General features: G+C 43.6%; 2 protein-coding genes across 2 annotated transcripts; one reads left to right on the forward strand and one right to left on the reverse strand.

The window, feature by feature from the left end:
• Positions 1-3,969: 3,969 nt before the first annotated feature.
• Positions 3,970-10,765, reverse strand: LOC113484873 (2-epi-5-epi-valiolone synthase-like). Its single transcript, XM_026857556.1, has 5 exons — positions 10,596-10,765; positions 7,638-8,271; positions 5,724-5,957; positions 4,733-4,985; positions 3,970-4,070 (listed from the first exon to the last, which is right to left on the reverse strand). The coding sequence occupies exons 1-5, from the start codon at positions 10,763-10,765 to the stop codon at positions 3,970-3,972; spliced, it is 1,392 nt and encodes a 463-aa protein (XP_026713357.1).
• Positions 10,766-18,023: 7,258 nt separating this feature from the next.
• Positions 18,024-49,659, forward strand: LOC113484874. The gene is made up of 11 exons (XM_026857557.1): positions 18,024-18,066; positions 18,847-19,045; positions 19,739-19,815; positions 21,797-22,029; positions 29,123-29,359; positions 30,800-30,881; positions 32,152-32,361; positions 37,324-37,532; positions 38,064-38,136; positions 42,668-42,785; positions 49,022-49,659. Exons 1-11 carry the CDS (start codon positions 18,024-18,026, stop codon positions 49,215-49,217), a joined length of 1,677 nt encoding a protein of 558 aa, XP_026713358.1. The 3' UTR covers positions 49,218-49,659.
• Positions 49,660-71,288: the final 21,629 nt, after the last annotated feature.

The raw sequence follows: 71,288 nt of genomic DNA on the forward strand, positions 1-71,288 counted from the left end.
CCAGTGCATCTGCTGCAGGTAAGGGGAGACCTGGGGAGCTGCACAGGGTGTCTGGGGATCTGTAGGGCACTGTTGGAGGCTTTGGGAGCTGGGCCCATCCTGCCAGTGGTCGCCTTGCTATAGCCATCAGGAGATAGGGCAGCTGCAATTATTTGGGAGGGAGGTCGGGCGCCTGGGTCCTGTGGGAGCAGGGCAGAGCTGGGTGCTGGCGGGGGGGCGCTGGGCCCTCGGCATGTGCTTTGTGTTTCCGAGTGGGGTTTGGTAGATGGATCACATGGCTCTGGGGCCTCGCATCTCGCTCACACGCTCTGCCTGCTCTCTTGCTGTTCAGCAGTGCCTCAGTGCTCCGCTGCCTTTCCTCCATTCTGCCTTTGATAGCAGCAAGAGTTAGGCGATAATTAGAAAAGTGGGGAACAGCACACTCTTGTGGGGCTGCATTCTTTCCGGCTGGCTGCGAAGCTTTAATGATGCCAAGGCTTCCCTGGGTGGGCACAGACCCCGCTGTGGCGATGATTTCGGCTGCGTCCCGGCGCTGGCGGGGCGGAGGCGGCATCTCCCCGCGGCGCCATGGTAGCTCCATCCCGGCACAGGCCAGCGAACTCGCCTTGATCTAAGGCGAGCTATGATTTAATACTGTCATTTGCAAGTGGTTTTCTCTGAATGCAGCATGTAATTTGTACCAGCGGTAACAGCTCCAGACAGGCAAGCACAGAATGGTTGAGCACGTGTTGCACTGTACCAGGAATAGGGCAGTTGCTCTTATGTTCAGTGCTGTTTGTTTGGCCGCTTTAAATACATCTAGTCAAAATCTGATAGTGTCTTGAAGAGCTCTGGCCAATTCTTTTACATTGGGTACATTCAGTGTTGCTATTGACTGGACATGAGTAATAACCGCTTAGATACCCCTTTATGAAAAAATATCAGAGCTCATGATCTTTCTCTTTTTCTTTCCCTGCTGCAAATCAGTTTCTAGAGCATGTTGTTGCAAAAGAAATTACTTCAGAACATGTAAATAATAAAGTAATTTCTTATTCTCTGACCACTAAAGTAATTTTATTCGAACAAAACCATGAAGAACTCGTGCTGTAGAAAACCCAGCTGGGTCCCATATGGCTTTCCACTTTTCTCTTTGGAGTAATACGTCATTGAAAGTAATAAGAAAATAAGAAGAGATTTTAGGTCTAATGATAATAGTTCCATTTGAAAAAGCAGGAATTAAAGCTGAATAAATGGAAAAGAATTAAATTCATGCTAGACATTTAAAAAAACGCACTGCAAACAATGAGGTGTATTTTAAAAAGTCGCTGTTTTATTAATAATACTTTCCACCTCCTTCCCTTGATCTTTTGATGACAAGCCTGGCAGAGACACTCTTTATCAGACACTGAAACAATTTAGCTGCTGTCACATGCCTTTCTTGATATACACGTATTAGTCACACAGCCGTTTTATGTTCTTTAGCATATTTTAGTATATAATTAAAAATGTGGCTGTCTGCTACTAAGCAACCAAGCATGTCAGGGGTTGATTGTATTCTGTCACCCACAGCAGAAGGGAGAGTAAAAAATAATAATCATGTGTTCACTTTTCAGTCTTAATTGTGCTCCAGCTCCTTTGATGTGTTGTAACACACACACCAGCTACTGAAGATGGAGGCAAAGCCAAAGTGTGGCAGCGGCTGGCAGGTGACCCGCAGCCACATTGCTGTCACCGATAGAACATCAGTCCTAAATGTTGAGCCTAATATGTGTGTGTGGTTTTGTGACTCTCCTGTGTTCAGTTCAGCTGGACCTTGCTGAGCTGCTGTTTGGCTTTCCATGGGAATGGAGTGCTAAATGCTCCTGAGTCTCTCTCTGGACATTTAAAATAAGCCACTCAAGTTGATGTTTCTGTTGTACCTCCTCCATGTAGGTAGACGGGACTAGGATGGCTGCACTGAAGGACACTGACTGTTGGGCAGCTGATAATCTTGTGCTTCGTTCGTGAAAAATGGCCCATTCAACTCCTGGAGAGGAGGTAAACCACTCGCGGGTGTATCCAGGTGATCGCTGCCAGCTCTGGGAGAGGAACACCAGAGCTACAAGTCTCTGGTCCCAGAGAAGTGGCCAGCACCAGACTGGGGCAGAGACAACATACACCTCCCCTCCCGGAGCCTCTCAGCGTGTTGCCCCTCAGCACTGCTGTCCTCGGGGCTCTCTCATGCTCCTAAAAAGTTCCGGTCCTCATCTAGTCTCGTGTTGCACTGTCCCTTTCTGTTCTAGAGAAAAGCCGACAGTGCAGATGCTTTCCCTGCTAGCCGGAGAGATGCTTTCGCCTCTCGATGGCTGCTGTTGGGAACCAGCTGAATCATCCTGTTTGACAGTCTGGAAAAAGGACAGAATTTCATTGATACCCTCAGCCACAGGCTTGTTTAACTCGGAGCATTAGGGGATTATTTCTATGGCAAGGCGTCGCTCTGAGGATGTGCATTTACGCCATTTGCAGTGAGGGCCCTGTGAGAGGTCTGCTTGGTAAGGTGGTACCATCTGTGTGAAACCCCATCCTGAAGCTAAAGAAAGGGCTGAGGAAGTATTCTTTGGTGTACTTTTAGGCACATCTCCAGGCTCAAGGGGGAAAAAAGCTTTATTATGTCAGCTCTATTCCTCACTTGTCCCATGTCTTTCCATCTCTCGAGAACATGCAAATGTACACAGGCAAGCACTGCATGCAGCAATGGAATCATTATTTTAAAAGTTTTCCTGTTTTAATAGCTTTTATTCATCAAAACAGAAGCCAGCACATCAGCACAAATTGGTATGACATAAGGAGGAAAAAAAAATAATGCCGTAAATAATTTGAAGCCTGTTTGTTGATTGTGATTCCTTTGAGTCAACCTCCAGGGAGAAAGATGACATTGCCTTTACATCTTTCACGGTCAGCATCTGGTATATAATCTACTCTGAGTCTTCTGGGATCCTGAGATGTAACACTGAGGTTGCTTGAAGATGATCAACTTGCTTGGTTCAACCTGATTCTCTTGGTTCTCCCCTGGCTGACCTTATCTACCTGGAGAGCACTGCGATGGGGACAGAGCCCCAGCCAGCCAGGGACAAGGAGGCCGTGGGGGTGCCTAGGTACATCTGTGGTATGGCCCGAGGCTCAACTTTTCTCATAGGCAACACTGGTGCAAAATGTCACATCGGTGGGGGTGGCACAGTAAAACCACCACTGTACATTCTGACAGCAAGATGAGTCTTGCCAGCATGTCCTCAGTATCTATGAGTCCCAAGAAGACAGGAAAGCCATGCTGTCAAGATCCAGGTCCTGTCAGGCTTCACAGCAGCGATACCTGCTGATCCGCGGCTACATCACGGTGCCTGTAATCGGAGTGTGTCTTTCCCTTAGACTGGGAGCAAAGGCTGGCAGCTGAGTTTCTTTTTTTGGCTAGTTTGAATGAGCTAAGAAAACAAGAACAACTCAGAATGCCAAGAGCAGCGAAGGAGATAACCCACTTCAAAGATTTTTATATAGCATGGAGATTTTGCGTGGTGCTGTCAAGATGCCCCACTTCTTTTGCAGGGTGTATGAGCCAGATACACCGACTGACTTCAGGGGTCCAACAGCGAGCAATGGTGGGACAGCACTGTGCAAGGCCGTGCAGCCCCCAGGTTGGAATAACCAAATTAATGGATAAATGCCACTCACTTTCCCCCAGAGGAGACTGCTTGCTGTGAACTACGCTATGGGCACGCTGCGGTTTCACTTCTGAGCCATCACTTCTTGAGCACTAACGAATTCCCTTTCAAACAGAGCAATTGAAAGAGGTAAATCAGGTCAGATGCCGATATTCTTGTTGTTGCACGCAGCTCTGGGTTGTACGTGGTTTTACAGGTGCTGATGTATTTATCTTGTTTAAAATTCAGTCCTGCCCACTAGCTTACAGTGTTGAACAACGCGTGGAGCAGGGCCGTCAGCCTGGGCTTGCAGCTCTCAGAGAGCAGCTGTCTCTTCTTCCAGCACTGACTTGCAGTCCTGGACCCACAGCTTGTATGCTCTTTCCAGGGTCTCTTCACTAGTGTCGTTGAATATCTCTGTAAAATAAGACTTGTTAATTGGAGATCCAGAGAAACTTTACCTGCCTGCATACACTGACTCGCTAGGGGGGAGAGTAGCTCCTCCAAACAGTTTATGGGAGTCTGTTTTCTTGTGAGCGTGTAGAGACTGAACTTCATGGAAATTGGATGGAGGGATACAGATGCAAGGGATCACAACCTGGTCCCATGCATTGTATTTCTGTTAGGGGTGGTTGGTTTTGTTTTTAAAAATCTTACAAGTAAGAGTGTTTCACCACAGATATTAACAAATACTATTTAGTTTTCAGGTATTAGTTCTAGGCACAGTAATACATTCTTTTTACCAAGGATTAACAAAGGAATTGTTTCTCCCTTCTGACATTGGTTTGTCTGCCAGGGCCCTACCTTTAGACTGTTGGTTCACAAATATATTTGCAAAGTGAATTGGTTAATCATCATGCAATTAATTAGACCTCAGTCTGTAACTGAGTTCTGGTGGTTACACACAAGAGAAGGATCCTGTCTCTTGATGGGTTTATCAAGATGTACATTTCTGGTTTGCCGTGCTTTCTAAACAACTGCAGAACTACAGGGCATGTTTTCCAGCATGTCACTCTGCGGGGATGCCCACTGCCCCCCACATATTGCCGGGGGCTCCCTGGTGTCCCTTGCTGCGGTACCTGCTACGCCGAGGCCGGTGGGGAGAGGCAGCCGGGGCTGTCCCCCGCTGTGTTTCAGGCGCTCCATCAGAGCTCTCTTGATGAGGGTCCAGCTGCAGCCGCCGTGCCAGACCGGCAGCTCCAGGCCCCTCATGCACTGGATGATCTGCTCCTTCTCCTCGGCGGTGATGAGCCCCCGCACGTGGGCGACGTACGTCATGAATGCCATGTCGATGTTCACAGCTTCTCCGTGCATCAGCGATGGCAAAACCCTCTGAAACGGAGAAAAGGTGGGTGGGGGAAAAGGTTTGGGTTGACAAATAGTAAATAAGAAGGCTTCTTCTAAAAGTACTTGCCAAAATTGACATTCGACTCACAGCAGTGGAAGTACGGATATGCTGGATGTTAGCATCCCGTGATTTATGGTTTGCAGAGGATGACTTCTTTTACAGGTTTCATTGCATGTAAATGATTAATGATTAATTAATTAATTAATTATTAATTGCATGTAAAATCTCCCAAAGGGATCCAGGAGTTAATTCTCCTCCCATTCAAATCACTGATGAAGAGCATCATGGGATGGAGAGAAGAGCTCTGAATTTTGCATAAGGTCCAGTCCTCTCCCCTTACTCCTCAGTGGCAATTTCTCCCCAGTAATACCAGCTATGGTCTCCATGCCTTTGCACTCTTGTAGCCCGTGTTGGTGCCTTCTAATGGCTTCACTGAAATCTGGTCATCTTTGTGCTTTGGTAAATGCCCGGTAAGAAGCAATAACTGGCCTGAATAGGAAACACGGGTGGGGGTGTGGGGGAAACGGGGCAGGGAAAGGGGGCTCCTTATCCAACAGAACCAGACTGGGCATGTTGGTTGATCTGAGGTAAAATGCAAATCTGGAGTTTAGCTCAGCTCCTTTTGCACAGTTTTTGTGCTGCTGATTGAAATTTGGTTGGGTTTTTTTTTCTTTTTTTTTTTTTTTTAACACAGATGTTGAAATATAAAGTCTGTCACTCACCATTTCCAGCTCCGGGCTTATAACATGGCCAAAATCAACCAGTCTGTCCAGGTCATCCTCCCAGAGGTTGGGAGCCAGCTCTTCTAACATGGTTTCAATGGCAATTCTGGTAGTCTGCAGTGCAGCATCCCTGTGGTCAGCAGAGCCGTTGTAGGACTGGAACTTGGTGTCCAGCAGGTATTTCCCATGACTCTTGAGCAGGTCAAACAGCCCTTTGTGTTTCATGAGTGCCATCTAAGGTAGAACAGAAAAGGGAATTAGAGATAATTATGCGATCCTTGAATGTGCTGCTAAAAACGTGAGTGTTTCAATAGACTGGACACTAATATCATGTTCTGCACTGGTAAAGAAATGCCCATGTACCAAGTGTGTAGGTAAGTTCTGCCTCTGCAACATGCAGAAGTATTTCTGTAGACACAGTTCCTAGTTAGCTTGTATATGTGACTGTAGGAGTAGGGGAGGATACACCAGTTTGGTATATATTCAGGTCTCTGAGAAATGCGACCTGGTGGTGTTACACACGTTTTCAGCTATGATAAGCGAAGATGGATGCAAAAGGCATCCAGTGTGGAAATGCCCAGTGGGGCTCTGGTTAAATGGCAGAGATGATGGGAGCACTGGTGAGCAAGTTCCCTTGCTACTGGGCAACCCTGACCATCCTGTGAGCTTGCTACATGCTCCAGTAGCCTAGCAGAGAGTTTGTAATGAGCTTTGGCTATTTGTGTGCCTGGCAGGAAACTTGAGACTCTCCCAGCTGAATGGTGGCCGTGCCCAGGACAGGGACTGGATGGTGCACATCCTCAGGATAACTTCCACCTAATCCTTGGAATTGCTCTTTGGGCAAGGGAAGGTGGGAAAGCACTGCAGTATGGGCGATATGAGGGTTCAGAAGCGGTTTCATCATTACAAGTATGTATTTTTTTCACCCTCTGACTTGGTCATTAGGTCCCTCCTGGAGGGGGGAATGGTGACCTGAGGGTTTCCCAGTGCCTGCCACAAACCTCCAGATATCGTGGGGAGTTCCCACTGTGCAAGCACTGGAAAATGCTACTGATGAACTCATCTCTGATACACTCTAACTTGAACTCTCTTTTATCAGAAGTTTTCAAAGCTCTTTAAGCATAAAACCATTTACTATTCACTTTCCAGGTAATTTTAGAAGTGGAATTTGTCTCACAGGAGATTGATTGGCCATACTCAACATACCCCGCGAGGTAGGCACAAATGATCTTGCAGATTATTAATCTCCAGTATAATGAACCTCAAAGTCTCTGCTAGCAGTTCATTTTAGAGTGCTATGGATCAGCCTCACCTGGCTTTCTTCCCTAGTTGTGCTATGTTTCTGTCTGGCCTTGGGTTTTGCAGTTTATTCTGCAGGGTTAGCACTAGGCACTGTGTGTAAGGGATATTCTAACAAGTTTAGCAGCTGTAAAAATATATATAGGCTCAGTGAAAGTTAAAAGCCCGCATGCAGCCCTGATGGCACACCTTTGTTTCTATAGGGTGGTTTATACAATGCTGTGGATGCTGATGGACATCTTACCAGCACCGAGGGCTTTCAATACTTAAAGGGGACTTATAAGGAAGATGGAGACAGACTTTTTAGTAGGGCCTGTTGCAGTAGGACAAGGGATAATGGTTTAAAGTGAAAGAGGTTGGATTCAGACTAGATACAAGGAAGACATTTTGGTGAAACACTAGCACAGGTTGCCTGGGTTGGTGGTAGATGCCCCATCCCTGGTAACGTTCAAGGTCAGGTTGGATGGGGCTCTGAGCAACCTTGTCTAGTTGAAGATGGTCCCTGCTCATTGCAGGGGGGTTGGACTAGGTGACTGTTAAAGATCCCTTCCAACCAAAACTATTCTATGATTCTGTGATTTCAGTTTTGAAAGCTGTAATTACAAAAGTTCATACCTTTAAAATTTCACCAAGGCCATTGGAGATGTGTCGCCGAGGAATGCTCTGAATGAAGGATCTATCCAGGAAACTAGCTACTGGGGGCGTGTACCCTCCAAGCTTGTTCTTACACTGCAGGAAATTCACCCCGTTCTTTGCCCCCACGCTGGCATCAACATAAGAGAGGAGGGTTGTTGGGACCCGAATGTAAGGGGTGCGTCTTCTATAGAGCGATGCAGCCAGTCCCACGATGTCCAGGCAGACGCCTCCCCCGATGGCAATGATGGGCTCAGTTCGCCTGTCGATGCTGAAGTTCTGGACTTCTTGCAAGATGTTCAAGACCAGGTCCATGGATTTCGTTTCTTCAGTGGTAGGCAGGGCGAGGATTTTGTGCTGAACATTATTCTCTTCAAAGTATTCTCTGACTTTGGAGCCGTAAAGTTCATCAACGACTTGATCTATGACAATAAAGCGCCTCAGCTTTCTTTTGCTGCTAGTGGCTAGCTCTAGTTGCTGGGGGTCAGTAATGTGACCCCAGAGCAGAGTAGTGTTGGAAGGATCCAGAATATTGTAAGTTTCTACCACTTTGTAGCAAAAATAGATGGGAGCTTCAATTGTCCAGGAAATCCCACCTTCAGAGACGCATTCACCTCTGGCAAGGATCAGAAAACATGGTTTGAAAACATATTCCTCTTTTGTACTTAGCACGTCTGAACTAGTTTAAGGACAATCGCTGAGGGGTGGGGTATGGGGGGTCTCCTGCCTGTGCACTACAGAAGTGTGGGGCTGAGAGGGTGGGATGTGTCTCCTGGGTGTCAGGGCTCAATTGCGTTGGCACCGGAGAAACTCTCCCACATCCTAGAGAGCAGTCAAGTGGTTGAGCTTCTACATGGTAATGACAAAACAGAGAGCAAGAAGGCCTGGAAAAGCAAATATTTTTCCTTCCAATTAATTCATCAGTAAACCAGCAGAAAGCCTCAGACCAATCATTCCAGCGTCCCAAAAGGGAGGGGGAAGAGATTGCCAAAATTTTCCAAAGTATTTATGAAGGAACCATCCTCTGCTCACTATATCTGGGTGATATGAGATGATTTATTCCTGTCTACCTGCACACAGCCACACACATATACACACCTCCGTACAAAATAGCGTCTCTCCAATTCTCCAGCTGAACAGTGGATCTCATCAAAGAGTGGATCTCTCTACTTCAAAACAGGTACGACAGAAATAGGAAGTACTCCCAGGTAGTTAAAATAAACAAGTAATTATTTGAGAGTTGGCAAAGGTTTCTATAGTGGAGTTTGAAAGAATAAATGGAAGCCCACAAAGTTGGCATAGTATCTATCTAAAACTATTTTATTTAAAATAAAATACTATTTAGATAGTATCTATCTAAAACTGTGAAAAACACAGCCCTGTAACCCAGTTATTACGTCTCCTGTTGGGAAAGGGGGAACCAGGTGAAAAACTGGCTTTTTTAGTTTGTTGAGAATCAGGAAAGGATGATTTTTTTTTTTTAATTTTTTTTTTTTTTTTTTAAGACAGAACAAAACTGAAAAGTGTATTTTATATAAGACCTCTTCTTGAGCTGCAGTTGGGTAAGAATTGAAAATTTCTAAGAACATTTATTTTGATTTTTTTTGAATGAGCAGATGACTCATTGGATAATCAGATTTCCGTACATGCCCAATTACTTTCCACATGCCTGGGCTTTCTCTTGTTGGTCTAAACAGATGCTTTTCTCTGCTTTCTTTACCAAATTGCCTCTAAATCTGGCCCAAACTGTTTTAAGCGTTAAAGAAAAGCAGTAAGTATTTATACCTTCCAGAAAATTTCATCTGGGTTTTTAAAATGCAATCATCAAGTACATTTTAATGCACCAAATATATACCTTATAGCTGTGTGCAAGTACACTTTGTGTGCATGTACATCCCTCCCTGGCATGTGATCCTTCTAAGAGGCAGGATGGGTTTGAATGTTAGTTGGTGGAATCAGTTTTTGGTGCCGGATGGCACAACTAGCACCCACTGTAACCCCTTTGGTGCAAGAAAATAGTAGCGAATTTGAAGCTGAACGTACCCTTGTTGAAGCATATGTCAGCTGAGGGGTCTCCTGTGTGTGCCCTGGTCCCTAGGTTCATTCTGCTGTTGTCTGAGGTCCAGCAGACTGCCTTTGGCTCTGCTGAAGCCCTGTTCTATCTACCGCACCTCTGCCTGGGCAATGCTCGCACGCAGCCGCTGCCCGCTGCTGGCACGGGTGAAGAGCCCGTCAATCCTGAGTATGACAAATGCTAGAAAACTTCTGACATGCAAACTTAGCCAGATTAAGGAAGACCTGCATCACAAATGGGGGTCCGTGTGCCTGTGGAAATGAGTATACTTTGATTAAAGGATAATTCACTGGAGAGATATACTATCAGCGAAGAGCTGATCCCTGGGGGAAATTTGTCTCTCTCCTCTGTCTGAAGCAGCATTAGGTGACTTCTACAGCTTGAGAGATGTGTTATAGGTTTTGCTCCTGTCAGCGACCTACTATGTTTATTTTTCCCATCTAGACATTTCATTTATCTGCAACCATCTCTGTAAATGCGTCCTTCTCCCATGCCTGAGGATGAGCTTTTGCCCACAAAGATTTCATGTACATACAGGGGAAAAAAAATCCCAGGCGCATCCTTCAGAAGTCCCTGTGTAAGCTTTTCAAAAGTTTAAAGAAACTTCCCGTCTACAAAAACTGAGGCTGTTGGCTGAGTTACAGAGGGTATTTTATCAAGTCATGCCAAAGAGAACAGCGAATACCTGTGCTGCCATTTTGAAGCCCACTTTCACAGGTTGTACGTGTAATGGTGGGTTTAAGCCGCAACAGCACACAAGATGGTTTTTCCATCTGAGATGCACCCCAGCAGGAAGACTACACAGTTTGGCTAGCTAGACCCATCCGGCACAGTTGCCAATGAGCAACCTGGGCTCCTATACTTACATTTTTGCTTCGGAGAGAGTTATCTTGTCCTCACAGTCAGAAGGGGCTTCTCCTTTCTTGATCCGGCACCACGTGCTCTTGACTCGCACCAGCTGGAAGTCTGTCTGCTGGGGCTCCTGGGGCACGGTGGCCAGGGCTGCTGGAGCAAAGGCTCCTTTTGACACTGGCATGCTTCCAGAAGGTAAAACCTCCCTGTTAAGAGATGTCCCGTAACTTGAGTGCTTTTGAGGTGCTTTTTAAAGGCTCCAGGTGACCAGGCATTGGAGGGGGAGGTATTGTCTCCACAGGGGAGACCAATTACAAAACTGAGATTATCTAATCTGGGATGCACATTAAGGGTGGTAAGAGCATTTGAAGACACGTGCAAGTACCAGGATGGGGTTGTATAATCAGCTAGTTTTATAATGCTTAAGAAGTACAATATGAGTTCATACCTTAACTTCCAACATGATGCCCTACAGCAAATTTAAAGTTATGAAAGGCAATTTCTGTGATTCTCCATGATGTTCAGGAACTTCCTTTGCTGTGTGGAGCCTCTGATCTGGCTGTGGCTCTAAACCACTCTTATGGGGTGAGACAGGATTAGGATCATGGGGATGGGATTCATACCAGCTGGTTAAACCTCTTTTGAGCTCACATTCCCATGATTCTCTTGCGTTGAGGAGCAGAATTATTTGTTGTCGGTTTTTTTTTTAGCTTTCATGGTGGGTTTAAAAAACTAATCAGAGTTTATCTCCTGAAAGGCTGTTTGGGGGGTGAGCTGACTTTTGATTCGTTTGCTCAGCAGCCTGTGGACTCTGAGATGCTGAGCTTTCCCTGTGGTCGGGTCATTTCAGGATCAGCAGTCTGGTCCAGGCAATGGTATCTGAGCCTGGATGACCCTGCCTTTTGGGTCCCATGATTTCCTGCAATTGTCACCTTATATGATAAGATAAATAATAATTTATCTTATTAATATTTATCTTATTTATTTTCTATTTTTTTATTTATTGAGATATTATAATAATCTTAATAAGATAAATAATAATTTATCTTATTAAGACTGCCAGATTCCTCCCCCTCCCCTCCATATTTGGGGAGACCCTGTCTCTCTGACCCAAAAGCACACTGACCTTGTGGGGTGGCTCAGCCAGGGGGATCAATTCCCCTTCTAGGAAGCAATGGCATGGTGGCGGCTGGAGCAGGGGTCCGTGCTGGCGGTGGTGGCTAGCACCCTGCTCCTCACGTGACCGAGGGATGCACAATTCACCTTTCCATATGATCTTCCAGCTGGGGCTTTTAGAGGGCCCCGGGCTCAGCTTGTCACACCAAACATTCCCTTAGCATACAGCTCTGTGTGCTGAGCACAGGGGAAGATCTTCCTCTGATTTTGCCAGCAGTGCCTGAAGGTACAAACTTGTCTTTGCTGCCTTCTTGGCCATGTTTCTGAAAGCTGTTCTTGTTCAGAAACAAAGATCAAGAAAACTAAAAACAGGCGTAAAAGCAAAGGCTGGAAAAAACAGTTCAAGAGCCCATCAAGCAAGACCACTTCATTGCATTGAAAGCCTAATTGCAGCCAAACTCACTTAGGAACCTACATTTATCTCAACTGATTATGGGAAAAAGCTACAAGAGTAAACTCTAAAGCCCTGTAGCCCTGCTCCAGGAAGGGTAATAACTCCTAACATCTAGTTCTCACTGGTGGCTTCATCTCCAGATGACAAAGTGCTTTGCAAAGAGGACAGATTGTTATCCCAGTTTTACAGAAGAGAAAAATAGAGTCACCAGAAGAGAAGTAACTTGCCCAAAGTCACCTCCAAAGCTAGCAGAGGCTGGATTAGATGGCATACTAAAGCTTTTAGCCTGTTTACCAAATACTCATCTGAAATTTTAAGTCCCAATCCAAACACAATTTGGATTGCTTTCCACAGCGACTGCAGGTCTAATGCGGTTTGTTGTTTACTAAATCATGACAGAATAATCTTAGGTATGCAAGGAGGTCTATCCTCTTTGTCTTGTTTATTTGTTTTGATTAATAGCAATCCACTGAGCATTAGGACTTATTTTATTTGCTTTTCTTTTACTCTTTTGTCCTGTGCATTTACTTATTTTCTGCTTATGCTTCCCTGTTGTATTTTGGGGTCATTGAAATGTCTTCTGTTTCATTTTAGAAGCTGACAAATTGACTTTCCAATGTCTGCCTGCTTGCCATAGCCAATGACTGCCATGTCCTTGTACGATCCATCCTGAGGAGGGGCTGCCAAAAGCCTTGCAGCAAAGACCTGCTCCCCACAGGCTCTTCATTTCCTCTGCCCAACTACAGACTCCGGACCCCCAGAGCTGGGGGTTCTCCCATGTTTGGCTGTATGAGGCAGTGGTGACCTTGTAGCTATGGATCACTTGGAGATAATATGGGGTTCAAAATCCTGGGACTTTTTTTGGCCTCATAGCTGATGGTTCAGCTGGGACACATGTCTGTGCTATGTAACCAGAAGGTTATGAAACTGCCAATTATCTCCTTGAGATCCAGCAGCATCCCGAGGTCAGGATGTGAACATTGCCCTTACGTAAAGTGAAGGCACTGAAAGTCAGCTTTTCTTTTTTTTCTGTGCTGTTGGATCTCACCGGCTGCCTGTGCTCTGGGTGGGGTGCAGCTGGAGCAGCGGTACAGCCCCAGCCTGGGGCCATCCTCCCTGCGCAGCCGCTCCCCAGGGATGGGGCTCTGCCCAGGTGATCCTGGGTGCAGAAGCCTGTCCCCTCTACGGACACCTGAGCACCAACGTGCTGCTCCACAGAGGCAGCAAACCCGCAGCAGCATCCTCTGAGGCCGGGGAACAAGAAGCAACATGCATAATCCTGCAGGTAAACTCCCTATGTGGAGTGGGGAGCTCCAGGAGAGATGGTGTGACAGGAGGGGACCCCGTGGGATGTCCTCGTCGTGGATCCCCCACTGCCCCGCAAAGAAGTGACCTACAGGCTCTGTGGCTTGGCAGAGGAGAGGAGTTTGAGGATGAGCAGGGGAGATGGGTCTGCAGGAACCTGAAGTGGAGGGAGGAGGATGGTCCCAGGAGAAGGGTATGGGTGGGAAGGTGAACACTTGTAATGCCAAGAGAGCTTTGGCTGTGACTGATTTCTGGTGGACTGGGATGCTTGTTTTATGAAATTTTTTTTTCTGCAGCTTAACCTTGCCTTGGTGCATTCTGTGATGGCCACGTGTGTCTGGCATGGCACACAGAGCAAGATGTTTGCTGCCTTTTTTTGGCTGTTTTCTGAAATCATCAGTTGTGTGTGGGAATCCAGGCTTCTCTGAACCGAGAGACTTTGTTCTCTCACAGCCTGATCTAAAGCCCATTAAAGGTATTGAATGACTACCCTTGACTGCCTTGAGCTTTGGACCTGACTGTCAGTGGGTACCGCTTATTTCTGCCACACAGAGCATTCTTTATTATGTATGAAAATAAACATAAGCTTTGCATATTCTCCGCCAGTGACTCCAGAGCCTCCCTAATGCAAGCAGAGGAGTGCTGGGGAGCATCCAGCTCTTCTACTTCTTTTCCAGAAGTAGAGCCTGTAGAAAATGCATTGGTGGGCATATGTTTTTCTCACCTTTCCCTGAAGTTCAGGCAGAGGTTTAGCACCTCGGTTCCTGTCATGACCAACAGCTTCTCCACCCTGGTTGCTTCCTCTCCCTCCTTTTCATTGTGCTCCCACTCCATCCCAAAGCTTCTACCTCTCCCCTTGCCATTGCTGCTGACTTTGCTGCAGGCTCTGGCACTACCAGTGATGAGGCCCAGCTGATAAATTAAGCTGAACCCATCTGGCTCTGCTCAGAACCCCCTGTGACATTTAATGGCCAGGCAGTCAGGTTTGGCCCATGCCACTGGCCCGCTCCCAGCCCCACATGGGCTGTGCCTGTGCCCCAATCCATGGCCCTGCCTGGGCTCACGGGTGGTGGGTTTGAAGCCATCAAGCAGCCTCAGATGTGCCACAACCACACTCTTGCTTCCCTCTGCTACAGCTCCATCCATAGGATGGGCATACATCCCGGCTGGGTGTCATGTATTTGGGTCAAGCAGTAGCACAGGGTCTCCTAAGAGGTTGCAGTTTTGTCTGCAGGGTTCTGGTGGTATAAGGAAATAGCTCGAGCATTGCATTGTGGTTTCCATAAACAGGATTGTCTGGTAAAATGCAGTGGCTGAGGTGTATTTACACACTACTAAGATGAAGTGGGGAGTGCTGTGATATGCTGTTGTTGATGCCAGTCTGAGGTGCCTGGGTGAATATGATGGCTGGAACTGTTTGGGAAGATTTTTTTTCAGACTGGATTGCTAAGTGTTTCGTACCAAGAAGCTCCTGTGGCAGTGCTGGTCACTCATCTGGCAGCACAGAGGGCGAGTGGATCAGGTTCAGTGCTCCACCCTGGCTGGGAAGGGGAGTTCTTCTGGAAGTCATTGCTGGGGCTGCAAAATAGCTCTAGATGCTGGAAGGTGAAATGAGGATAGCCCAAAAATGGAAAGCAAAGATCCTGTCCAACATCTCTGATTGCGGCATCTTTGCTTTGTTTTTGCCATATCCAGATTGTCTTCTTGTGTGCTTGTCTCTGTCTTCTCCTGGGCAGCCCCCTGTGAACAGTACAGTGTGTTCCCTTTCCTGGCTCTGCTCCCCCCACCCAAAAAGTGCCATCTAAACCCAAGCTGCAGTTTAATTTTGCTTCTGGAGCAGCATGTCCCTCCACTGCCTGCCTGCTCAGAGGACACGAATATCCCCACATACAGTCCCCACCTGCACCCCTGACTCCTGCCTTGAACCAGAAGTGCCTAATTCTGGAAAAAAGTAGAAGCTGCAGTCTCTTATTCAGCTTCGTTGTATAACAGGCTGACTGTGCTCTCAGCATGTACTGAGGAAGGTGCTGGGAACCATCCTGCTGGCAACTGTGGTCCATTTTAAGAACTGACACCTTATCTTTTTCATGAAGCTGCTGATGGCTCAGAGTAGACCTTTCCTGTTCTTTCATTGTAGGGCTTGAACCCCTCTGCTTTGCACCTGGCAGCATCTTCACCCGTCCTCTTATGCATGATAATGAAAAGATAATGCACAATTAGATGGGAAAGGGAAAGAGATGTCTGCCTTCTCACAGCTCGCTCTATGCACAACCAGGCAATCTAGTTTAGTGCTTAATATAGTCCAGCAGCTTTGCTGGGGTTGTGAGAAACTATGCACTAAAATGAAGCACTTTTCCTGGAGTAACATAAAAGAAACCCTTATTACATAAAGTTTGGCTCACCTTAGCGCTCAGAGGCTTGAGTGCAGCCTGGCCAGGCTGGGCAGCCAGCCCTCAGCTCTGCTCTGACTTGTCGGGTGATTGCATAAATGAAGGCAATTCTGACCTCTGCTGTTGGCCCAAAGCATCATCAGGCTGTAAAAAAAAAATGTAACGCTTCCTGAAAAGATTGTATAATCTTAGATATAGAGTTGATCTTGGCATGCACTGCGTGCTACCTCTCCCCGGTAGCACTTCTTGGCGCTTGCGGTTGGTGTTATAATACAGGTTACAAAACAGCTGGAGGTAAATCGTGTTTTCCTCCCCCTCGAGTGACACAGGGGTTCCTTGTCTGTTCTTCATCCGGAAGAGTAACATGATGATTACTAAAACACAACATGGATTATAAATATGTGTTTTCCCCTAAATTAACAAGAAGCCTCAGAGTGTCTGGCAGAGCAGATCGCAACATCCAGCCTCCTGTAGCCGTACGGAGGGAGCCCGGAGATGCTCACCCCATGCAGTGGTGTAAAAGCTGTGAAAAGATAATGTGTATTCACACAAAGCGTAGCTGGGTTGAGGTCAACTAACTAACATGGTCTGGGAAGCGGGTGGTTATTTCTGCACTTGCAATTAATTATAAACTGCTGAAAGAGATATAGACACCCCTGAAGGCAAGAGACTGGCATGAGATGTAAATCAGGGGCTGCTATCGCTAGCCTGAATCTGCCTTCCTTGTGCGTCAGGTTGGGCTACTGCCATGAGCATGGTGCTGTTTAGATGATCTCTAAGTCTGGTTCAGGTTGGCAATTCCAGTGCAAAATGCATATATATTTTATGCTCCTTGTCTGCTTTCATATTTTTTTGTAATTTGAATTAATGAAAGTCGGTAAAGATGTCTCAAAAGCCAACAGAGTTGTCATCTTAGTAGCAAAAGAAAGCTGAGAACCACTGCTCTGAGAAGCACGCCTTTTGGACAGGTTTAGACCTTTCCCTGTTCCCAAAGACATGAACTTATTCGTACAATGCCACTTGGTACCAGGGGAAGGAGCGGTCCTCGGCAACTGGAAGCCCTGGTGCTCTTTTGTAGATGGGGCTACCTGCTGTACCTCCATTTATCTCGCTGTGCTGGGGGGGTTGTAGAAAGAAACGGTCATAGTGGTCACGATCACAATAAGGAGACTTGACTCTTCTCTCATCCTGCTTTGAGGATATGTAGTTGCTCACTGTATCCACCTCAGATTTATCCCTTGAAATGCTCAGAGAGAAAAGACATTAAAAAACCAGACACCCTTCTGTCATGCTACCACTTGGCTAGAAGCTGACACCAGGCTACCACCAAGGCTGGGTTAGAACACCCATAAAACCCAGTCTTTGGGGAATATAGCCAGGGTGGCATTTTAAGTAGACAGAAAAAACGTGGAGAACAGACAAGTCAGAGGCACATATGTATTGCCACTTTGCAGTCTGATCCTTTAATGATCTGATTAAAAGCTATTCCGAAAATATGCCGTTGCATTTGCCTTCATACAGCCTTTCTCAACAGTGGGCTATGGGGGAGTTACCTGTATGAGGTGACAGCTCTGCGCTCAGGCCACGGAGCAGCTGGATGCCTTCTACAGTGTCCAAGACCCCACCAGGAACCTGTCCTGGGACAGGGACATGGTGTGTGCAGCAACAGCAGTTCACGTGGACAGGGCTTTGCCCTACAGCTGCTGGGCTGGTCCGGGCCAGTTCTTCAGAGGAAATGTGTCCTCCTTTCACCCGCTTCACTTAGTTGTCTGCAGCTTTTCTATCATAAGGAATAAAATTGTGCCAGGGGCAATCTGCTCCACAGATTACTCACAGCCTACCTGCCCTGTGTCTCTCAAACCTGGCCTCACCTGTGCTTTCATAACCCAGCACGTGCTCTTTCACTTTAGGAGTGGGGAAGTTTTTCTGAATCATTTTCCCTGCTGTGGAGCCATTGCTCACTGAGGTCCATGGTTGCTTTGCTGCCATATGGGTTTTCTGGGGTCTGAGGGCAATACAGTGACATGGGAAGTATTCCTTTTGCCCCCAAGGCAGGGTGATCTTCATCCTGGAGATGTTTCCACAGCCTTTGAAATACTGACATGTTATTGTATTGTGCATAACTGTTTCTCTTTACCTGAATAATCTGCTTTTGGCAGGGCCTGGGTTGTGAAAAGATGCCGGGAGATTTGCCATGTGGTGCTGATGGGTTCAAGCATAGTCAGTTTTCGTGACCTGAGAAACAGAAAGTTCAGGATAGTGCTTCATCACTGCAAGCTGTTGTGGCAGGCTGGAGGCAGAAGGAGGGTTAGAAGGTGGCGTTCATGCCAGGATGATTGCTAAATTACCTGCTTAAAATCATTAGTTGAAGAGTATCTTTGATTTTATGCCATCATGGATTTGGCACAATGATTTTTCATTTGAGTGTTTGTCAGTCTGGCTGCAGCAGGACAAGTGTAATTGTATTTTGGCCATGAGCATCACGGTTTGCTCTGCAGACTCCGTGCACAGCAGCCTCCATGGCACAGACATGTGTCAGGGGTACCTGTGCACCCCATTGACACGCAGGTAGTGGAGATCCTCCTTTTTACAAAGTTAGACCCAGTGCCTGCGTGTCCTGGCCTGAGAGGAACAGCCTGGTTTTGCAAGAGCGGTTTGAGAAGTGCTCTGTTTTCTCCAGGGGAAAAAGCTACCTAGAGGAGTGGGTTTCATATGCAGTTATTTGGTGTTTAGTGTTTGTCTCAGGCCTTCAAAAGTGAAAATTCGTATTTTTGAAATATTTTTATCTTTTTCCTCTCAGAAAAGGATCAGCTGTAAGGGGAAAAAAGGCAGAATGCATGTGACAAAAATGAATTAGAAGTATAATATTTTTTTTCAGTTTGGAAAGGTTTCCGTGATTGTTTTCATAGTCCTTAAAAAACCCTGTATTTTAGATGAAAAAAACCCCAAACACAAACCACTTATCTGCAATCTAGATTTCTCTTCTGCTGATCTGAGCAGTTACAAAATCATTGTTCTTCCTTTTATTTTCCATTTCAGAAACCCCAGCTGGACTCATTGCTGAGAACCTTCTCAAAGCCAAAGAAATAGCCCTCAATGACTCTCGTGTTCCTGAACAGCTCAAGCATTACTTACAAAAAGCTCTTGATGTAGCTCTTGGACTAGACCCTTACCTGGATGCAATGGCATCTTCAAACAGGTATGGATACTCCTCTGTATCCTTGTGCTTTTTTCTGTGATTGTACAAATACGTTCTTAGATTTTCTGTTCAGAATATGCCATAAATGTGGGGGCAGTGGAAGGAAGAAGACGAGAGTTAACTGCACCCAAATATATAGCAAAGTGTGCGTGGATATGTGTGTGTGTCTGTGTGTGCCTATGGACTTGAGGAGAGGAGGTGAGAACAAAAAGTCCTAACTCTAAGTTTTGGAAGATATTCTACCAATTGACTATTGACTCTGGGAGTGTCTGCCTTGGAGCATATCCTGTGAAAAATCAGCAAGCCAGCCTCCACATGGTGCCTGCTGAAAGGCTCAGAGAATCAGCCCCTGGATCAAATTGGTGCTGGGATAAATAAAGAATGAAGACAACCTGCACCTCTGGATCCACCCTATAATAACAGCCTTTATATGCAGCTTTTATCTCCAAGCGCTTAACAAACATTAATTAATCTGCTAACTAAATTACTCTAGTAACTAAACTAATTAATTAAACTAATTTAAGGTATCATTAATTCAGAAGTCCAACTGATACCCTCATTATTCTTTTTTGAGCTACAGTATATTACCCAGCCATGTGGGGTCTGCTAAACAATTCCCATTTATCAGTGTACATTTTGATATGTGGAAAAAGCCAGTTCTGTCTAAAATTGACAATGTGTAAACTGTTCCAGGCTGTGGATTACAGGAACGCTGAGCGTTCGTTCTGTTGCTGAAATAATAGCTGATAGTTGTTTGACTTACGCTTGCTGTACGATAATAGCTATACATTATCTTATTAAAGTTGTTAAAGCATTTGTGAGGGGCAGAAAAGAGGTTATATGAAATGTTCTACTCTTTAAGTCTTGGATTATCTGAGTGTGGCTGACACGGGTTATGAATTCTTTCTCATTTTACTGACGAGTGTGGGGGGGAGCTGGGAAAAAAAAATAAAAAAAGAAAAGCTGAAATGGCTCTAAATTCTGGCCCGCAGAAGTATCACCAGCCATTCCTGGTGGTTACTTTCTTCAGATAGGGTAATCTAATCTGTCTGGAGGCTATGGGATTCTTCCAGTCATCTATTCCCTTCTCTTTGTAATAGGTAGCATCTCACTTCATCCAGAGATGTCACAGGCCTGGTTTCTGTGAAATAGCATCTGGAGATACCCTGCTTTTCTCAGCAGTTTGTGAGGAAAACCATTTTTTCCCCGTCTTACAAAAAATTTTAGATTTTACATCTTTTCCCATATTCTGCAATGAAACCATTTTTTTTATTGGCTGAAAAAAACCTCACCCTAGAGCTGAACAAACCTGGCCAGGGTAGCTGGAGCCATTTACTCCAAAACAGCAGACAGATAGACACCTGTCTGGGACCAGCTGGAAATGGGAAAGATTTGGGGTTGTACAGTGGGGAACGCTTTCCTTTGGTCCCACAACCCCTTCTACCCAAGCTCCTATAGCTGGTGTGGCTGCCAGCACCAAGATGGGCCTATTGCCAATCCAGGTCCTCTTAGGACTGTAGTCTAGGGATATTTGTAATGCTTCTGGGCTAACTTCTCATGCTCATGCACATATGGACCTTTTCTAGGAGTTCCCTCTTTGTTGCTGCTTTATATGGAGGATGCTCAGAATTTGATTGTTATTAAAATGTAGAAATTTATTTCTTTTTCCAGAAAAGCTTCACCTGATCACGGCCCAGGGGATGCTGAAGGAAGTGAAACCAGAGTTAGACTGCAGGAAGAATGTGCCTCTCACTCCTTGAATGGCAAGTTGGTCATCCAAGAGTATAAAACTGCACCAGAAAGGTTATCACTGAAGTTTCCCTACTCCATCTTGAGCAGGGAAAAGATGAATGCCATGGAAAAGCACAGCAAATGTGGAAAATTACTTAGAAAAATAAGAACTTTCTGTAGGCTTTGATCTTCCTTTTTCATGAATTTTCCCTGTCCCTCGCCTCCCGTGCCCTTGTGCCCACACACGTGCTCGTGAGGGCTTCAATTCATGGTGCCAGCCCCATCCCATAGTGAGCAGCACGGAGATCCTTGTCCTCCCTGGAAGGGGAAGGAAGGGAAAAATCATGTTGATTTGGCTTTGGTGGTGTCTGGTAGGGGTTTACGTGCTTTTGCTGTAGAGGTGGCCTGTGGCCAAGCACTGTACCTTTTCAAGTAGCAATACCCAGTCTTGTATCCCCTTATAAAGCCTATTACATTAAATCTATTCCCAGATTCATTCTTCCCAGATGTTCCCATCTTTTGAGTAATATATCATCACAGTGAAGTACTCTTATAATGTATTACACTAATACATTGTTCGAAGGACACCACTGATGATAAATTTCTTAAATGATGGTGCTGTCTAGGGATAATGACTCTAAGAGCAAATGCAAGGTAATGTAGTGATTTTTTTTAACCGGGTTCCAGAAAGAATATGGAGACATCTTAAAGCCATTTTCATATGGGGGGAATGTTAAAATATGCAATATTTCAAGCACTATTTAACAAGCACTTGAACAATAGCAGCATTGATGATAAAGGTTCTACATTTAAAACCAGTCCCTTTATTCTGTTGTCTTTTAGCTGCATTTTAGATGAAATTTTGTCAGATTCTGTTGTTAAACCCTTATCTGAAAGTGTTTTAAGACTACATTTTTTTTCCTAATGATCACTTAAAAGCTACATCTAATTTTCATTGTGAACAGGGTACAGTCTTTTCTACGGTTTTATTTTAAAATTTTCTTTCTCATCTTTCAACAGGCCAAATTTTTAGGATGTTTGTTCATATGATCAGAGCCAGGAAGATTTTATTAATTGGCAAGCTTAAAGGTTACAGTATCCTTGCTATTGCAGAAGAATTGCCAGATGATGGCAAAATCTTTGCATGTGCAGAAGCGCCGTATCTCGGAGTGAACAGCCAAGAAGCATTTGATTATTCTTCAGATGGTAAAAAGATAAGCATGCGAGTGGGACCAATGGCAGACACTTTGGAGGTAAAGTCAGTTGGAAGGGGAGTTTGGGAACTCTTGTGCAGAGCAGATTAAAGAGTTTTGGGCGCAGATTATATTTCTTGCCCACAAAATGCTGAACAGTGACCCTAGTTTGCTTGCAAATATGTGTGAGCACACTCTTGCATTGGAGTTATTTCTTATTCGTGACAATGTGTGATGGGACTGCTCTGTCACACAAGGGTTTTTTTTTCCTTTTTAACTAAAATATTGCAGCTTTTTGATTAGAGGAACCACAAGCTCTAAATGTAGATCGATAGGCTTCAATGGCAGAGTTTTACTTGACGTGGGTGGGCTTTGTTTCAGGGTCTCTAATTCCAAATACAGCACGCTGGAAGAGCATATCTCTGCCCTCCTGAGCCAGCTCCTGAGAAGGACAGATTACTCCCACTGTTCAGAATTGGGAAAGTCTTGAAGAAGTTTGTACTTCAACCAACAACCTCTCGCTGTCTTCTACCACTGAAAACACTGTAGGCAATTGGACCTCAAGTTTCTCGCTTCCGGAGCAGTGTGATAAGCTTTAGACAAGCAAATGCATTGGCTGTATTTGTTTCATTCTGACTAGTGACTCTGTCCCAAGAAAGAGAAAAGCTTATGACTGCCAGCAGCTAGAGGAGTCTCACGTTTAATTCCAGTTGGATCTCCAGGATGTTGCAGGTCCAGCACGCTAACAGGTGGTGCCTATAGCAGGTTCATTAACTGTATAGCCTTTCTATTATTAATGCAAACCTATCTGATCTGATTCCAGTTTCAATCTGGATGTGTCAGTGTGAGTTTGACTGTAACTTTATTTGCACTAACAGGTACCATACTTATTTCTAAAATGAAATGGCCACGAGCTTTCTGACCTCTGGCTTTCATGACCTCCAAGTTTGATAAGAAAGAAACAAAGAGCTTTGCCAAGTATATGAATAAACGAAATGTTACGGATCACCTGCAACGTGCAGCATTTAAAATCCCAGTTTCCCGCAGTGAGTGTGAAATTAATTGAATTGCTGTTGCTCTCTAGTGCCCATTCTGTGCAACTGACTTACTGTGACTGAATTAAAATATCTAGAGGCAGGCAGAGTACATGCTGTGTAGAGATTAAAGAAGGGAGCAAAGACATGAAAATTAAATCCTTAAAACAGAATGTTGCAATTGATTTTATATCCTCCAATTGCAACGTGAAGGCACATCCTGACCCCAGTTCTGCAGGTACTCAGGGCTTCAAATAGCTCTTGGAGCTGATGGGAACAGAGATGTTCCTGTTTGGCAGGAGAGATCTCAGCAGTGGGGACACCTCTCTATGCAGGATTTCTGCACTGGGCTCTGAACTTTCGTTGCTCAACTTGGCAGATACTTCATCACTGGTATCAGGACAATCAGAATTGTCCTCCAGGTCTTAATCAAGAGTGGCTGTAAATGATGAAGCAACACATCTGGTTGCCTCTCTGTTGCCTTTGCATTTTGGGCTCATTGAGGTTTGCCTGGCTGGAGTGTGGCAGCCGTGTGGGAACACACCTGGAAGAGGCTCAGGCTGCAGTCAGCATGCTGCATTTGCCCTCCTAGAGAAGACCAGTTTAGGTTGGAGACCAGGCAGGCTTCCTTCATTGCCATGCAGGCCTGCTGAGAGGCAGGAGGAGCAGGCAGTCACAGGCAGGAGATGGGCTGGGGATGGCACAGCTGAGCTCTCCCAGCTCAGCTTCATGGGGAGGGTGGAGAACAACGGTGTTCCTGTCCCCCACCCTCTGCACAGAAGCTGGTTTAGAGCAGAGCTGGCTAACACCTGCTGAAAAATGTGATGAGATTGAGGAGAGCTGGAACAACGTCTGTCAAGAATTGTCTTTATTGTCTATGGTGCCTGCAGCCCTGTGTTTCATTCTTGTCCCTCTAGAGAAATTAGAGGGCAGACACGGCTAGCCACCACTTGCTCTTTGGAGATGTCTGCTGCAGCTTTCTTGCTGTGGTGACTATGGCTGGGTTTTGCTTCCAAGCTGAGTGCAGTAGGGCAGGATTTTCTGCTTATCTGCTGCTCCTCAAAGTTTTGTGGCAGTGCGAGCTCCTGGGAGCAGAGGATTTGCCTCACTGCACTGGCTTTCAACGCACAAAAATGTCATATATACAGATAACACTACATGGCAGGGAAAGCCTTTTCTGCTGCATGAAGTTATGATTCAAGAAGTCCGAACTGCCAGAAGGTATACGATGTGCTCTCACTTCTGGTGTAGAACTAGCCCACCCAAGAGTTGAGCCCGTCCTAGCCTCAGGTAGAGGGTCCCATCCACGTGCTGCAGGATGTGTCCAGTGCTGCATCCACATCTGCTGTCGATGCCCTTTACAAGGGAAGATGACAGATGTTGCAGCACTTGCCACAAGGATGTGACACATCTGTGCCAGCATGCCTCAGACAGCCAGGCCTTTGCAGCACCCACGTGGCTTTGGCTTTTCCACCTACAACCATGGCTCATCAGGGCTGTGAGCAAGTGCAAAGGCAGCACATCAGTCCATGGTGGCACCTTGACCAGGCTTTCTGAAGCCCCCATTGGTGGGGTTGGCCAATTTCCCTGTCTCTTGTCCCAGATCACAGCAAGCTGCAGAACCTCTGGGCTTCTGAGTTGTCAAAGGATGCTAAATACCAGACAGGAGCCAGAGAGTCCAGGTACACAGTGGGGTTCATTTGGTACCTGAGGGCACGATGGAAAAAATCCACCTTTCCCACACGTGAGGGACAGACACTGCCAAACTAGGTTAGGTCTCCACCAAAGCATGAAGCTCACATACACCATGGTACGAACCTCTGTGCCCAATCACCTCAGGAATTTTTACATATTTTGAAATGTGGACTGAGGGAAAGCCTTTCCTTGGGTTCAGTCTCTGATACAGGTGCTTTCAGTGGAAATTAGCTACCTCTTCAACATGTACTGGGCCAGCATTTAAAAACCTTTCCCGCGAAGCTCCTTAAGTCTGTTGTGCTGAGCCTGAATAATGTTCCTTGCCGTGCATCAGCTGTGAGCAAGAGGCCTGATCCTGCACAGAGAGCTTCCTTTAATTCCCAGTGGACTTTTGGTTGAACAATGGATGCAGGATTGAGTCCGGAGGGAATGCAAACTATGAGGAAATTATTCCCCTCCATGATTTTGATCCTTCCATTTTAAAATTGAAAACTCAACACAGAAAATAACTCTATGTTTGCAGCAGATTCTGCTGATTGCAGGGCATTGTGTAAGCATGTCGGGGTTTTCTTTTTTCTTTTTTCCCTCCTTTTACCAGACAGAATAGGTGAAGAGGTTGAGCTGCAGATCTCATTTCTCCTGTTTTGCTGCTTGTGAAGTCTGCCAACAGAATCCACCTTGACAAAGTCAAGGACTCTGCGTTTAATGTTGAACTGAGTGAATAAATTATGCATGAAATTGTGTCGGAGTCTCTAGTGTGCAGAATTGCTCCTTTTGATATGAAAGGTTAATTCAGAAAGGAGTCCAAAATAGCTGGAAATTGTGGGGATAAGTGGATAGTATTCACTGTTGTGAGCTGTTATTACTAGAAATTGCATTCCCTCTCTAGCTTCCCTAGAGATTTAGCTTTGCCGGTGAATATAAACTGTACTCAATAGAATAGCATTTAGGAGTAACAAGAGTGTATGTCCACATACAGTAAAATATTCTAATGGTGTTTTAAAAGGAAGCTGTACTTTTTCATGTATTCTGTGTACCCTAAGGATGGATTGCTATTACATTTAGGTCAAGAACAAGGCATAGGGAAGGTAATAAGTTTTGAGTACATCTTTATTACAAATATGCTGACTGTATGATCCATATCAAAGGAACTGGACAGTCATTTTTTTTCTGATTAAGTTTGTATGTGCCTTATGAGAGAGTCTTGTCTCTGATCAGGACTCCAATCAGATTTTCTCTGAGCTTTGACAGAAGATTCATTCATGTTTTAAATGGGATGTCCTCTCCCCAATCTTTTCCTGTACCCATCAGGAGTGCTGCTGTGCCCTTTCCCATGCTTGCTTTTGGTGCACCTCCTCTATGGAATGCAGTGCTACAAGGTTTTTTTCTTTTTTTAATCCAATAGGAAGTTAATGACTCACTGTAAGCAAAAGCATTAATTTTAGCCAAGTTTGCTCTGAATTAAGACACTTCTTGTTGCCATCTGTTACTGTCTATGATGCCTCTGTAGCAAGGAGCAGGGATTGCACTGTAAACATTCAGGAAATTAGTTTCAGCGGGATATTTTGCAGGCAGATTATTTCCTTCTGGATCTCAGCTTTCCTCACAGTTGGAGATGTTTGGGCTCTGCCTCTCTCCTATCAAAGGACAAAGGCATCTCCAACGTGCTGTGGGGTCCCAGGCAGGACCTGGTCCAGTCTGCTCTGGGAAGACAAGGGTAGTCAGTCCCTCCTCTTAACCCCCCTCATCCATTTGGAGAGGGACAGCAATGAGTTCTCTTCTCCATCACTGCACCGATATTTCCAGGGCTTAGCTCCACAGTCAGAGCTACAAGCATAGTAGCTTTTTTTTCTTTCTGGGTGTCTTGGTTCAGCAATGGGTGCTGGCGGTGAAGAAACCCCCTCCAGTGTGGTACCCTGGCCATGGTGACTACCTGTCCACATGACCCACTGCTAGCCACGGAGCTCTAGGAAATGGAGCACTTTCCTGTTCCTTGTGGTTGTTATCCTCTTGTGTAGAGTCTGCTCTAGATGCAAAGCTGGTTCAAGGAATTTCATGGATTCCCCTTATAGGCCTGGAGCTGTTTCCAGCTAAATATGGAAAACCCAACAGCTATCTTGAAGCTGTGGAAGCAAGAAGCTCAAATGATGGCAGAGTCACGGTACAAACTCCAGGGCAGTGATTCAGGCATTTCCACATAGGTGTCTAGTGCTAGGTATCTAAAAGAAATGAAAGGTGCCCAAGTGACCTTCACGGCTGGCCATTCAGGGCTTGATGAACTCTCAGAAGAGAAATGCCTTCCAAACGATGGCCTCCCACACCCAGGCAGTGCAAGGACAAGACAGGCATGTGCTGGAAACACATACAACACAGGCACCCTCCTGGGATGAAAGCTGTGAAGTTAAAAGGTGGTTTATCTGTACCAGAAGATAGATAAGAAGGAGATAAGCTGTCAGCAGGTAGAGAGTACAGAAAGAGGGCTGAAATGAGAAGTCCGGCTAATATCCAAAAAGCTACACAACTCCATATGGACCTAATGAAGTCAATGCATAAAAGTGAGATTCTTTTTCATTAGGGAGCCATACCACAGAGCAGTAGTAACATATGTTCAGAGATGGCCACATCTGCTTCTGAATGTCTGCCCCCCACCTTCTCTGCCCGGGAAGGTTACAAGTCAGAAAGTAGTGATAAGTCATGATAATTACTTGAATTCGGCTTTGCCTCTTCTCTCTGGGGAATGAGACCTTGAATCTCTCTTCCTGATGGACTCCTCCTCCCAGCTTTCATCTTCTGACTCTTCCCGTGTGTCTACGTTGGACAGACTGACTGAGTTGCAACCTGATATAAGATGCTCTTCCACAGCAGCAAAAAATGTTCCTGCTGCTTTCCCCCAGTACTGCTCAACAGGCAACCAGGGCAAAATTTTCTTACTGGTCATGAAATGAAAAGATGAATCCCAGGAAACCAGATGTCCCAGTTTCTGCTACTTTTATTATAAACCAGTCTTAAGGTCTTCTTTCATTGTTGTGTAGTATCAAAAGGTGTCCTAAATGTGGACTCATGAATGCTTTTGGCAGAGCTTCTGTGCTATCAAGCATCTGCAGTTAAGTGTGACTATCCAGGCTCTCAGGCAGGCTTAGTTTCTTAACCACTAACAAGCTCACAATGACACCAGTTTGCACAATAGAGTAATTCGGAGCTTCAATGATCCACTTTCTGCTATTTCCTCATCTGAATGATGCACCCCCTGCTTCAGAAAGGCTCCTGAAATCTCTGTTTGGGAGCCATCAACCTCATTCTCAAAACCAAATTAGTTTTTCACATTCTGTTGCCATTTGTTATTGATGCTTTCTCTCGTACATCTCAGGGGATCGCTCATCACTCATTGTGCACAATGTCTCCAAACACAAAAGGGAAATCTGGATGCAAGAAGTACTGTTAAAAGTTGTGGTAGAAACAGTGAGTTCTGGAAAACATAATTGTTTCTCTTTTCACTCAAAATGCCAAGACTTGAAAGCATTTCTGCTTGCCGAGATAGGTGGATGAGCCGTTGTTTCATTGCAACGCACACAGATGCAGTTAAATAGTCCCAGATGGAATCTGAAATATTCCATAGCAGCCTCTTGGGCAGCGAGTGCATTAACTGCCACAGGAGAAGGCTGTAAAGGCTCCCATCTGGTCATCCATCAACACTTTTATACATTATCATCAGCAGCCTGCTTGGAGGGAAGGTGTGCCACATTTCTGAAAATCCAATTAGATGATAGCAGCCAGTTCTCTTTTATCCTCTCTGTTGCTGAGCCATCCAAAGCATTTTTTTAGATTAAAGAAACATCATTTTCCTTCATAGGAGCTGTGCTGCTTTATCTCTATCATGACCTGTTCTTTTATGTGCTTTACAATTCTATTATTAATTGGGATTTCAACCATTTTCTGCTACTGAAGTGGGACTCACCAGTTTGCAATTCCCAGAATCAGCCTTATGCCTCTTTTTCCCAGACTAATATAATTGCCACTCTTCAATTTGTTGATGGTAACTCTTTTGAGAAGAGATAACTTATTGCAGCGCCTCAGCCACAGGGTTTGATGCCAGTCGTCTACCTTACCCTGATGGGTTGATTCGCTTTGACTCTAGAAATGCAAATGTTTCTGCTGTGACTCTCAACCACAAGGTGGGATGAGCTATCCTCTTTTATATGCTGATTTTCTTTGAGAAGTTCAGAGTTTTGGGCACCAGAAGTGCTGAAAAATTGTTTGCAAAGCATGGAAAACTCCCGAGATCTCCAGAAGTAATTCTAGCAATTTTACCTTAAAAGAACAGGTTTCCCTCTGGTTTGGGTTTTATGTAAAGGAGATTTCAGTGACAAGACTTTTAAATTTTCAGGTAAATAATTAGTGTTTTCTCCAACATAATTTTTTTCCAGGCATTACATGCTGAGGATGAGCACTTTGATATAGTCTTTATTGATGCTGATCAAAGGAACGCTGTTAACTACTACAGCTTTGTCATGGATAACCACTTGCTGAGAATGGATGCAGTGATCTGTGTAGAGAATACACTCATGAAAGGACAAGTCTACCTGGAGAACATATCTGATGAAAATGTACTAGCTGTCAGAAAATTAAATACAGTGATTAATTCAGATCCTCGTGTTGAGCAGGTGAGTGCAATGCAATTGGTTAAGGTGCCTGTGGTACTGTATCTATGGATTCTGCAAAGTACTCTTTAAAATGTTTCTTTTGTTGGTGCCATTATCCAGAGGACCTAAAATGAACTCAAATTTTATTATAATTCACCTCACTTGAGCTCTATGTATGAGTTTCTATATTCAGAAATGGTCCCTACTGTCTGTCTACATCATATAGAGTGTTAAAGGCAAGATAAAAGTGGAGCACTTAAGGGTGAATAATCAGCTCTGCAGTACAACCAAGGAACTGCTGCTCTGCTTTAAAGGCTCTGGAGGCTGTAGGGCACCACCAGCACAACAGGAGTCAACAAAGTCCTACTCCAGCAGGAGAAAAAGAAAGACGTAATAGGATGCATAAACAATATGCTGTGGTTTTTAGAGGCAAAATTAGACACATATCCTCCAGGGCTTTAAAAGCTGGCGTGAGTGATGCTACCGCAGGGCAGCAGCCACCGGCCTGCAAAGCTTGCTCTCATGCCACGGCTGCACCGGGGTGGCAAGGGGCTGCTATGGCTGGGGGGAGGCACCGAGGATGGCCTGATCCCTGCCCGCCCTTCTGTGCTGTAAGGCCGGTGCCATGGTGGGAGCAGTGAGGGCTGCCACCCCCCTGCCAGCACCTCCTCCCACAGCTCTCCACAGCATAGGGGTCTCAGGGCCATGCTCAGAGGGGTTTGGGGTGGTCTCATGGGCTTAAGATCCTTGTCTGTCTGGAGGTCCGACAGCCTCTAGAGGTGCCTCCTGTGATTTTGTATTTATTCTATCATCAACACAACTATCAGCTAATGTACCAGGAGCAACAGCTTTTCTTTGCAGAAGAGGGAAAGATTAATGACAATCTTCCATCCCCTGAATCTTACTCTTAACCATACAATGCATGTAAATAGCATGTTGTTTCCATAACTAATGTTCTAATAGTTTAATATTGGGTTGAATCCCCAATGCTGAGTGCAGCTTTTGCTAAAGTGTCAAGATAACAGTATCGAGAAGGTAGGTGGGAAAACTCACTGACATTCATCTATGGGTGCAGGACAAACGATCTAGTAAAGGCTGAAGAGCTACAAGGTTGCTATTATGGTGCGAAACTCCAAGAATAAGACTGGAATATCCTCATGACAGCATTAGCCAGGCAGTGGAAACCCAGAAACCTCAGCAGCTGGCACTGATTTAGAAAACGGAGACAAAATCGCATTTTTTTCCTGGTATTTGTGGAAGACGGGAGTTTGGAAGGGGAATGTGAGCAAATACGAATGCCTGACATACTTGTGTTAAAAGGAATTTCCGCTAAAGAATAGGAGTAGGAGAAAAGCTACTGTGGCCTAAGGAAGGACTATCCTTCATAAGAGTGGAATTTGAGTGATAGGAAGCCAGGTGCAAATCAGTTGAGAACTGTGTGTGCATGTGTTGTATTTGCAGATAATTTTACCTGTGCAGAGTGGACTGAGCATCATTCGAAGGAGCCTCGCGCCTCCAGATGCGGTGATTGAATCCAAGGTGTGTATTTCCTCCGTGGGAGCACTTCTGGGAAAATTTTGACTCTGCTGAGGACAGTGACAAAATAATTTCCAGGGGTTTGGTGGCAGGAGCCCAAACGTGCGATCTGCCGTGCCGTGGTGCTGCGCAGCACAGATTTACCAGCTTAGGGCTTGGCACATATTAGCCTCACTAGTCCAGGGTTACGCTAAACCTATTAAATGCTGATTCTTTGCGAAGTCTTCTGGATCAGCCATGCCGGTGCTGTGATAAATCCCCGGAGCAGCTGGCATGCTCCTTGCCGAGTGACTGTGCCCGGTGCTCTCTGGTCCTTCCCGTGCAGGGGAGTGTGAGCAGATGGAGCCGGGGCTCAGCCATAATGAACCAATGCAATATTTCTGAGGTAGCTCTTTTTGTGCCCAAATGCAGCACATGATGCGCTCCTGTGGTTTCTGAGCTGAATATTTTCATGGCCTTAGATTTTGCTTGTCCTGTGGAAAAGATAGTGCTTTTATCTTTCTCCGGTTTATGTAGTGGGCATCATCCAGCATCATGAAAATCCCATCTGGAATCATAATGGCCTAACTCAGTAAATCCAGACTAAAGCATCCTCATTGTTTTGCATTTTCTGAGTGCTCCTAAAGCTACACCCACTGGTAATTCCTGGCATTTCAAACTCAGTATCTTAAACATCTTGTATTTTCCATTTTGATTCCAGTCAGGGGGAAATGATGTATGGCAGCTGATCAGATGACAGCTTGGTTTAAGTTATTGGCTGATATCTTTATTTGCGCACCAGCCTTGTTGAAGATATTTTGATTGCACTCTACTTGAGCCAAATTCTGCCTTTGGAAACTTGTTCTTAGCCTCCACGCTTCCCTGAAGCCAGCTGAGCCTGAGGGCAGGATTGGGCCCTGGGGGTGAAATAACTGGAAGACTTAATAAGTCATCTTCTAAAACATTGAACCTGACCCATCTGCCACAGGAAGCTGGATCAGGAAATAACATACCCTACTCTCATGTAAGTGGAGAGGTTGGTGCATCTCCCCAAACCGCAGCCCTTCTGCTCCATTGTCTTGCACCTTGGTGCTCCTATTGAAACTAGTATCTGTAGGGATAAGGGCGCTTTTTGGCTTGAATCAATCATACTTTTCTATTAAATAATGGGCCAGGAAGACATGGATCCCTGTTCGTGCTCCCACCTCTTTCTCACAGGCAGAGACCTTCATAGCTACCACGTACTGAGCTTTGCACCTTATTGTGCAATATATGTATGTTTCTGTTTTAGAAAGAAGTGGTGACAGATGACATCTTCTGGGGTTATAACAGGCGCCGCATCCTTGACCAGCTGCGTTTGGATGGCAAGGTGGCCTATGTCACTGGCGGAGGGCAGGGAATTGGAAGAGCCTTTGCTCATGCCCTGGGGGAAGCCGGTGCTAAAGTAGCCGTGGTGGATCTGGTCCTTGCAAAGGCAGAAGCGGTGGCGTGTGAGCTCAGCCTCAAAGGTAAGCACGGGACTGACCTGCAGGTCCTGATGCACACTGTCCTGTGATGAGTACTGTAAGGGACTGCTTTCCTTGTGCAAACCCGACCCTTTTTCTGCAGTGCAATTATCTTCCACCCAGCCCTGATGCGGAATAGGTTAGAGCAGAATATTTTCAAACAGCAAATACATGCCATGGTCACAAAGCTTCTCCCACCCAGGCTGGATACCAGCATCATCTCAGCAAACAGTCATTAATATCACGTCATCTGCGAGAGTTATTTATCAATATAAACTCAACCAGAGAGGCAAAGTCATCCAAACAAAATTCCTTGCCAAGAGTGCCCAAAGGAAAGACAGCAGCGAGCCATGACTGACAGGGGCAGAGAAGGGCCACCTCTTGCAGATGAGATCTGTATAACCTGCATTGAACAGAGATGGTGTTCCTCAGAGTAAACCCTGCAGCAGCCAAGGCACCTCAGGCTTCACTAGGGATGGATGACAGACGTGGCCTATGAACTCATTAGCACATACCCTCTCCACAGCACCTCTTCCATACCTAATGTCTGGATCATGAGCCAAAACGCCAAAACAAGGTAGAGGTATAATATTATCAGCTTAAATCTCTCATTGTGTCCCCAAATGGAAGCAAAGTAATTTTTGGAACCCTGAGCTATAGTTCTTTCAAACATGCATGCAAGGTCAGATATAGGAACAAAATAAAGATAGACATAATAACTAAAATCCCAAATAAGAGGTAAAATCCTCTACAAGCCACTTCTAGCAGTAAAAACAGAAAATGTAACATAAAATTGAATTTCCCCCTAGAGTCGTGCTAAACTGCAATTGTAAAGGGGAAAAAGAAAACTGGAAATATAATTTTAATGAGAAAAGAAAGGAAGTGTTACTCATTTTATAATTCCTTTTGCAAGATTACAACTGAGCCTTCTTCAAAGTGCAGTACTTCATTGCCTCTAAAGACAGCTTTACCCAGGAAATTTTCACATTCTTGTTCGGATAAAGTCAGCAGTATCTGTTTCCATTCTGACTTCAGAAAGGGATTGGGCCATTGGAAACCACATTCCCCACCAAAACCAGGTCCTGCTGATGTATTTCTATCACCCAGTCTCGATCAGCTTCCTAAGGAAGGGGTGAGAAATGGTTCGGTTCTGGTTTTGATACCATCCTGAGCCTCCAGAGACAACATCTTAAACTTCTCAGTCTGCATGATCCCAGTTCTAGTAAGCAGGACACACTTGGCCCTGAGTATCAGTGTAATAGCTAAAGCTTTGATTGCTGCTCTGATCCCAGATAATGACCTAGAATAGAAAGTGTCCAGTTCCTATTACAAATTCTTGAGTCATCCAGTCCCTCCTTCCCTGAAGCTTTTCATTTTCTTATGTGCTGAAGCCATATGGTCTTGGCACACAGTAGCTTTGCCCTACAAGTTAACTTGCCTTTTGGACATTTTTTCACAGTGAGATCCTGCATATCAAGTAGGGCTATTCAGATAGAAATGGGCTACTTGATAGAGCCCTGAGACTTTGGATGCCAACAGCCTATTTGAGAGCTAACTTAACTTATCTCCAGGGCATTTTCAGTGGGAGTTTGATCATCCATTCTTCAATGGCTGCCCTACATCTCTGCTCCTTCACTGGTGGGTTGCAAGCCTGGAGGAGGTGGAGTGTGTTACAAAATGCAGTCAGAGAGGTCATGAGGCATAGCAAATACTACTGCAGTCTAAAGTCAAGAAAATCTTGCTTCTCAGTCTTTACACATCTTTATCCTTTAAGGTCAAATATTCTCTATCAACTTGACCAGTGCAGCTGGTCAGGGCACATCTATGCCATCTCATGACAGTTTTTAAGGTTTCAAATTTATTGTCATTCTTTGTTGGAACAAAACCCAAACTGTACTGCTTTTGTGAAAGAGAATTCTATCCAAATGCCTGTTTTTGGAAAGGATCTGAAAAGGTCAGTTTTTCAATCTCTTTCTCTCCAGAGGTAACTAGAGAGTCTAGCCTGGACCTCAGAAGGTTTCCCTTGAAAACTTTTGTTGAAATCAATATGTTTCCATGAAACATTCTGGCTTCAAAGAAGTGATATACTCTGTTGGAAATAAATTTTGACCAAAAGGTTCAGCTAGCTTTACTCTCAAAATACTCACATGAGTAAATTGAAGCAATTGTAGTATTAATACATAATTTTCCTGCTATAACAAGCACAAAAGAACTATGGTTTGTTTTTTTTTTTTTTTTTCCCTCTTTGGTTGTGGATCTGTAACACAAAGTTGGAAACACTGTGCCCCAAGTCATTCACATACTGATACTTTTTCAAAACATTTTGCTTAGCTTTCTTAAACCTGTTTTGCTTCTTATACGAAGGAGCCCTTTACTGTCTTTTTGGGATGGTGCCATCATTTCATGATGAGTTTTAAACATCAGAACCTCTGTGATCTCAGTTTTACCTTTGTTAGACAGCTCGGGTGTATGTCCCTTGGTTACAGGGCTCTTTGTTTTTAGATCCTACATGAATACCTTTTTCAACAGTTGCTAATGGATCCTGACAGAAGAACCAAAAATGATGAAACATAACCAAAAAATCCTAAGGGTTACCTTCCACTACATACCCCTCTGTCTTCAGGGGAAATCACTGCCTGTACCTTAAGGGAAGAATTAGTCTGATGGGATTTTTAAAATGTGCATTTTCACTGTAAACTATGCAAATGCCTTCCCCACAATGTCACTTCTGATCTTCTTGTCTCTATGCAATGTATTACTTCCATTTATACTGAGAGATCAGAGATGAAGCCTGTGGCTGGGGGGAGCATGCACATGTACCCTGCAGAAGGGCACCTCGGGCAGATTCAGCATTGATGTCTGTCCAACACGGAGCCACTGGGCTCCTCTCCTGCCCCTCTCATCTCAAAACTGCTTCCATGAGCATCACAAAACCAAACTGAGGGCTGCAGAGGTGCACTGGCACCGTCATGCATGTAGCAGAACAGTCATCTGTTGGGTTTCTTATCTCTGGTCGGGACTACAGATTCTAAGCTATTTTTCCGTAGTTTATTTTATACATTATTAATAGATGGTTGGGGGGGAACAATGAAGAGACAGAAAGTGTTTTGTTTCTGTCTCTCAGGGTGCAAGGATATCAGCTGAATTGATTAAGGTCAAGTGTGGGACTCTGGTTTGAAGTGAGAGTGCCTTCACTGCTTCTTCACTAGACACTCACGCATGCCACCTTTTGTCTTGTTTTTATGTACTATCATATAAGATGAAGCCATAAATGGGGTGAAAGTTGGAGGGCAGGTGAAGAACCTCATTCTGTTACCATTAGTAACATGCTTGCACCCATTTTGTCTGTAAATTGAATAAGAAAGATTGCAGCAGCTCGCTGTACGCTACATGTCTTGATAACAATTAAGAGGAGCACTGGGGCTGTCTGCTATTCTTATTCTTTCAGCATGTTTAGCATAAAACTTGCGATAAAATAAGAGGTCTTGTTTTGTGGCAGAACGTGCATTCATTTTTGTAGGTGGCTGTATTGTGGGTCTGCCCTTCTCTCTGCCATGGGAAGCAGGGGACCGTGGCACAGCTGAATGCCAGAGGGGACATCGGCTCCCATGCCTGGTGTGGGGAGCACCCCAGACTGGCATCACCTTGAGGTGTGTGCTGTAGCAGGCTCCTGGAGACACTGGAGGTCAAGAGGGGCTTTTCCATCCAAAAGCCTCTTTCCTGTAATTTTCTTCAAATATCACTCAGCAGTTAATGCTTTGCCTTGCTTTCATGGAAGCCTCCATCTCAAAGCTTCAGTTTGGGCGAGTTTTCTCTTGTTCTCCTAGCATAGCTTTAAGGCTTCTTTTAAATTTTTTATTAGAGTGATCTAAAAGAGTGACCAATGGGGAATATTTTTTTCCATTTAAATAGAAGTAAAAAAATCTTGCTTTAACAGCTGTGTAAGTCCTAACCTGTGCACTCTCCGCTTGCAGACTGCTGATCTGTGGTCCAAGCCCAGCAGCTGCCTCCCTCCGTGCAAGTTAAGCCCCGTTTCACCACAGCCCTTACTGAGGTAGCCTTGCCTGACTTTCAGAATGGGTATAATCCCGTTGGCACCAGGTGCTCAGTAGGCTGTTTATTTTGTTTAATAATAATGGTATTTAAAGCTGATTTTGAGAGTGAATTGAATGAAGCTATTTACAGATCAGCACTGGTGCAAAAGGCAATGCCTGGATTTTTCTAGGAAAAACAAGCACAAGTTTTGCAGGTTTCAAATCCAGTCGATCTCTTAACTTCTGAATGTTTGCATTATTCTGGTAGTGTAACTGGCAATAAATAAGGCCAGGCATTGTGCCTACCATGCCTGTGAACCTGCAGGTATTCCCAGTTAGTTCCCACCTAAACCTGGTTTGGTTTTGTCTGAGGCTCCCAGCTGTCTGGATGCTGCAGTGTGCATCCAGAGAGCACTTTTTGCACAAACTGTTTTGATTTCTGCAGCACCTTGGGGGGAACTGGCAGAAGCCCCATCTACATTTGAGCAAATGAAAGAGCCTTTTGCTGTGTCCTGTTCCTGCGCTGTGACCCTCCGCCCAGGAGCGATGCTCTGTGGAGCTGCTGCCGGCGGGAAGGTGCAGTTGAGGGTTTGGACAGAAGATGGTGCAGTGTTCAAAGCTTCATCCCAGACTCCACTCTCAGAACTCGGTTTTCTGTTTGCTTCCAACAAGCAAACCTTGCACCAGTTAGCAACTTTATAATAACAGCATTACAATAACAAATCCACATTTTGCTACAGTTTGTGGAGTAATGAATTAAGGTGGCATATATTAAAAAAAAAAAAAAACAAAAACAAACCAAAAAACAAAAACACAAAAAACCAAAACCACAAAAAACCCCCAAACCAAACGAATTAATAAGTAACCATAAACCAGATTTTCTTTCTCTATGAATTCCCGTACTGACTTCATCGCTCTTATTTTAATGCAGGGATTAAAAGCGTTGCCCTCGCAGCAGATGTGAGCAAACCCGAAGATGTGCAAAGGGTTGTGGATACAGTTGTAGCTCGCTGGGGCACGGTTCACATTGCATGCAACAACGCGGGAATCAATATGAACTCTGCAAGCGAAGATACTTCCCTGGAAGAATGGGACAAAACTTTCAATGTTAATTTACGAGGATTATTTTTGTGCTGTCAAGTAAGTGTGAAATGTTGTATTGGTTTGTTTTGCAAATGGGTAATAATTTCCTAAACGTACTTTACCAAGATTTAATAACATTTTATTACTGATGAACACAATAGAATTATTCCTCGTTTTGGTGGTGTTAAGGAGATATTAGCTTTCTGTCAGTTAAAGATTTTGGTCAATATTTTCAAAAGCAGCTGGTATTTACTGGCTGCCCAAAGCCCAGGCATTTAAGAATGGCCAGGTTTTTTTTGGTGGGTGGTTATTTGTTACATCCTGAAAACCAGAAAGCTTGGGGAGGGCCATTCCCAACATTAGTGATTATTTTGAAAAAAATATTGCCAACAGTGAAGAGGGTCTGAAAAGGCAGTGGCGTTTTTCCTGCATCAGCCATTTTTCTATCAATTTTTTATATCAAGTGCTTAAAAAAAAAATGTGTTAGCACATAAACTCTTCTGAAAAGTGAAGACTAATTTATTATCATGTCATTATTAGCACAATCACAAAAAGGGTCACTGGTCTTTCCTTTAATTTCTGTCACAGGCTGCAGGCCGCATTATGCTGAATCAAGGATATGGGAAGATAATTAACACAGCATCTATGGCAAGTTTAATAGGTGAGTGATGAGAGCTAACAGTTGTGCTTCAGAATCCATATTTTAATTACTACCGATGCTATTTGAATCAATTAAACCTGTATTGGGAAGGAGTAAATCACTGACATTTTGTATTAGAGGAAATGTACTACAAAATTTTTATTGATATAATTTTTCAACGTTTATCTGTCCTCTATGTTTTAGAGCACTTATTACTTTTTATAGAAGAGGTGGAGTCACCTTCTCTGACTCCGATGCACTGACGGCATGGGAGAGGTGCTGGAGCAGTCACCGGTAATTTCAGACAAACACGTTTGAGTGCAGGAAGCTGTGCCCCCGTGATGTTTACAAGCCACCTGAAAGCTTTTGTGCCGGTTTTCGCCCCGGTACCCGGGGTTTTATTTCATTATCGTTGCCAACAGGTGTCTCCACCAACGCTGCTGAATCAGCAGTGTCGTCAAAAGCGCCAATAAACCATTGTAACATATGGAATGAAATCCCTACTGCTGAGCTAATCTGGAAGGCAGTTACATGCTGGTGAACTGAGGCCCATGTAACAAAAATTGATCAATTACACAAATTAAGCATAGCCCTTTAGGAATTTATTTTATTGGTCTGGACATCTGTTGCAGTATTGTCCAAATCCAAAAATCAAATGGTGCCTTGGGTTGCCAAGTTAGGCAAGAAAATCTAGTAGCTATAAAAGTACAACTGAAAACCCCTGTATTAATATCATGTCCATCTGCTGAATGTTACATAAATATGCAGTCTTTTTATTTTCCTTGGGAATAACATTTATTTTTACTGTGCCCAGTTTGACATTCTGTGACATTCTACTCAGTTTATTGCACAGTAACTTTAAATGTTTCTTCAAAAATGCATTTATAATGTTGTTGTTAATCTTTTTTTCAAGTGTCTTTACCAGCTGTTTCACTTATGCTTAAACATAGACGCCATTCCACTGCCCCAGCTTTGCAGAGTTAAAAAATCTCCCACAGAAAAATAATTTTGAAAAAAATGTAAAGCTTTACATTTTAAATGCCCCATACTTTTGTGCTCTGCCTTGCACAGGAAGGGTCTGGTCTGGGCTTGAGCTGTCACCATCCACATCATCATCACAAAGCAAAATTCACTGGGAAGTATTCCACCCTAGAGAAAGTTATGAATCTCTGGAAATTTGCAGCAGCTGGGGGGCTTCTGGTTTGGCATACTGCTCCTGGCCTTGCTCTTGCAGCCCAGAAGTGCTCTCTGCTGCTTAAGGGGAGGCATTTCCCAGCTTCTCCATCAGGTCCTGGCACAGTTCTGATGAGCCGGGAGGTAATGCTGTTCCACCACCACATCCATCCCAGCCCCAACTCCGGGCTGCACCTCCTTGGCGGGTGTGACAGCTCCACTGAGACCCGCGTGGAGATCACCTTAGAGGGTGGTATTGGTCCTGGAGCAGGAAAAAAAGCCACTGGAAGGTAACCCTGAGAGCAGCCTGGAAGGGTCACTGCAAGATGCGTTTAAATGTTGTTGAAAGTTAATGCACACTAGGCCAGAAGTGGAGAGATGAAGAGATGTGTTTACCTTCTGAACCTGTTTGAATCTTGGCATTGAAAAAATCTAGTAGTTATAAAACTACGACTGAAAACCACGATGTTCATATCATGTCCATCTGCTGAATGTTAAATAAATATGTTGGTTGGTTGGTTATTTAAGTATGTTGGCCAACTGGCATAGTATGAAATGTTTCTAGAAATAGTTAGGGGATATTTTTTTTGTTGTTGTTGTAGGTTGAGTCCTTTCTCAGACATACAGGAAAATGAGGAGACACTTAGCAGGATAGGGAGGTTTTTGTTTGTGATTTTTCCAGATACACTGCTCAGAATCAGTTTTAATTAATTGAAAATAAGCTGCATACATTTTGCATATGTGCATTTTGATTCTGGTATTCCACTGGAATTATTCCAGACGTATGCTTCAGCAGCAGAGACGAGGCTGCTGCGGCTCTGCGATTTGCACAGGTGTAACTCAGATCTGTAATTTTTACAGTGAATATCTTTAGTGGTAAGTGGTCTGGTCTCTGTCTGTGTGCACCTCTCATCAACATTACATGGCTGCTTCAAGGTCAGGCTAGAAGCCGTATGCACCGAACCAGGTAGCAAACATGTAGTGTCGTGTTTAAAATGTAATGCACCTAACGTTGGTGGCCTTTCTATCTGCTTTCCATCTCCTCCATCTGAAACAAGAGTGAGTGTCCTTGCTTCCCAGAAGCTTTACAAATTAACTTTTTTTTGGTGACACTGTTGGAGGCATAGCTTTACTCACAAGCTCTAGTCCCGTTTTGTATGAGTTTGGAGGGTTGCAGATTTGCTCTTCTGTCTAGAAGAGGCCACCTTAGGTAAGGGAAAAGGGGGCAGTGCAGGGTGCTCAGCTGCAGAAAGCCCGCCCAGTGCCAGAGCTCCACAGAGCCTGTTGGCTTCTTCTTGCGCTCTTCCAATTGAGAGGGGCCAAGTGTCTCAGGAGGGGGAAAATTAATCCTCTGAATTACCTTCCTTAGATATTCTTACAAAGACAAAAGCATTTATACAGAAGCACTCTCGAGAACCCTGGCTCAACACCCACCCCAAAACAGAAAGCTGATTCTTGATAGCTTGCAGCAACTTGCTGCTCTCACCCACGTGCAGTCAGGTGCAGAGCTGGTGCCAAAACTCTTATCCTCTTAGCAAACGCAGAATGATTTATCACAAACAGACGTGTTTGGAAAGTTTAGCAAAGAGCTGCTTTTGGGAGGTTACAAGGTTAACTACCAAAGTTGTATGTAACTTGGAGCTGATGCATGGCAATTAATCAAGAAATTACGTTCACTTCTCTTTGAGAACCCTCATGGCACGCTGTGTCTGGGGGGCAACAGGCACACGCACAGGGCAAAGCGGTTCTGCTGCTCGAAATGTGGATTATTTCATATTGAGCAAACAATGAGCGCAGAATAGATGCTGGCAGAGGGGCCCACAATATGAAATGCTCTTAGTAGCAAGCAAAAGGCCTCTGAATTGTGAGCAAACCTTCAGCACAGGCTGAAACAAAGAAACACTAATTGTTGCTCCCATTGGGTGTGGGCTTTAACATCTATCTATGTTAAAGGCAAAGTCCTTACTCACATGCTCAGTAATTTGCAGCAGGGCTTTTGGCTCTTTCAGAGTTTGGATAACTCAATTTATGATCATCTTCTTTTCAGCCTTTAAACTGACATACTCAAAGCCAATAGTTTTAGTCAGTAAGAGCAATAGTGAGTGTGTTGGGATGCCATGGGCGGTAGCGATCTAGAACTGATGCACCAGTTTAATTTAATAAATTATGATCAACTTAATGCCATCTGCCAGCACTGTTTATGTGCTTTTATCAAAATACTGTGGGGTTTGCCTGCTGTACCTTACGCAAATGCAGTGGTTCACTTTCTTCCAGAGTTGTGTTACCTAAACCTACAGGCTACAATTGCTTGCCTTTGTGATAACCGATATTTAGCACTGATTTTCCTCACTCTCCTTCCAGGAAAGAGTCAGCAGCTCTGTGACGCTCAGCACCGATACAGTGCTAATTATGGATCAGTGCTTTGCACTGGATTTGTTTAATGAAGTCATAATGGCAGCCAGAAAAGTCCAAGGAGAGACATTTTGTGGGTGTAAATCCCAACAGCTGGACTGATTCGGTTCGAGTCCCGTGGGTTTAAAGCACTTTACACCCACTGGGGATTTGTCCTTAAGTAGCTTTCCTGGGAACACTGCAAGTGTGAGAGCTGGTGGAGGGGCAGAGCCACCCGAGCACACAGCACTAACAAGCCTGAACATTGTAATTAGCAAACCGATCATTTTCCCTCTCTGACTGACATGTGACATCTTTGAAACACTTTCAAAAGCTTCAGATTTTGAAAGTGGTGGGTGTTCTGAATTTTTGGGATGCACCTGTGCTCACATCCACACAAACACTGATTAGATAATATGTGTTTGCTTCAGACTATGGATAATTTAAAATTAAGGAGAATAATTTGTTCCAAGAAGCTATATATAATAAGTTATATAAAATCTATGATGCAATTATATATTATGTTATATTATATTGTGTTATATTGCATTATATCATATCATCATATATCATACGATTATTGCTATACTGTATTTTATTAGTGTTACAGTGTAAAGTATTTTGTACATAAGCATACATATGTGTCTAATATACGAATGTACACGTATGTATGTGATTATTTATCTTTCTTGGGAGTAGACAAATCATGTTTAGCACATTGGTTTTGGCTTTGCCCAAATATGGAACCTTTTACTTTTTTTTTTAACCTCAATTTTTTTACATTAGCCCAGCTGCTGAGGCAAAAATGTTAGATGGCAAAATACAGATTTAAGAGTTTTGTATTGTGGGTGGCTAAATTGTTGCTCCCTCTCTAGTATCAGGGAAAATGACAAATAGTTCATCTCAATGCAGGGAATTGTCCATGTAGTGCCTAAGCTGTCTTAATTTGTGGAGGATAAATAATTTTCTATTTCTGAATCCCTTCTAGTCCCGCACCCGCAGAAGCAGTTGGCATACAACACCTCGAAAGCTGGGGTCGTAAAATTAACACAGACATTAGGAACCGAGTGGATTGACAGAGGAGTAAAAGTCAACTGCATTTCCCCGTAAGTAAAATGTAGTCTCAGTTTGAAAGTACAAAGAGAATGAAATGTTCTAAAAAGCTTAAATGAACAGTATCTCGGCAAATAAAGTTTCTAATTAGCAGGTGGATTGCATCCCTTTTTATGTTGTCTTTTTCTTAACAAAGGTTTAAATACTTAGAACCAAGCCTGCTCTGTTGCTGTGTATACTCAGGGATTTAAGAAGAGGTTTTAGCATTTGATAATAGGTTTTCCAATAATGTGAAGGGTAGTTTTTAGCATTTCTCTTCCAGATGAAATATTTCCTTAGTCTGTCCAAGCCTTCTGCAGTTAAAGAAAAGGCTTTTGACACTTAATAGACAATACTTCTTTCCCCTTTTTACTTAGACAAATATATAGGCACTTTAAAAGCCACATTGTACTGCTGTAATTGAGATCCTGTTCAGCTCTGACAATCATGGGGGGCCAGGTGTAATTTTGTAAATATATAGATATATGTTTTTTTCTTACAAATTATATTTTCCTTATTTTTAGAGGTTTAAAGCGGTATGTTTTCTTTTATGGTATTTATTGACAAAGAAAAGTTTTCTTACCACATACACTTTTTCTCTCCCTGTTTCTCACACACACCCCCAACACAGTCATTTTATTAAACAATTAACAGTGCATGATAGTGCTCAGCAGAAACCCAAGTGGATAGCGTTAATTGGAAGCGGTCAAATTCTGTAGACCATTGAAGTCAATCAGAGTAAGTAAGAAGGGCAGGATTTTAACCCAGGAGTTAAATTGTAATAATGAAGATATAATGTACATCAAATTAGGAAAAACAAATTACATATTTTAATCCACAACGTGGAGTAAAAAAAAAAAAAAAAGAAATCACAGAGCTCAATGGCAAGTGCCTCTATTTTTACTGTTGGTCTGCTCTCCACTTCCTTGTGCCGGCTGTCTTCCTTATGATTATTTATTACTAATTATATCAGTGACTCCAGCCGTCGCTCGATGTGATCCACAGATTCTTTAAACAGCATCTTACTTTGTAATGGGATTTTCCCCACGCCAATGCTAGCAGCTCTGCAATAGTGTTCCCACAACTAGTGCTAGTGAATTTACAGTGGCTTTCGGGAGCCAGGGGAGATGAAGGGAATTAGGGAAGCTCAGTAGGACCTGGCAGGAACTGTGTCTGAAAACACATGGGTAATCTTTACCAACAGAGGTGGGATAGTAGTACCACATTCACAGAAATCACGGATAAGGAGGCTCTTAGATGAGGAATTACCCATTTCTAGAGGGTTTACATAAATTTAGAAAATATCTACTGAATGATCAAAACTCGTTCTTTTGCATAAGATGCAAGCATACACCCATATTGAAGAAGTTATGTTTCTGGGGGCAGTTGTCAGGGCATGGAGGAAAAATCGTCACCCTTCTCTTTTTCTACTTTTCAAGCCAAAACACGGTTGCTTTTTCATCATCCCTACCTGCCTTAAACTCTAGTTCTGACCTCAAAATCCTACAATAGGAAGGGTTGGGGGGTTCTTTGTGGAGGAATAGCCAGAAAGGGTGCACAGAGGACAAATGTTTTTGCTGTCTTTAAGGTCCCTCGTTCTGGACAGGGCCATTCCCCCCAGCGCAGCTGGGGACCCGGACTGAACGCTCCGGGAGCCGGGCAGCGTTTTCCTCCCAGCAGATCAGAGCTTTGGCTGAGCCCCTCATGCCAGGGCTGCTCAGGGAGCTCTGGGTAGTGGTGCAGAGGAAGGAGCCTACAGGGGTTCATATAGCTCAGATCCTGCCTCACCACAATCAAAAATCACATACGCTTGAGCGTGAATCAATGTTCACGTTTACTCTTCCGCCTGTATGAGATGTAAACCTGCATTTCAGTGCAGACTTGGACTCATCTCCAGAACCGTGAACCCCACCAGTTTTGTTGTCGTGTCTCTTGATGTGACTCACCAAGGCACAGGGGCATCTTCAACCCACCTGAACTTAGTAACTAACACCGGGTAGTAGCTTCAACGCAACAGCACATCTTGTTGATGCTCTCAGAGTACTTTGCAGGGCTGAAAAATGTTCCAAATGCATGAGTCTTTCTGAGCATAGATGTCCAACCTAGCATGCAGTCATCCTATAACAAGAGGGGATTTTGAGGGGTGTGAGGAGCACAGAGGTAGATGTAGAGCACAATGATACCCAAGATACTCTCTGGATAAGTAAAATATGTAAGTGTGTCCTTAAATATTTTGCTCCTCCCACTTGCAGCTGCATTAATGCTTTAAGGCACTGTCAGCGTACCTCAGTCTGAAGCTCCAAACACTCCAGTCTGGCCCTAAACATTATTTCACCATGCAAACCTTTTGGCCTTTTTTTCCCTCTTCCTATCTGATCACTTTTTATCAACTTAATTTCTTAGTGAGTGCATAAAACTTATGCAGAGCAAAGCATAAAAGTTATCAATGCATAAAATGTTATGGCTGACTCCTTGGGATAATTTATTGCATTTATAAAATTGAAGATTCAGGCTTCTCTTGCTGGCCAGGCAAGCTTCATGCCCATGGGGAGAAGGTGGCCAAGGCTCACTGGATGCTTTGGCTGACTTTGCCTGTTGCTCCATGCCACAGCAAGTGTCTCTGTGTATCGTGGGAACTACGCAGAGCCCTTCTGCCACCCTCCAGTGCAATTGCCCGGCAGCCTGCTGCACAGCCGATGCAAAATTAAGAAGGTGCTGGCATCTTCCCAAAAGGGATGTGGACATCAGGGTGTGAACAGGGACCTTTACAGAGCACTGACCGGTGGGCAATGCCTGGCTGCCCACATCATGTTTTAGTCGGTTTCCTGGTCCCTGCATATGTGAAGTGTATTGGGTGTGATAGAGCAGGGGACATGCAGCACTGGAACGCTTCAGTTTTGTAGGCATTGCACTGAATCAATATCTATTTTGAGGGCTAAATGCATCTCCCCTCTTGGTTTGCAAGGCATAAAATGCCATAATGTGATGACCTTTGGTATTGGCAGCTGGAAGTTGATCTTCAGTTCAGCAGGCCAGCTTATTGGAGACACAGTGAAACTCAGCAGTCCCAGAGGATGAACCACGTTCCCCACCTCTGGGCTGCCAGGATTTGGGGTAGCGCTGCGATGGGCAGAGAGGCTTTGTCCCCTGCACGCCTGCGTTGCTCCCCTGGATGGTACGGAGGCAGCCCTACGGTGCTGTCCCAGGATTTTAGCCTGGTGGGTACAAGGAGTCAGAAAGCAGGTAGGGCAGGATCATCACAGGTTTTGGGTGTACCCCATCATGGGGGAAGGAGAGGCAGAGCTGGCAGGGGAAGGAGCACCCCAGCATCACCCGAAGGCATCCCAATTAAGCAGCATTACTATCCCCATTAAGCAGCAGTCATTGCTGGTAAGTATCTTTGGACTTAAATCTTAATTCCGTGGGAGATGTCCCAATTAAGTGGATCTTGTGATTAAACACTTCCTGATTAAGTGGAGTGTACTTAACTCATTCAAATTAATAACTCATCTGAAAGAAATCAAGTTACACACAGATGGAATCTTTTTTTGCTCTCATTTGGGGATTGAACGCACGTAACAATTCCAGTTAAGTATCTGGTAAGTGATATTTTTCCTAATGTGTGTCTCAAAGTAGAAATGTTTTAGGCAATTGGGGGTTTTGGGTTGGGTGGTTTTTTTTTCCTAATGTATCCTAATGTGTATTGTCCTGTGTATCAATAATGAAATATTGATGCTCATATCTAACGTTAAGGAACCAGCAGTTTGATATTACATTGACATGCAACAGAAAGTACTGATAGGCTCAGCACTGCATATGAGATGAGGTAGGGAATTAATGCATTGGCAGTTGTCTTTGCTGGAACTGGTTAGAAGCCAACTAAAATCTGCCTAAAAGGGTTCGACAACATTAAATTGCCCAACTTGGCACCAAAGCTTTCCCAGAAGATGTGTAGTATCAATGACATGCCTAATATTTATAGTGCCATCAGTATGTGTGTTTGCAACTTTTAAGTTTTGCGCTATATTTTTTTCTCATTTATATAACAAAAATTTGTAATGAAGTTTTGTTACACATCTAAATTTTTGCTACTTGAAGTGAACGTAAAGAAAGGTCCAGCGAGAGGCACAGTGCTGTGATTTACAGGTTGCAGTGATCTGACCAAAGATCATTTTTCTGAACAGATTGAAAAATGTCCTCTTTTTAGCAAAATCTGTTGTGCTGGAGAACTATGTGTTGTATTCCCTAATCTGCATTCCCTTGGGGTTAAAGCCTATATGTAAATTTAAAAAATTATAAATTCAGATGGATCTTATTCTGGTCTCTGATAGTGTAAAGCCAGAATGATTATGCTGATGGTTTTGTAAGCACGGTGAGAGGCACGTAAGGGAAAGGAGTCCAATATATTTCATGTCTGCTGCTCAAAGCACATTTTTCTCTGAAGAAAACCAGTTCTCGAGGAGTTTGGGAGAGCGAGGGGGGAGAGTGGGGGGCTGTGCTTGGGGGAAATAAGTCAACGGTCTGCAGTCCTATACTGGAATGTGTTTGATTATATTGCATTGCCAGAGCTTAAGCGAGCTGCATCGCTCAGTGTTTCTGAACTGCTCTGGTGTTTATTGACAATTACAATAAAAAATAAACCGACATTTAAATCCTGCCCGATTAGTGAAAACAGAAATGTTTTGGGGAAAGTCTGTATTAGTTCCACTTCATAACAGAGTAAATAGCAGATTTCAGCCTTCATTTAAAACAAAAGGTAAATCTCATACCCAGAATCCAGTGTGTCTTAAAAAATTATTTCCTTGGAAGTATAAATTGGGATGCCGATGAAGTTTCAGAACAAAACGGGTATTTTTATACTTTGTTCATTTCATATTTATCACTAGCTTGTTTGCTAATTTTCATTTGCAAGAGGCAATTCTTCCAGCTAACTGGCTGCCTCAATGGGCCACTGATTTCTTTGAAGTGACAGTCTGTAAATATGCATAAAAAAGAGATGCAATTAGCGTGTGTGTGGTTCAGTGCAGCCTGATTTCATTGGCAAGTTTACCCACAGTGTTGATAAGCTACATTATCTAGAAAATTGGCCGCTGAAAAACAGCACCTCTGATTGCCAGCAAAGGTTCCAGATAACAGGGTGCTGAAGAGAAATATAATTGAGGTTGAATATGTTAACCAAGGTGTCACATGCTCCTTAGAAGCGCTAATTTATCAGCATGTTGGAATTTTTATTAACATTTGGAATGCATTTCTACCACACTAATGAAGTGGAATTGGCAGTTCAGGTTTTAGTTATTGTCATTTCTGAGAAGTTAAATGTAATTTCTCGTTAGACACAGTTATGTAAATATATTTGTTCAGGGGCTGAAAAAATTATACATTTTGCAAAATACAAATATGTTGTTAAGGAGGAGTATGACAAATCAGTCGCAGTTAAAGTCATAAAAGCCAGCCAAATGTTCGCCCTGTATTGTGCTTTCTGGAGCATCACTCATTTCTAGGGCACCTGAAGAAAATGAACTTAGCAGAGTTTTAATAAATGGTGTAGTCACTCATTAATGTAAAAATGGCAAGACAGGTAAATGTGGTGTGATTTGTTGGGGTATTGGTTTAAGGGGAATTGCCCTGAGCATGCTGTGCTAATCTTTGCTTCTCCTTTCTTTTTTTTTTTTTTTTTTTTTTTTTTTTTTTTTTTTTTTTTTTTTTTTTTGTGGAGTCTGGTGCCCAGAAGGGCACTGGCTTTTGTTTTTCCTGTTTTTTGACACATGGGAAGTTGGGCTGTTTTCAGTTTCTGGGCTGTACACAAACACGCTGTGTGACATTATGCTGCAAAGAGATGAGAAGAGAAATTGGTAGAAGGATGACAGTTCCCAAGAGCTGTGACAGACCCAGTTCAAGGTGCTTTCAGTTCCAATGCTGTGCTTGTTTTCTACGAAAAAAACGAAACTGGTGATTACGAGTAATCTACAAGTAAGGGGGTACTGCTATTGGGTAAGAAGATAGCATGTGTGCACTCACTTAAAAGAAAACCTCTAAGCCTGCCCGTCGGCAGTGAAAGGCAGTAGGAAAGAAGTGATACAGAAGTTTGCATCACAACTTTCAGCAGAGGCAGAGCAGGTCCAACGTGGGCATCTCCTTTGTGCTGTTCCACAGTTTTCCTTCCAAATGAACACCTCGAAAACCTATCGGTGCTGCCTTTCCTTCTGGGGAAAACCTGGTGCTAAACTCTCGGTGCGTGTGTTCTTTGCAGGGGCATCGTTGACACGCCGCTCATCCGCTCCAAGGACCTGCAGCCGCTGGTGCGGCGCTGGCTGGGGGACATCCCCGCCGGGAGGCTGGCTCGGGCGACCGACCTGCAGGCTGCCGTCGTCTATCTGGCCTCTGACGCCTCGGATTACATGACAGGTCATAATCTGGTCATCGACGGCGGCCAGAGCTTGTGGTGAGGGGCATCCTCCAGCCTGCCCTCTCAGGGGCATAGGTCACTTTGGAAAGTACGTATTAGAGTTTAGCTTAGTCTCAGTTTTGGCCCGTGCAGCTAAGTGGTCAGCTAATACGAAATTATTGTTTTCTTCTGTTGGGTGTTGCTTTGGAGACTCATATACCGCACATAAAGAAAAGGAAAAAAAAAAAAAATTCAACATTTTCATGTTTTTTCACTATACATTCAGATTTCTGTTAAATTAGTATTTAATGATATAAAGTCACATTTACTGCAGTGAGATTTGGCAATTATTTAGTTTAACAGGGGGCATTTTTAAAGCATTCAATATTAGCTGGTCTGTGTGGTATATTGTTCTTAGGCGTTTTTTTGTATTCAAGTTGTTCCAGTGACATCTGTGAGTGGTGAAAAACAGTTGGATGTAGTGTTAAAAAAAATAAATTAGTTCATTGCATTTGAACCTGAATGTTGCCATTTTATATTTACTGGTGTTCTTAGATTTTGACAGTGTTTTTATACAAACACCCACATAAATGCCCCTGAAAGAAAAGTACTGCACTTAATAGAGGATCATGTTGGTAATTATAATGGCTCTAATCCAAAGCCCATTGAGGTAAGTGGGGACTGCTCATGTACTTTAAGTTAAATGCATGTATAAGTGTTGATACAACTGGGTCTTTGTTTTCTTTGACAGGCAGATGTAAGCAAAGGTTGTCTTCCAAATCTTTTTTTTTTTTTCCTGTAAAATTCGGAAGACAACTCTCCAGCGTAAATCAGGGCCAGTTCAAACGATATCAATACAATTCTGTTGGCTAAAGAGCTCGTTTCAGCAATAGTGCTGGGTTCATTACTTATAGGCAATAAAACGTGGCACAATAACACCACCATTTTGATAACGCTCTGAATTTATACAGACTTCCATCCGGAGGGCCTTTAAGCATAACCTAAGGAGAATTTACGGGAAGGAATTCACTTGCAAATCCTCATGTCATTTGTTTTGCATTTGGCAGCTCTTTGTTACCATAACATAAATAATTGTGGATGAATGTCATTACTTTGATTAAGTGCTACAAGTCCATACATTGGCTAGCCATTATTGTGGTGAATTGCTATAATGGCTTCAGACTTGACATTCACCGCCACGTTGTAAGGTATGCATCTCGCTGACGTACTATCATCGTTATCATGGATAAAGTGCAAGAAGATACTTGTCTTCATTAAATTTTCTATTAGACCATTGATAATTAATACATATCTCATGTTTCATCTCAAGTCGTTTTTTCTGGGGAGTGTTGCTGTTAAGCGACTTAGGGCTAGAGCTTTTTGGCTTGAAATCCCTGCCTAGTGTGCATGATCTAATTTATTGACAATGCTCTGCAAACTCACAGGCTTAAGGAGAGCTCAAATTTGGATAAATCTTCAAGAAAAACAATTAAGGATTTAAACGTTTTATTATTTTTCTGGGCTCACAAAACCTTTTCTCTCTTAGCTCCCACACTTGCATCATTTTGTGTCATGCTCTGGAGGCCTTGGTGGAGTTCTCACATCCCTCTGGCTGGATTTTTACCCAGAGGTTAATGTACAAACATTGGTGAACTCATCAGGAGCTCTTCCAAAGGGATTCTAGAGGGGCTTGTATACTATTGCTTGGACTGCTGGTGAACAGTTTGTTGCAGATCCTACCTAAAGTGTAAAAAAACCAAACTTTAGCTAATTTGAAACATGAACTGCAGTTGGCACTGGAACTGTAACCAGTGTTCTCACTTTCTCAGTAGAAAGACAAAGGGCTGAACAGGCTGCTGAGGCTGAACTCCCTTTCCCTGTTTGGAGATGCTTGCAGGTTAGCACCAAAAGGCACTGGCAGGGTGTTGCAGGAAGCTGAAGTTCATTGTCCTGGTGCCGGGTGTTTTTGGAAAGAAGATTTTCAGCCAGCAAGGGTTGTGCTGTGACTTTCACAAGCTTTAACTTTAAAAACAAAACCCAGACAGAAAAAAAAACCTCCCAGACTTAAAAAAAAAAAAAAATAAAAAAAAAAATAAAAAAAAAAAATTAAAAATCAAAATGATCTCTTAAATTAAGAAGTGTTTGGACTAGAGCTTGTCTCGCTCTGATCTGTTTGCCCCGGGCTCTGCCTTTGAAGGGCTGAGCGGGCCGGGCAGAGAGGAGTGAGTTCACCTGCACGGGCTGATGCGGGGCTTGGACCCTGCCTGGAGAGGCGGCTGTGAGCCCCCACGGACCCCGGCCCTCCTGCTGGCCCAGAGAGCCTGGGGGCAGAGGCTGTCTCACCCTGGGGCTACAGGAGGGGCTCAAGACTAAGCAGCCAAGGCAGTGTGGCATCTGGGGATGAGTCCCTGCGGGGACGGCAAACCCCCTTGCAGCACTTGTGGCCTGAATGACATCCTCACTTCGGTCAGAGAAAGGAATCCTGCAGGAGAGCAAGCGTCAGGAAGCAAACGCTGCTCTTGTCTTCTCCTCAGGATGGCCTTCCACCTCTCCTCCACACGCCTGCACCCAGGCTGTCATCCGCTCAGGGGCCGCAGCAACGGCACTGTGGCTCCCCGTGGCCTCCCCTGTGATTTCTGGGGCAAAAGGCTGATTTTTCACTCACAGGCAGGGCTGACCACGCAGTGGTGCTTCTGTCTGAGAGGATCGAACTTCCCGTTTGGGGTGGGGTCTGTGTTTTGGTGCGTGGGGGCTGCTCCCTGGGCATGGGGCTCCCCGCTGGGTGGGGGATCCCACCCTGCCCTCTGCAGAGATGCTTCAGGCGTGGGGTCTCTTCTGGCAACACAGCCTGAAAACAAGTGGAAGCGGCGATTTCCCCTTATAAGGAAAAAAAATCTCAAGAAGGATGGAAGGAAAGTCTTTTCCCCTTCTTAGCACAGAAGACCTGAGGAAGATTTAAAAAAAAAAAAAGAACAAAACCCAAAAAACAACAACAAAAAAACCAAACCCAAGCCACAAAAAAACCCACAAAACCCAAAAACATTTTGAAAAAAAAGCGCCTTTGGGGGGGAATGAGGGTGAAGCTGCGAAATGGCAGCACCTGTGTTCGGTGCGGTTGTTGCGCGGGGCAGCGTCGGGCGGTGGAGGCGCGGAGCGGCGCGGAGCGGCCGCGGGCGGAGGCGCCGTTCCCGGCGGTACCTCTAGGAGGAAACCTCAACCTGTGTTGTGTCTGCGGGAGCCGGGCTTCCCGGCTCTGCTGTTCAACTTTTATATTGTAGCTAAGTTAGTACTTTTGATATTTCTAAGTTTTTTTTTTTTTTTTTAAACATTTATGTAGAACACCACATAATTGCAGAAAAGATAATAGTCACATACCCTAGGGCTTGGTGTACACTTATGTTAAAAGTACAGCTTTTATTGGCAACTAAAGTAATAACCTTTCCATGTCAAATTGCTTTAAATTAAACTTAAAAAAAAAATGCTGGCTGATACCCACACTTAGTAATTGTCAAACATTAGCATAATGCGGAATACTAAAGCTGCCTAAATCTTGGGTTTAAAAATAATTATTTACTTAGGTAAATTCTCTATTCAAAAGCATAATATTAGATTTTTTTTTTTTTTTTTTTTTTAAACGCAGTCTCCTCGATATATATGTTAAAATGCAGACCTGAGCTTGACATGGAAGTGGGACTAAACGTTATTGTGGCCTCTCAGAGAAAAGGGGGGATTTTATACCTTTAGCTCATCCATCCACCACTGGTCACCCTGAAAGAAATGTGTTAAGGTGACAGCTCCGAAGGCATAGGTGCTGTGGGTGACAAGTGGTGACCCAAGACCGTCGCCCTGGAATACCTGCTGGTCGCACCCAGTGCTGCAGCCCCGAAGCACACACATAATGTCTCTCCCACTGGGGGGCAGGAGATGGTGGGTATGCGAAGCCAAGGGCAGTGGGTTGGTAAAGTGTTTCATACAGGTGCGTTTTGTTTATTTATTCTTTCAGCACACAACGGGAGCAAATGTGGTGGGGACCATTCAAACTTCCAGTGCAAAGCAGGAGAGGAAACTCCGCGCTGTGAGATGTGGCTCTCGGGGCTCTTTGCTGCATGTGGAGGAAACTGGACCTACCAGGTGTATGAGGACACAGGTCCTCATGGGTTTCTGCTTTTTGGGAGGCCCAGGCTCTGATGTGTCCTGCTGAGGACTTCCATCCCTCTGCTGGGGCTTCCCTGTGGAGTCCACCACAACACTGTGAGTCCACCAGTTCTTCCTCAGAAACACAATAATGTTTTGCTGGAAGGAAGTTCAGCAAAACCCCTTTTGGAACATTTTCTAAAAGAAATTATTTGTTCCCTTAGGGCAAAAGGTTTTGTGGCAAATTCCTGCACCTTTGGCTAGCAAAGTAGACAGGGATTGACTTTCCCACTCCTTTAGGGATCAAGAAGCTCTGGGAGGCTCTTGCTCCCTTTCCGGCCAGCCGATGGAAAAGCCAGTGGGGAGCAGTAGCACCTGTGAACAAGAGGTTTATGATATTCAAGAGAGACAATTAAACGGTTTTTGTGAGGGGACACGTAAGGAGCTGAGGACTGAAAACTGGATAACTTTCCCAGCCTTGCCTAATACCATATGTGTTTTACACTGTGATTATAAATCTGATTATATATTAATTTCCACATTACTTTAATTCTTTAAAGCAGAGAAGTACATGCTCTTACTTGGAGAACCCCAATGCAGTCTTGCAGCATATGCCTTCTCACCAGAACAGGTTGAAATTCTTCAAAATTCTCAAATCACAGTGAGTGTTTGCTGCTAGATTTTCACCTACCCTGTGTCTTTTCTCCATTTGGTACCTTTTTCCTCTTTCTCTGGAGCTCTCCCTTCCACACCTGTTCTGTCTGACCTCTTTCCCTAGCTCTGCTCCCAGTTCTGCTGCTGTCGCCCCATCGCACCAAGTCAAACAGAGGACAGTGGCGAGGGACCAAGGTATGTTGACAGTACACACAGGTGACCCAGAAATGCCTCTCAATACTGAGGCCTGGATTTAGCTTTCATTTACTTGCACCCCAAATGACTCCATCACAATCCATGAAGCTTCTGGTACCAGGACTTTATCGGTGGTAGCAAACGCAGGAAGACTCTTGTTCATGGGTGAGTAGAAGTAGCTCCCACCTCAATCTCTTCTCATTTGAATAAGTGAATAAGTTCCTGAATCCAGGGGTGGCCTGAAAAATGTATCCAGGCATGGGGAAGGCTGTAGATCCAATTCTCCTTTTGTTAAAGTCCTTCCCAAACTGGGGCTCGATGAGAATTAATTCAGCCCTTGCCAACCTGGGTGTGGGGACAATATGCCTTCCCCTGGAAGATGTCCTTTGGGACACAACCCCACACTGCAGCTGCAAGTGCTTTCTGCCATGCGTTATTTGCTCCCCTTTCACCAGCATAGCATGCTGTGTACAGACGCAGTTTGTGTCTTTAGGAAGTCTCATCAATTCACAAGATGCATATTTTTTTGCTTGACAGTTTGTAACAGCTTCTTAAATGTGTAAACTAGCATTTTCAGATTTGTATTAAAATACCGAGAAATAGATTTATGTTTCCATAGGCTACTTCCTATGTCCGGACAGACTACTGACACTACCTTACATGTACTGTTGTTGCATAAATGATATGTTAATGCTTGAGAGAAGCCATTCATTTGAAACTGTTCAGAATGATTAAAGGCTTTAATTACAGTCCTGATTAAAACAAGGCTTTTGGTAAATCACAAAATGGCAAGCACTGTGCTATTCCATTACAAACTTCTCTTGATGGCAATGTGGTTTGTCTCTTGCTCCTCTTACTGTCATATCACTCATCCAATTCTGATATTCAAATCGCACCTAGGAAACGGTAACAGGCTTTACTTCAATGCCTACCTGTGAATAAAGTGTTGGGAGTGTTGATTTGCTTTTGATATGCTACACAGTGCCTATGCTGTAATAGATGAATTAGTTGTGGGACTGGGTTCACCACCATATATTACTTTTTTTCTAGATCTCAGGTAGGTGTACTCACCATTTTGCATGAAACCATGTTAATGCTCTTCAACAGGGCTTCTCAGGGCAGTGCGATCGTCTGGGAGATCAGTTTTCTCCCCTTTTGCAGGGGACTGTTGCCTCTGGTGGCAGAAATGTTGGTTATATTTAGAGCCTCCAAGCAGCACCACGCAGAACACAAGCTTCAATGAACTTCAGCATCTTTCTGTCCAAGCATTTCACATGCTCCTTAATCTTCTACATAAGTTTTTTTTTTTTTCTTTATTTCTAATTTTAAACAGATCTTTCACTGCAGAAATGTTGGGAAATCTCTTCTGAGAGATAGAAGTGGCTTGAGTGGGTCGCAAATGCTAGGGAGTCATCCTCCCTCCTTCTCTCCTCTGGTACTTTCTGGAGTTAGTCGAGTGGTCCCGAATGAAGAAGCAAATCTTCTCTCTTCCGAAGCTCCTCATAAATGTGCTTGCAGTTAATATGAGTCCTTTTATATTCTCTCCCTTCAAATTCTTTGGATTAAAACAAATACCGTCTGGTTCTTTTAGCTCTTTTGATTATATATTCAGAACTATTGTGTATCCTGGAAAATGAGTTCTTTTCAGTTTTCACTTTTCTTGACAACAAGCTGAAAAATTTCCCCAAATGAAAATTTTCTGCAAAAGTCTTGGTTTGTTCCAAGACCCATTTTTCAAATAAGTAACGTTTTGATGAAAAAATGCCAACCTGTTCTACTTAACAACTGTTCGTAGAACTGACGAGAGAAAAACAAGGAATTGGAGAAAAAAATTACCGAGTCTTTTATGTAGAGTTAATCTTTGAATATTCCTGTTGTTTCAGTAACAGACAAGATGTTGGTACAAGTAGATGAATATTTAAACATTAGCATTGACATTGACTTATCTTTTCGATAGCATATTGATTGCATTCTTTCTATAGAGATTATTATGGACTTCCCATAGAGTCAGCGAGCATCTTAATGAAGTCACAGGCTGGATGTTTATGTAGGCATTACCTTAGAGGTTAGTTATACAATCTATGCACTGAATAAGCCCTCACAAATACACCTCAAGTGTAAAACTGGTCCATGTTCCTGCCTTTTTATCACTGTTAGCATGTGTGATTAGGTAGAAAGGTTGGTGTTTTGATGAAGCCTTTGCTTAGTACTTGTTATTAATTGCATTTGAAATGACCAATAGCTTTGCTCTTTATCAAAGCATCTGGAAGCTGGTTTAGGCTGTCATTCCTACAGAAATGGATGTTTTTCAGGTGTTAAAATCATGCCCGAGAAATTAGAAACACTACAGCTCTTCCAATGGACACCTGTAAATCTGTGTCCATGCCTTTGGGAAGCCTCTGAAGGGTGCTGTGCTCACAGGGGTGTCCCAGCACGCCCAGGGGACCGCGGCCAGGGAGCTGGCTGCTGCTGCTGCCACTGGGGGAGAGGATGACGGCCAGGCGGCTGTCACTGACACAAAATTTAATGGTGTTAAAAGTACGCCGCTTGGATTAATACAGTATCTGTGTTATGTTAGTGACACCAAATGAATTTTGCAGTGGATGGAGATGTATGGAAAGAGAGTTTTTAAAATGAAAAACATATTTAGTGCAGTAGAATATATGCTTGTGTCTTTCAAGGGAACTTTTTTTTAAAAAAATGAACAGTACTAGGAAGGAAAAACATAAGTACATAATAAATTATGACTCAGAGAAAAGCTCTCATTGACTTTAAGGGGAAGGCAGGATTTAATTTTCACTGTAGTTATTAAGAAATGCCTCTCATTGATGTGAAGATGGGAGGAGGAGAACACTGATCTGTGGGAGAGGGAACAGTTGTTAATGCCATTAAGATTTAAACTGGATAGTAGGTTTGGAGTCATTCTTATAAATAGTTGCTTTTTTTAAGTCTTGCAAAGTCATACAAGTGCTCAAAGATCCTGAAAATCTCCAAAGAATAATTTGTCAGCCTCACAGTCCTCAGCCTACAGCTCTCTCTGCACTGCTGGATGAAGTGGAGTGTCATACAGGCAAGAGGAATTATTCCAAAAGGTGTTCAGGGCAGTAGCAGCTTGGGGTTGTTGAAAATAATTTTGTATGGAAGGTGCCCCCGTCTAGGTTGGAGGTGTCAGTTCTTGGTAGGGTAGGCATCTCTTCTCCTCATAAGTGCTCTGGGGAACAACTGGGTGGGTTTTCTGAAGGTAGGTAGCGTGGACTTCCTTGGAATGCAGAACTGTCTCCTTGTGGATATCCTGTGCTGAACACCATTACAAAGTGATATTGGAAACCACCTATTCCCCAGGGCAGTGGTGTGCTTCTCTGAGCATCAGCATGGGCAAGAGGAGAGACTTTATGTCACGGGATTGCTCTAAATATAGTTGGCCAAGTTGTCTTTCTTGGCCGGGTTCCATACAGACTTTTTTAGGTTTCAATCCATGTAGGTTTACCCCTAATTTGAGCTCCAGCCTTGAATGAACCCTAGATTTGCAGTCAAACTGGAGATGTATGATACAATTTTTGATAATACAAGGACCTGATATTTGGACAGTGCCAGAATAAATGCATATATTGATCCAGGGTTGTTTTAAATTAAACTGGGTTCGCTTAAAATATTCATGAACTGGAAAGGGTCAGTTAAAAGCTTCAAGCTGTGAGATTTATAATAGGCTTATCAAAGCAGATGCGTTTTGCATCATTTCTAACTTTTGACTGGTGAGAAGTTTAGATTTTTTTATAAATACATATACATTTTCTCTAGCAAATGTGTGTGTATATTTATATATATATAATTTTTTTTTCAAATACATCCCCATATGCACCCTCACTCTCAGAACATTTTGCTTTTACTCTCCCTGCGTTTCAGTAACTTGCCTCAGCTGTGCGCCGTGTTGCCTTCCAAATGCAATGCATCATAAATTCATGATGGTTTGCCAAGCAAAAGAGGGCATTGAGCTTCCTTATGAAGAGAATATTTTTGCAAACTGGACTTCATCTATATCCCAGTGGAATTTTATGATGCTTCCATTTTACTACCGTACAAAACTTTTAGGGAGTTATAGATCAGACATCAAAAACAGTAATTAAAGTCCAACTTACTCATCTTCAATATCTGTCTATCCTTTTCATTAGGGAGCAGAGACATACCTATCCTCTCCTATAACAGTCAGATCCAAACAGTCAGTTTGATGACCAGCCATCAGTGTTTCTGCTTCTCAGATTTCCAAACCTTCTTGGTTGGAGGATATTGCTTGTACTGCTGTGTGTGCCATTAGGTGTACATCATGTAAGTCCCATATACATAGCTGGGTATTTGAAAACATTCGCACATATACAGTTAAGTGCAAAAAGCAGTTACCAGGTGAACAGTTTGGTTTTGTGCTTGGAGCCTGGATGCCAGCAGTGGACGCGGGCATTGAAACTGCGCTGGTACGTGCCCGTTTACTCAGAGTAGTCACAAGGGACTGGGAAATTCTGAAATGTCTAAAGTATGCCTGGTCTCTTTTAAGCATGTAATTTTTTGTTCAAGCATATTTTGAAAGCTCACAGAGTGAAATAAACCTAAAGGGGCCTGTCCATAGCACTGAGAATCGAGCCTGGTTTGATACTGGAAGTTATGGCATTGCAACAGTTTGCATCGCTACTTGTACCAGCTCGTCTGTACCACTGCACACACATCTCCTGCTCCGATGTAGTCTGCTCTCCTCTGCTCATACCTCCCCAGGTCACCACGTGAAAACCTAATGAAAACAATAAGCCTGAGAATGCAGCACAATTCTCCTGGCAAATGCATCTCCTTGATTTTTTTGTTGGGTTTTGGGGGTTTTTCTGAGTGCTGGCAGAACCTCACTCCAATGACTGTAAACAGTGACCCAGATGCTTAATTTGATTTGGAGTCTGAAGGAGTTTCTAAGATGCCTGGAGAGAGGAGAAACCTGCCCATAGCCAAATGATGGACCTTGTTCCTAGTACTGCTTCAGTGCCTGATGGAAGAAAAGCGACCTTGGGGAAGTAATGCAGGTTTGGTAGACCAGACCTCACACGTAGGAAGGGTTTGGCTGTGTGAAGATCTCACAGACCTCTGAGAGCCGCTTTTAACTTTTGGAATGGGTCTGGGAAAACCCTGTGCAATGCATCATTACATTGTTATCTGCATTGGTCTCGGAAGAAGGGATATGAGGGTCTATGGAGACCCTTGCTCTCCCTGCTTCAGGAGCCAACTGACCCTTTATCACTGGCAGATGGGAGCTCATGCAGACTACAGCCAAGGAGTTTTCTTTAGTCTGGTGACTTCTGCTTTAATGTCCTCAGGAGCACAGAAGCTCCTGGAGCTCTTGCTGGGATGATGGGCCTTTGCAAAGATCTCACTTTTCACTGCTAGTCAAGACTTAGAGGGGTAATTATGCTACAACTGACTCACAAGCAATAGAAAGCTTGTAGGCTTTCAGCTGTCTATAATTTTACATTAGACAAAAAGCGATAAAGAACTTGTTTTCTGTAATCTATGGATTTAACTTTGAATAGCAGGTGGTAAATGTTCCAACAAATATGTATATATATATCAAATCTGTGAGTGCCCAAATATTTACATCTTCAGCCAAACAAAGGCTGGAGACTCACGTTGCCTGAGGGGAAGATTGTTTTAGAGAAACAGGTTGAAAGGAAATCAAGAACGGGAATTACAAATTTTCTTTCAGAGATGAGTGGTTGTGGTAGGGAGGAATCGCGTTCCTGATAGATCGCTGGCTTAGAGAGATAAGCCGGCTTGCGAAAAGGGGTGTCCTGTTGTCTTTTGAGCCATGGTCTTGTTTCTTTGAGCACTGTGCACATTTGAATTGAAGTCTGTACAAGGAGCACGCCAACAGTAGTCAAAGTTTGTACCAGCTTTCCCAGCATGGGCTGTCAATCTGGTTATATGGCAAGGGTGTATGATCTGTAGCTAATGTATGGATCTGTGTTAGATGGCAACACTAGTAAGTCTATCAGTTTGCCATTGCTAGGGTGGGAATCAGTAGGAACATCAGTGGATTTATGGTGGTCCATGAGCCCCAAAAGTCTGGGAACTCTAACATTTGTAATGTAAAACCCAGCAATAGGGAGATACTAGCTTTTTGCTTTCTACACTGGTCTGCCATTTCAAAATGTAAGAATGGCTAAAATCGTGATGTGTTGTGATTACCAGATGGCTGTTAAACAGAGCTAGAACTTCTCTCGATAGTGAAATCTATACAGATGTCCAGTGCCTTCTTGAATCTTGCAGGCTTGTAGGCTTCAAGGACTTTCTGTTGCACTTGAGCAAATTGAGAAAATAGGAGTAGCTATCAGTTTTTAATTTCCCATCTTTTAAGGTTCCCCTTATGTTTTGAGTTAGGGAGACCAGAAGGTCCTACTCAATCTCTATTAACCACGTCTCTTGTATGCCCATTTCTTTAAGGTAAAAAACCCCAAGTGATTTCCAGCTCTTCACAGAAGGGTTTTTTCACAGCTTTGATTATTCTATCACTCGTCTATGAACTCCTTCTGAATAACACTGGTGTGCTAGTGCATAACACAGGCGTTCTGGTCCGTACACTGGAACTATAATTCACCAAGTTTTGTGGTGTATTCTTCCAAAGAGTGTGTATCAATTGCAGATGCAGAACTTCAGTTGGACTTACGGATTTCAGCGGTGTAACGCAGCAGTGTATTTTCCCACTGGAAAACTCCCTGTATTTTCAGATAGCATTGCATGTCTCTGTTGCTCAATTACTGCTAGAAGAGGACAAAAATTTGTGTGCATCTTTGCACTAGTGGGAAGCCTTAATCTTCAGGAAGATTTTCTAGTGTCAAGAAAAATACAGTTAGTATGTAAGATTTGAGAGATAAAGACTGCCTTTGACCTTTGCTTGTGGGCTATTTACAGCAAGCTGGAACCAGACTTGCACCGCACTGCCTAAGCAGTGCCAAAACGAAGGCAAGAGCAGGAGAAATGCCAGGACAAACAGGTATACTCTGCTATGCTTTTGATGTGTTCAGTGACAGATGCTGAAGCTTGGGGCTTTGCATGGGTATGTGTCACCTGTCATGAGCTGCAGATAGATCCAGGCCTTTTTTAAAGAATTGGGGAAATGCAGGCAGGTGCAGTACTCTAAGGCAGAAGGAGCAAAACTGAAGAATGTCGTCTCTCTTCTCATCACGACTGACGCAGCCTTCCCTGTACATCAACACACACTAAATCTCTCTCATCCAGACTTCCATCACCTTTTATCTCCTTCTCTGCTACATCTTTTAGTCTCGGACACAAGCTGCTGATTTTCCTACTCAAGGCTATTCTTGGTCTATCTTGATGTATGTTCTCATCAGTGAAATTTCACCATCCTCTCTCCAGTAGATAGAGATGGGACTTTTTTTGACAACTTATAGTGTTACAACAGAGGCTTCCTTGTATGTCAGTTGAACACCCTGTAACAGTGTACAAACCTCTTTTCCTTCCTTCAGCTCCTTCCCTTGCTTCCATGCTTGCAAAAATAGTTATGGCTGGAGTTAGGTGTTACCCAGCCATTTCCAAACAGGAATAATTGACACAACACTTAACAGTACTGGCGCTTCTTGACAAGTATGGCTGAGATAATAAGGAAAGCAATAGTGACTCAGACATAAAACTTGGGGTTTGCATCGCATAAAAAAAACCCCCAGGACATCATTTACTTTCAATGTCACATGGACAGATTCTGAATAGTTTGATAGAAGGGGAAGAGTAGGTGAAAAAATGAAATGATTAATTGTTGTACATATCTGAAGTACAGCAAGTAGAAAATACCTGTGAAGTTAAAGGGACATTTAATTTTTTTTTCCGAATTAGATTCCAATGTATCTGTAACTCCATGAAAAGACAGATAAAAACATTCTGGAATTCAGCTTTTCAGTTTGCTATATTTTACCATATGATTGAGTTTAAATGTATTGGTGTATTGGATATGTTTTTCCATTTAAAAAGCTCTTGTAAATGAACTATTTATTTACATGAAAGAAAAGGATTCCCAGTGCAGCCCACGATACTTCTCCCTCCAAGCCTGCCTTGAAAGAAGGTTGCCTTTTCATATTTGGCTCTAGCTTTCAATGTTCTCAAAATTAAAAAAAAAAAAAAAGTATTCTTAAAACTAAATAAAACATATATCTTGGTATTTCTGGCTGAATGAATGAGCACTTTCCCTGAATAGACCTATTTGAATGGCTACTCAATGTTTTGTTAGAAAAGTATATTAAAAAGTTGAAACAGCCTGCTGAATGAAGGTGAGGGACAGAAACAAAATATAAAATGTGTCGTGTGAAAAAAGAGCCCCTTATCCAAGAAGATCTTGGTAAAACTTTAAATGAAAAAGTGACACTCATCAAAGATTTCTATATCATCTGCACTGAATAATTTACTTTTGGGTGAGATTCACTAACATCATTGCAGAGGAAGTGTAATTGAAAATTATGAAAGCTATATCTTTATTGTGTATTACAGCACATGCCTTTGATATGGCGTTATGTCTGCCACAGCGAGAAGTGTTTTTCAGAAAAAGTAAAATCTCTGGGACAGATTCTTGGTGGTGTAAATGAATGTTACTCCAGTGAGAGCATCCTATGTGAGCAAGCTTCTGCCAGTACACCCAGAGTCCCATATATCTGTCATCACCTGGACAAATTATTGATTAATTTCAGGGAAAGTTTACATGGGTAGAGCTAAGGAAGAGCTCTGCTATTTTATTTATAATGGTCACCTCCAGTGTGATTTTTAAAATTTCAGGGTCTTCTGTTCAAAGTTTTTGTAAATATATATTTTCTTCAAGTGCAATTTGATTAAGTTCTGTTAATGATCGCTATACAATGTCACAGGTCCCCACGGCACTGCATGCGTCCTCGATCCAAGCAGCCTGTTATCTGAGGTCTCGACCATGCACTGGCATTGATAGCACAGACCCTTCAGCTTCAAAAGGTGCTTCAGAAGTAGGAGTCTGAGTAGGAGCTGGTTTGAATACAGAACTGGTGTCTAAATCAATGAAGATAGGCTGGCTGAGGACTCACTAAATGTCTTTTACAGTGTACTTTTTTAATTCCCCCAAGAGTATCTGAATGGCTAAGGCCCCATCCCCAGGTGATTTATAGCAATCCACCCCTCGCCAAGGGCTGACAAAAAGGGACAGTGCTGGTTTAAGGCACTTAAATAACGTTTGAGCAAAGGGTTTTAGCCTGGCCATGTGGGCTGGGGCAAGCTCCGGCTGGACAGAGCCCCAGTGCCCCAGGAGAACGGCCACCAGCCCCTCCAAGCTCAGCCGTTTCCCAGATGACTTGTGCTGGTGGAGAAAGTCTGCCCAAAGTAGAACACCATGAGTGACATTAGCATTCGGAGAGCATCTGTTCAGCCATCCCCAGTTAGCGTATGACTGTCAAACTGAGACACACGTCTATTCCCAATCCAACTCCTTAACCCCTGCTTTGCCTAACCCACTGCCACGTCTCCCAGGGCTGTTTCTCATGGGAGAGGCAGGCCAGTGCTGTGCTCATCGGTAGGCACATGAATTAATTATGAAATCCTGACTGCCTCATTAGCAAGCATCTTGCTTGCCAGTGCAAAGACAGTGTGCATGAACCCCCTATGGACAGTTCTTTGATGTACCATATATATGCCTTTCTTGGCCATATGCCCTATCCTGTCCAGGGACATGGTTTTACTCTACTGGAAGGAGAGGTGGAAATCTTGCCAACCTCGGTATCTAGGAGATATTAATCATCGTGACTGAAATTTTGTGAGTATGGTATAAGGAACTGGACCTGATGAGGTGCAGATTTCTTCCTGATTTCTTCAGGTGAGCCTTGGCTAAAGAAAGGCTGTCAAACCACTCTTGTAGCCCAGTGAAACAGCGCCCGAAGTGGCCCAGGATGTAGAACAGCACATCAGCGTTTCCAGGATTTACTGGTCCTTTTCCACAAAGAGCAGTGGCACAAAGCAATTTTTTTTTTTTTTTTTCACGTGGGCTTCTATGTCTCCTTAGTGCAACTTCCATTTCCATTGCTGACAGAAAGCTTAATCTGTCCCCCCCATCCCAGGGTACGTGTGTGTAGATAAGTAGAATTTGAATGTTAAACACTTGCCTAGTACTTCACAGCTCTTTGTGCAGCAATTGCCTTCTTGGAAGAAAGGTCAGTATTTTTGTTACTTTTAAAGAGAGGCTGATGGAGAACTTGTCTTGTTCTCTGTGTTGGAGACATCTCCGGAGTCTTCATCATCAAACTGTCAGCATTTGCCAAGAGATACCACACAGTAACCACAGGTTTTGCTGTGCTACCCACCAGGGAGTGCTGGTTCCCTCAAGTTGCTCAGTGCTGGACCAGGACCTGCCATATTAATCCAGAGAGGCTTTTGGCTTTTAATACCCTTTCAGTGTCAGTCATTGCCAGTCCCGTGAGATATGTATCACCCTAGTTCACATCACGCGCTTCATCCCTAGGCCAGCAAAGATGTTTGAACTGGGGGCTGGCCTTGTGGTAGGGTATTGGATTGAAACCCTCAGGGCTGCAGACACGATTATCCGAAGGCCTCCTTGTGTGACTCTGGGCAAATGTCTTAATCTCTCTGCTTATGTGGCCATCTGTATCCTACTGAGATGTTCGGGGAGGTTCTGACACACTTGTGCCCCGATTTTAATTTGAGCTCTCGCGGTGCAGCTGCGACATGAATGTCAGTACTCGCAAGGATGTGCTGCATGCTTTGCTCCTCTTTTAAAGGTAAGAGATTTTGAACTTTCTTAGGAGTTCATTTATTTATTAGCACAGAATGGTTTTTAATCAAGTTTGCTACTTAAAACTTTGCAAGCAATTAAGTGGGTTTGCTCAGCAATGACAAATTATTATTTTCCAAGTCTTGTGAAAAACGCCAGTGTGTTTATATTCCCGTCCCTGAACTGTTAAAAAACCAGTCTCATAGGTGTTTTAAATGTAATGCATTTTCAGACACCATTTATAAATGTCCACTGGATAGAATTTTTTTTTTTTAATTTCCTTCATCTGATCTCGGTCTTTGATAAATACTACAGACAAACTGAGTGCTGTAGGATCAATCTTGACAGTTCTTCAATAAAAGGCTGTGTGGTTCTTCGTCAGTGTCTTCCTTTCAGTGACAGCTGCTTTGTTCTTTTTCAGTCAGATTTTCTAGTTAACACATCAAAAGTGTATCTGTGTACATGCAGTACTGAGAAAACAGTTCAAAGAGGCAGGAGATTCACTTTTAACTCTTCACTGCATCTCCCTGCACTTGTCACAGAAGATAGCTTATACAGAAAGCTTCAGAACAAGGTGAGGAGTTCACCAAGGAGCACTGTGAAGTACAGCACATGTGGATTAGTCTTAAAACACAAATTGGTCAGTCAATCCACTTACCATCCCAAATTAGCTTTCTTTCGAGCCAAGCCATTAAGCGATAAGAAGTTTTCAGATTTAGGCAGCAGAAGCTTTGCATTGGACACAGATAAAGCCATATGTTTGATCAAGCACTGAAGTTTTGTCTGATGGTTCTTGCTGTGGTGTCAATACCTTAAAACTAATTAAACTGAGTTCAGTGCTCGGTTTAAACTAATTCCTTTGGAGGGTTGCCATCAGCTTCTAAACCAAGGTAAAGAGTAAGGACAAGCAACTGCTTTGCATATCACTTCTCTTATCTGTTGTGGCTGAAAACTTATTTCTGACTACATTTTTAATTGCTCATGCTTCACCCACCAGCTCAGCAATGTAGTACACAACTTGGAACGCTTTCTGCTACTTTATGGCTATTAAGCATTGCTCAGGTAAGGAGCCAGATCAGCAGAGTAAATTGCTAAGTCAGGAGAGCATATTCCAAGCATCGTATCCTAGTCCGAGCAAGTTTTCAAACCTGTGCTAAAATACAGTAATGTTAAGTCTTACAGGAAGGTCTGGTTTTGAGTGCCTGTCCTCTTGAGATGTCTTCTGAATAAAACCAGGGAAAATGGTTGTGATTAGCAGTGATATAAGCTTTCTCCAGGATTTCTATTAGCCTTATGGCACTACAACAGTCACGGTTGCAAACTGTTGCTTGTACCCTCAGGTGGCTAACCAGGGAGCCTGTTTGGGTGTGGGGCTGTGACCCTCAGGCATTAGTGGAGGCAGAGGGGATCGTTCACCTATCACGATGCCCTACTTCAGACCCCACTGATGGGCTTGCTGCGCCGTTAGGTCTCAAGTCCTTTCTGACAGGTGGGGATGGCAATGGCACCCTGTAATGTGGGGACAATGAAGGGACCCACTTCACAGCTTTATTGTCAATAGCTGAGGAGCAAGAAGCACATCCCCTGTCAGCTCAAACTTCTCCTTTCTCTATTTACTTTTCCCTTCATCGCTCCTATTTCTCTTTTGTATTCTTGTTTTAATTGCACAGCAATTCGGAGCATCCATGCACCTCTGTAACCAAAAGGTACACTTCCTATCTTAAGCAAGAGGATATGTGACATGTTGGTGGGGAGCAAGAGGAGATCTCATGTCTCAGCAGTCCAGGACGCAGGAGGTGAGTGGTGACCCCGTTCTTCCCTCCCTCTGTTCTTCACCCAGTGTTGCTCCACTCCCTTGTGTGGTCTGTGTCTGCAGGTAGGGGCTATGGCATCTGGCAAAATTTCCTGTGTTATCCAGACCTTGTCTGTGAAGCGTAAGTTGTTAAAGACACACAGGAGCTGTATTTGTTCAGAAGCGGCTGTGTTCTCCTTAGCTCAGCACTACCCATCAGCTCGCACTGACACGTCCTCTGTTTGACTCCTGCAGATAATGGAGACCAGAAACACACGTCTTCCTGGAATGAGCTCCACCAGACAAGCTTTCCTCAGGCTGCCCTTGTTGTACCCTCCTGTGGTACGTACAGCTTCGGAGTGTGTGGGAAGAAAACATCAAAGCCAGTGTTTGTTACGGACCCTTCCTCGGGTCCTGTCATCTCAGGAGTGGGCTGGATACCCCGGTGGTGAAATGACCACATTTCCACAGAACAGCATTTATGCAGTCTGTGGATTTTGTGTCGCAATCCTGGTAGAAACCATCAAAGGAAGGACAGCTGGTTACGGGAACAGATAAGGAGGTATGTACCACAGAATAAGGATTCTTCCAGGAAAACAAGGGGGAGCTGGTGATTTATGTGCAGGGGAAATTAGTTGTCATTAAAGCAGATGGGTTAGAGGAATGAGAAGTCCTAGAGTGGACTCCTGGGAGGTGGAGATTTGTCCAGCAGACATGTTCTCCAGGAGGAACACAAAACTGTTCTGGGCTTCTCTTGAGTACAGAGGAAGCAGAAACACGTGCAGGACAGGGCCTCTGGACCTAAGCACCTGGGAACATCCAATTGGTCTGCAAACACCAGTAAATGGATCACCATTGCCTGATGAAAGTCTTTATTCCAGTTTCTGATGGGACATAGAGCTCTAAGTGAGGACGTATCATTGGAGGGACTGAAAACAGAGATGGCCACATCTGAGATTTTGTGTGGACATGTTTTCGTTAGAGAGGAAGAGTAACACAGTGAAAAAGGATATAACTAAAGATAAGAGGTGAAGAAAACACTAATGAACAGAAGCCTTTGGAAAGAGGATATGTTTTCCATTAAAGAGATAATTTCTGACTTAATGTTTCTGGAATACATTTTAGTAGGTAACCAGCAATCATTATTTCTGCAAAAATAGGCTTCTTCCTCTCATCTCTACTGTATCATCAAATGTTACATGAAATTTGCCTAAATCCAACAAAATAAAAAGTACTGCAAGTATGATTTAGGGTGGAACAGTAGGTAATGAACAGGTGTTATAAACAATTTTAATATTTAAATATGTCCAACAGAATACTCCCTTGGGGTAGCTGGATCTATATTTATGTATATTTGTTTCGCAGAAAGATGACTTTGCATCTAGTTGGTGAAGGAGATACAGTTAGAGGGCAGCCCCCTTCCAGAGAAGGTGTACGAGTGTAAGAAAGAGGTGCTGAAGCAACCAGGTCTATCACTTTGTCCTCCCCTGGTCATTTCTGTGTGTCATTTCACATTTATTGCATTTCCAAAAAGCTGGGCATTGTCCAGCAAGTTTACATCTCCTTGGTTGGTTTCCTGCACATCCACCCCCATCTCACTGCTCTCACACCACACTGGCTGAAATACAAAATCTTCAGTGCTGGCCCCATTTTAACCAAATTCCTGAATTCTTTTTCCACCCTGGAAAACATCAGCAGGAATAGCCTCATTAATTTCAGTGGTCCTCTGCCATCAACTGGCATTAGCATTAGTGATTGAAGGATCTCAAAAAATATTTTTTTATATACTGTCAGACAGGTAGAAAGGTGGCAAAAGGAGTGCATTAAAAAAATCTGCATTTATTTGTCAATATCAGAGTGTGCACTGTCAGTAACCTCTGGCTTACATTGTTTTATCATGTCAATATTTCATAGCATCATAATGCTATTATACGGCTGACTAATGGGAATGGCTATTAGCAGTGTTGATGTAGTTTGAAAATAGCAATCCATATTTTATGGACCAGAAAGAGACCAAGCCTTTACCTTAGACCTTAGCAAGCGTAAAAAGGGAGATAATGTAAATGAAATTTACCTTCTCATTTCCATCTTCCCCCAATTAGTTCATAATTCACATATTGTCCGTCTGCTTTCATGCTTTGAATGCACTTACACAAATTAAAATATCCTGAGGAGGTCTGTTGAAAACTCATCCTTTTCTAGCTTGAGGTAACACAGACAGCTCTGCTCTGCCCAGCCTGAGAGCCTTACTAAATCACAGCTGTCCTTTATATTATGGGATAGGCAGTATTTTGAATGATTTACTAAAGTTAGAAAGTAAGTATATGGACCGTTGCTGCAGGGTCTCTTGTCAGGGAAGAACAGGGGACTGTGACTCCCCAAGGTCTCAGATGCTGCCCATAATATCTGTGACCACAGTCAGGCTTGGTGCCGATGGAATAGTTTAATTATAAATGCACATGACCCAGACCTTACTGAGGGGGAATACGTGTTGATGGACTGATCCACAATGTGCTTGGGCTGAACCCTTTCCCCAGCACCCTGGTCTCAAATCCAAGGCTGCAAGCACAGGCTTTTCCCCTTGGTTCTCACTGCAGCGCTGGACCTGCTTGTGCCGCTCCATCCCCTCTGCTCTGTACGAGGGTGGCAGCCGAACCGGGTCGGGCCCTAAGGATGAGCAGGAGTTTGCATGCAGCTGTCTTCTTGGTCAGGAGTGCTTTGACCTAGTGAGATGCGGAACTATAGCTGTACACATCACAAACAGGTGTGCCCTTGGCCATGACCCTAAAGGAACTGAGGGAGGAACACAAAAGAGATGTAACACATTGCGTATTGCACTGGATCTAAAGTCCTCCCACAAAGAACGGGACTCATTTCCATGGGCACTCAGTTTAAGGCACTGGCCCCGTTTACCTGCCTGAGTATCCAAACATATTAAACCCTTTGCCTAGCAGAGAACCACACAGCCCTGCCTGAAATCTCAGTTACTCTTACCTTAAAATGCAGCTCCCCCTTACCTTGGAGGCCAGAAGGAGACACTCTGAATCTGTGCACATTTCTAATACATGCTGTGGAGGGGCCAAGAAAAAAACCCTATTAGGCTGTAATCATCAATCTTCTGCACTAACCTGCTCTAGACCTTCATGAAGTTAAGTCTATGACATTAAAGAGAGAAGAGAAATGAAAATTGCAAATGGCCTGTGAATAGCCTGACTCTGAAAAGCTGCCATAATGCGGTTTTACACAGGACGACTAAATATACTTTAATAGTAACCTAATGGTGGAGCTAGAAATTAAATAGATTGTGTGTTAATTAGGTATTGGTTAATGCTATTATTTCACTTCATTATTCCATATTCCACCCCTGAAAACTGGAATCTACCCTTGTGCTGAGAAGCTGAAGGTCTCCCAGGCAGCGCAGACCTGAGGAAGACCCTGGACGTGTATCACACCCTACTGAAGCTTTCGGTGTGCCACATAAGCACATCTACTCAGTGAGAACAGCTGGAATAACACATCTGAACTTTGCTACTTCAACAATTAGCAGCATATTATTAGTACATTATGAACTTGTTTCTAAGGAAAAAAAAAAATCTCCCCAAGCTAGAAGATCAGTAGTAAAGTATTTAGAGAAGGTGACAGGAAGCTTTCATCAAGACATCCCATTAAAATATTTTACTTTTTTTTTTACCTTGGCCTTTATTGTCCTCATTACACAGTATGCATTATTTATTAAAAATGCTGTCCACACAGTAGTGGGCAGCAAATTGCCCTTTAAGCTAAGTATTAATGAACAAGTGTAAAAAATTCCTGAGCACAGGAGTATTTGGAAACCCTGTGGTCAGCCTTCTGCATCCCAGAGAGCCAGATGTGTTGTCGAAGTTCATTTTACAGTTGTGGACATGATGTCAACACTTCATGTGAATGCACTGGGTTGTCAGTGCTGAGGTAAGCTTGCTGGAAAGAGTTGTAAAGGAGCTTAAATTAGCGAAAACTTCATTTATTCCAAGGCTTCTTAAAACTTCATTTTCATTTATGTTTCCCTTTGGATCAAGGCACTAACTGTACGTGGCATTTTCTTTTGGTACAGTCATTGATGGTTCAGTAATGGGCAAGAGTTATATTACATTGTTGCAACAGTCAATTGTAGAATGAAAAGGAAAAGAATGTAAAAGACAACTAGGTTTTCCCAGGGGGGAAAAAAAAAAAAAAAAAGTAAAGAAAAATCTGATGTATTTGAGTCAGCATTATAGGTGTTCAAAAATGAGATAATTTGCTATTGGTATTTTGCAAAAAAATCCATATTTTCTCTTTTCCTCCTGAAATCAGATATTTTTGTTGTGCTGGTCATGAACAATACTTTTTTTCTTTTTTTCTTTTTTTTTTTTTTGTAGTCATGTCATGTTTAAAAGCCTACACTTTCACAAACAATTGGCATGCCTTCACCTGTCCCTTGGGACGTTTTATTAGCTCCTGATTCACAGCAAGCCCAAGCCTTTGCTCTCTGGCAATCAATTCTCTTGGGCAGCCACCCAAAAAGAGCAACTAAACCCAGCAATCATCCTCTGAAATTCAGA

Source organism: Athene cunicularia, assembly GCF_003259725.1.
Source record: "Athene cunicularia isolate RWA chromosome 12 unlocalized genomic scaffold, athCun1 chr12_part1, whole genome shotgun sequence".
Classification (NCBI taxonomy): domain Eukaryota; kingdom Metazoa; phylum Chordata; class Aves; order Strigiformes; family Strigidae; genus Athene; species Athene cunicularia.

What these genes read in the sequence shown, in the direction of transcription:
- LOC113484873 (XM_026857556.1), bottom strand. Translation starts at nt 10,765, where the DNA reads ATGCCAGTGTCAAAAGGAGCCTTTGCTCCAGCAGCCCTGGCCACCGTG. An exon ending in ACTCTCTCCGAAGCAAAAAT is followed by an intron (nt 8,272 to 10,595) that starts GTAAGTATAGGA and finishes GATCCTTGCCAG; the next exon opens with AGGTGAATGCGTCTCTGAAG. An exon ending in GCCTTGGTGAAATTTTAAAG is followed by an intron (nt 5,958 to 7,637) that starts GTATGAACTTTT and finishes GTTCTACCTTAG; the next exon opens with ATGGCACTCATGAAACACAA.
- LOC113484874 (XM_026857557.1), top strand. Translation starts at nt 18,024, where the DNA reads ATGCCGGGAGATTTGCCATGTGGTGCTGATGGGTTCAAGCATA. An exon ending in GGTGATTGAATCCAAGGTGT is followed by an intron (nt 30,882 to 32,151) that starts GTATTTCCTCCG and finishes TTTAGAAAGAAG; the next exon opens with TGGTGACAGATGACATCTTC. An exon ending in GTGTGAGCTCAGCCTCAAAG is followed by an intron (nt 32,362 to 37,323) that starts GTAAGCACGGGA and finishes ATTTTAATGCAG; the next exon opens with GGATTAAAAGCGTTGCCCTC.